Source organism: Sphaerodactylus townsendi, linkage group LG03, assembly GCF_021028975.2.
Source record: "Sphaerodactylus townsendi isolate TG3544 linkage group LG03, MPM_Stown_v2.3, whole genome shotgun sequence".
NCBI lineage: Eukaryota > Metazoa > Chordata > Lepidosauria > Squamata > Sphaerodactylidae > Sphaerodactylus > Sphaerodactylus townsendi.
The window spans coordinates 159,748,019-159,817,519 of record NC_059427.1 but is presented as its reverse complement, the minus strand read 5'-3'; the positions used below and the strand labels follow the sequence as shown (position 1 = coordinate 159,817,519).

General features: G+C 62.7%; 2 protein-coding genes and 1 long non-coding RNA gene across 3 annotated transcripts; 1 reads left to right on the top strand and 2 right to left on the bottom strand.

Moving 5' to 3' along the window:
- Positions 1–13,046: 13,046 nt before the first annotated feature.
- On the top strand, positions 13,047–17,333 carry GADD45GIP1 (GADD45G interacting protein 1). Its single transcript, XM_048492246.1, has 2 exons — positions 13,047–13,441; positions 16,380–17,333. Exons 1-2 carry the CDS (start codon positions 13,098–13,100, stop codon positions 16,726–16,728), a joined length of 693 nt encoding a protein of 230 aa, XP_048348203.1. The 5' UTR covers positions 13,047–13,097; the 3' UTR covers positions 16,729–17,333.
- Positions 17,334–21,736: 4,403 nt separating this feature from the next.
- Positions 21,737–22,701, bottom strand: LOC125429726. Its single transcript, XR_007244036.1, has 2 exons — positions 22,348–22,701; positions 21,737–22,218 (listed from the first exon to the last, which is right to left on the bottom strand). It is a non-coding gene; the product is annotated as an uncharacterized LOC125429726 (long non-coding RNA).
- Positions 22,702–25,659: 2,958 nt separating this feature from the next.
- Positions 25,660–48,203, bottom strand: LOC125427958 (tetratricopeptide repeat protein 39A-like). Its single transcript, XM_048487526.1, has 11 exons — positions 48,150–48,203; positions 47,788–47,896; positions 46,392–46,459; positions 43,479–43,538; positions 40,904–41,065; positions 38,339–38,430; positions 37,486–37,606; positions 35,101–35,212; positions 30,979–31,093; positions 29,096–29,212; positions 25,660–27,355 (listed from the first exon to the last, which is right to left on the bottom strand). The coding sequence occupies exons 1-11, from the start codon at positions 48,201–48,203 to the stop codon at positions 27,238–27,240; spliced, it is 1,128 nt and encodes a 375-aa protein (XP_048343483.1). The 3' UTR covers positions 25,660–27,237.
- Between the last annotated feature and the right edge of the window lie 21,298 nt (positions 48,204–69,501).

Below are 69,501 nucleotides of genomic sequence, written 5' to 3'. Positions count from 1 at the left end.
GACACCCCCGCCAGTTATAATTGATGGACATAAGCATTATGAGATAGACGCTATCCTGGACTCTCGCTTCTTTCGCAAACGTCTACAATATCTGGTGTCATGGGTTGGCTATTCTTCTGGCCATAATCAATGGGTGTATAAGGAGAATATCGATGCCCCCTCTTTAATTGCTGCATTTCACCAAGCTTTTCCGGACAAACCGGGGGAGGGGGAAAAGGGGGAGATTTCTTTTAGGGGAGGCAGAGTGTAAGGATCTCAGTCGTTCTTGTTTCCCTTACAGCCTAACCTGACCTTGACGGAGATTCTTTTGGCCGGGCGTCCGGCCAGGACCTGCACCAACCTTGTGAGAATGCTTATCTCGCTGTTGCATAGTAGAATTCCGTTCTCATGAGAACGGGGCAGGGGGGTTGGGTTAGTCAGTATTATAACCTGTTGTTTAAGCGGGGCTGCTCATTCCTGCCATGTCGTGTGTGTGTGCTTTCCAGGATGTCTGAATAAACGGACTTATAATCAAAAGCCTTTTTATTTCTGCTCTTTGGAATTCCTTACACCTTTTATATAAAGCAACTCAAGGTATCTCTGGCTCTCTTTTTTCCCACTGGAGGCTACTTCTTCATCTCTGCTAATAAGTGTCTCTTGAAGAAGAAGAAGAAGAAGAAGAAGAAGAAGAAGAAGAAGAAGAAGAAGAAGAAGAAGAAGAAGAAGAAGAAGAAGAAGAAGAAGAAGAAGAAGAAGAAGAAGAAGAAGAAGAAGAAGAAGAAGGAGGAGGAGGAGGAGGAGGAGGAGGAGGAGGAGGAGGAGGAGGAGGAGGAGTTTGGATTTATATCCCCCCTTCTCTCTTGTAGGAGACTCAAAGGGGCTTACAATCTCCTTTCCCTTCCCCCCTCACAACAAACACTCTATGAGGTAGGTGGGGCTGAGAGAGCTCCGAGAAGCTGTGACTAGCCCAAGGTCACCCAGCTGGCGTGTGTGGGAGTGCACCGGCTGATCTGAATTCCCCAGATAAGCCTCCAGAACTCAAGTGGCAGAGCTGGGAATCAAACCTGGTTCCTCCAGATCAGAGGGTACCTGCTCTTAGCCGCTACGCCACTGCTTTTAATTGAATACCCTACAGATTGACCCAGACAACCCAGTATTTTCACTGACTGTTGGGGGGGGGGGGACTGAAAAAAATACCAGCCATGTAAACATTTTCCCAAACATTCACTGAAAATATGGGACAGTGAATCAACTTGCTACCTTACCAAGCCCAAACAACCTCGCATGCTGTTTGGGTTTGGAGGGGTACTTTTAAAAACAATATCTGGCAAACCTCCCCCACCCCCGCTGCCAGTACTCTCAAATTATAGACTGCAGGTTGTTGGATGCAGGGCTCCGTGGATTGGAAGGTCAGCATTAACACCCCAGCCTATGACAGGGATTCATACTGGCTTCAAATCTCCATTGTTGGGCCTGCTAAAAATTTGGGGTTGCTATGAATTGTGACTTCACAGAAGCGACGACATGAACTTGTTAAACTGCCCTCCCCAATTCATAGCAGAAAGGAAGCGATGGTGGAAATAAGATGAAGGACTTTATTCTTAACAGTCCAGTCTTGTGACATTGGTAATAATGATCCATGCACAAGATGTGTTGAATTTGTAGAATAACTGGAGGCATCTGTGGCCAGGAGTGCCTTTCAGGAGCTTTGGCTGGTGAGCCAGTTGTGGTCCTTCCTGGACAGAAAAGATCTTGCCATTGAGGTGAATGTCCAGATAACATTTAGATAAGATTACTGCAATGCACAGTGTGAGGGACTTCACTTGATGACTGCCCAGAACAGTGTTTCCCAACCTTTTCGAGGTCAGGGTACCCTTGACCTCACTCTTCATATCTCACGGTACCCCTGCCGCCACCCTCCACCTTCCCCTCCCATTGCCCCTGCTTGCCACACACCCCACCTTCCCCTCCCAGGGTGAAGGGAAGCACTGGGGGTGGTGGTGGCTGCTGACCTTGTGGCAGGTCCTGCCCCATGGGCCAGCTCCATGTCCTTGCTGGCGCCGGTGGGAGACACCACAAAAATGAGGGGGGGGCGGTAGTGTTGCTGCAGTACCCCTGGGACATGCTCACGGCACCTCAGGGTACCATGGAACCCTGGTTGAGAATGGCTAGCCCAGAAGCTACACTTGATACAGAATGCTGTGGCCAGAGTATAGACTGGAAGGGGTCTTAGAGACCCTTTCACTCTAGTCTTGTTCCAACTACATTGGCTTCCAATTTGCTTCCGGGCTCAATTCAAGGCGCTTGTATTGACCTTTGAAACCCTATTGTGAGGTTCTATGACTGAAGTCAATACAAGACTCTGAATTCTTGATCAGAAGTCTTTATTGATAACAACAGCATGTACCTGGCTTTACGAAAGCCAGTTCTGACCACACTTGCAGTGACAACTGTCTTTATATCCGCGCAACAACCACAAATCCCCCCTCCCTTTACCCCTGGAATGTGAGAAAGACACAGCGGTGTAAGGAATTCCATAGAAGCAGAAATAAAAGGCTTTTTTGGTGTAAAAGACCGTTTATTCAGACATCCTAGAAAGCTCACGTACACGACGTGGCAGGAATAAAGTCTCCCGCCAGAAGCACAGGTTATAACTCTGTCCATCCCATCCCCCCTCCCGGATTCCCATGGGAACGGAGTTCTCATCTCTCTCGCAGAGATAAGGTCTCCGCCGCAGATGCTGGCCCATCGCCCGGGTTATGGAATGCAGTCAAGGCCAGGCGGCTGTCCCGCTCATCAACACCATTGAATCCTTTACACTCTGCCTCCCTTAAAAAAGACTTCTCCCCCCCCAGGTTTGTGCGGAAAGGTGCGATGGAAAGCAGAAATGAGGGCAGGGGCGTCAATATTTTCGGAATAAACCCATTGATTATACCCAGAGGAATATCCCACCCAAGAGACTAAATATTGCAAGCGTTTGCGATTAAAACGAGAGTCCAGGATGGCGTCAATTTCGTAATGCTTGTGGCCATCAATTATAGTCGGTGGGGGTCTCTCCGGCGGGTCGTGCCAGGCATCGGAAACGGGAGCCTCCTTCAGCAAACTGGAATGGAAGACAGGATGGATATTACTTAGAGAATTAGGCAAGTCCAATCGGGCAGTGACATCATTAATCACTTTAGTAATCTGAAAAGGTCCCACGAATCTTTTGCCCAGTTTTGAAAATTTATGCACGTCTCTGAGATTTTTGGTAGACAAATACAGCCAGGGGCCCACACGGAAGGGGAAATCCGAGCGGTGCTTATCCGGCTGAAGATTTTGGGAGTCTTTTGCATGGTGTAAGGCGGTCTGGACCAATTTCCACCCCTCGGCCAGAGATGAAATCCATTGTTGAAACTCGAGGATTCAACGCTTCCGCGAGGTAGTTGCGGCAACGGAGGGAAGGATCGACCAGACACAATTTGAAGGGGTTTTTTGTACTGCTATGAACCGCATTATTATAGGCGTATTCTGCAAACGAATTAACTCGCACCAATTGTCTTGGTGGTAGTTGGTGTAACAAACGTAAATACTGCTCCAGGGTTCTGTTCGTTCTCTCTGACTCACCGTCACTTTGAGCGTGGTAGAGAGGCGGCAATTGCGGGCTGACCCCAACAAACCCAGAAAAGCTTTCCAGAACTTTGGAAATGAATTGGGGCCCGCGGTCGGAGACCACCTTAACGGGGCGGAGTGTGACGATAAATATGCTGAATGAACAGACGCTTAACTTAGGAGCGGAGGGATGGAAGCACATGGGATGAAAATGGGCTTGTTTAGAAAATAAGTCCACCACCACCCACAAGACCGTGTTGCCTTGACTTTCTGGCAAATCCGTAATAAAATCCATGGAGATGACTTCCCAGAGGCGAGGAGGCCACCCGGGGAGAGAGCTTCAACAGACCATGGGGTTTTCCCTGAACGGTTTTGGCTTCCGCGCAAACAGAGCAACCTTTAATATATGTCTCAATGTCCTTGCGCATCGTAGCGCCACCAAAAGTGACGGGCGGGCCAAATGCAGAGTTTTTAGGAAGCCAAAATGTCCAGCCGAGCGGGCATCATGACAGGCCTCGAGAACCTGCTACGGAGGGGAGGCATCGTACCAACAATCCCCGCCGCCAAACACCATTCTCCAGGCGCAATTGGGAGTCACCTTCCTCCGCTGGTGGCTCGCGCAGCCCCGCCTCCTCGAGTTCTCGTAGGAAAGGAGGGACCAGGCTGGGAATGGGTGGAGAAGGAGGAGTGGACGTCTGAGATCGAAAGGGACAGCCAGCCCCAATTGGGAGGGAGAGAACAGTGCGCGGAATATCCCGTAAGGCAGCTCCACCTCGGGCAGGCGCGAGAGCGCATCAGCCAGTTTATTGGTTTTTCCGGGGAAAAAATGGACAGTGAAAGAGAAACGAGAAAAGAAATCGCCCCAACGGAGTTGTTTTGCGGACATCTTGAGGTGGAGAGGGCGACCAAGTTCTTGTGATCCGACCAAACTTTGAAAGGGGTGTTTAGCCCCCTCCAGCCAGTGGCGCCAAGTGGAAAGTGCTACTTTGATGGCCGCAGTCTCTTTATCCCCTACAGTCCAGTTGAGCTCAGCACCGGAGAATTTCTTTGATAAATAAGCACACGGAACCAGCCTATCATCTTTATTTCTCTGCAACAGGGCTGCTCCAAGCGCTTTGTTCGAGGCATCCACGTGAACCACAAACGGAAGATCTGGGTCAGGGTGTTTTAGGATAGGTTCGGTAGTAAAAGCTGATTTTAAAAGCTGAAAGGCTGTCTGACATTCTTTAGACCAGGAAAGGGGGGGCCCGGGCTTGGCAGCCTGTGGATCTTTACCCTTAGTGCGTAAGAGGTCTGTGAGTGGGAGAGTCAGTTCAGCGAATTGGGGTATAAAGTCAGGATAGAAATTAGCAAACACTAGGAAAGATTGGAGTTCCTTTCGATTGGTAGGGCAGGCCATTGGAGGACTGCTTCAATCTTAGCAGGATCCATTTGTAGCCCCTCGGAAGAGATCCGGTAACCAAAATAGTCGATAGAGGTTTGGTGGAAACAACATTTAGAAAGTTTGGCAAAGAGGGAGTTGTTGAGCAAGCGTTTCAATACTTCCCGAACCAATGCTTCATGCTCTTCCATGGTTTGTGAATAAATTAAAACGTCATCTAAGTACACCACTACTCCCTTGTATAATAAATCATGGAGAACTTCGTTGATAAGGGCCATAAAAGCTCCGGGGGCCCCACTTAACCCGAATGGCATTATTAAGTATTCATACTGTCCAAATTTTGTGTTAAATGCAGTCAAATGTTCATAGCCTTCCGCAATCCTGACCCTGTAGTAAGCTTCTCTTAAGTCCAACTTAGTAAAAATGCGTCCCTTGCCCAATGCATCTAAAAGGTCCTTGATTAATGGCAAAGGGTATTTATTGGACAGGGAAACCGCATTGAGTCCTCGGTAATCCGTGCAGAGCCTTAAAGACCCATCCTTTTTTTAACAAACAATACAGGAGCAGCATGTGTGTGTTTGGTAGCCCGTCGTATGAACCCGCGAGCGAGGTTCTTGTCTAAGAAGGCACGAAGTTCCTTCTCCTCATTGGGACTCATGCGATAGATTCTACCTTTGGGCAGTTGCGCCCCTGGCTGTAATACGATTTTGCAGTCAGTGTCTCTATGGGGTGGCAATTGATCGCATTCTTGCTCCTGAAATACTCTGGCTAAATCTTGGTAAGCCGGTGGAATGCCGGTAGAATCGGGAGCAATTAGAGCGTGCATCGCTGATGAAGCCGGGGGGGGGGGGGTATGTCAGGAGAAGGTGAGTTGTCCCCAAATTCATGTGTTCTCCGCAGGGAGGGTCAGTGAATTCTAAGATCCTTTCTTTCCAAATGAATTTTGGTTCATGCAACAACAACCACGGCATGCCCAGAACTATGGAGTGTTTGGCCACCGGCGCCAGAATAAAACTAATTTTCTCCCAATGGTCAGCGCAGCGGAGGAGGACCGGTTGCGTTTTGAACTGGGCCGGTCCTTCGACCCCGAGAGGACTGCGATCCATTTGGGTGAACGGTATGGGCTTAGCCAGGGGACTCGGTCTAGTCCAAGTTCCTCCGCCACCTGGGGCCGCATTAAACAATGGGAGCACCCAGAATCTACAAGGGCTGAAGGCTATAATACGAGTATGCTTAAGCGGGGTTGGCCAGCAACGCTGAATCGTAATGGGAGCGCTGCCTTCACTCACCGCATCTGGAGTCGAACCCATATCCATGGGGGCTGAAGAGAGGCAAACAGCTGCTTCCCCCTCCTCTGGGTGCGCCTTCGGTAACTGCCTTAGAGCGAGGCCCGTTGGGCGGCCCGGATTTGCGTGGTGGCGGCAGATGGGGTGCGCGCGGCGGAGCGGTTGGCTTCTGTTTTTTCGGGCAGTTGGCAGCTAGATGACCCGGTCCTCCGCAGTAGAGACAAAATCCCAGACGGCGACGGCGGTCGGAGGTGGTTTTGGTAGAGGCTGCTGGGCTTGGCTTGGGAGTCGCAGCGGTGGTCATAGCGGCGGGTTTGGCGTGCGGCCCCGGCACGGCGTAATCCAAGCGAGATGCCACTTGAGATCCCAAGTCGATCCAATCAGCAATAGTGCGGGGATCGAATAAGAAACACCGTTCCCACGCAGTTTGCCGTCGACAGCATCCGAGAAGTATTCACATTTCATGCGCTCAGGCCACTCAGGAGGGAGTCGAGCAGCCGCCGCACGAAATTCACGGGCAAATTCTGCAAGCGAAGCGGTTGCCTTGCTGAATAGATTTGATGGTGCGGATGGCTTCATTTTCAGCACCCGGATCTTGGAAGCGAGCCCTTAAGGCTTGGAGGAACGCTGGCACCCGTCGCGAGTATCCTCCCCTTGCAGATCAAAAGAGTCACAAACCAGTGGCTGCCGCTTCCATCTAAAGACGGAACCGATGTCCCGTATTTTTTCGCGTTCAGACCGGGTACAAATGCGTCATAGTCCTCCATGTGGGCATCGAGTTGTAGGATGAAGTAGGGAAGTTTGGAGCGGTCCCATCCCGAAACGGGCAGGTATTGGAGGTCTGTAATATCCTCTCTCCACGGCCCTTGGCGCCCGCTGGGGCGGTGATTTAGCAGGTGGAGGCAGCGGCGCAGGGAGGGCCAGAATCGGTGTAGGTGGGGGTACCAACGCCGGTGCCGCTGGTGTTCTGGTGGGAGCCGGTCCTTGGAAGGTGGCAGATGCGCGAGTAGCAGGACCCAGCAGCGTTGCCCCTCTGGCGTTGGCTGTACCAGTGACAGCGTAGACTCCAACTTGGGGCATCTTGTCCTGCTGCTTCTCAATTCCCTCTCCAAAGGCGGCTAAATCTCTCTCCTTGCGAGTCAAAGGCCTCCTGGTGCGCATGCAACGGCGCTTTCGCTCGTTTCGGTTTGGCCGGTTCGTTTCGTTGGACTGCTGCAGTTAGTTCACTTTGCGTCGCCAAGGCCTTAACGCTTTAGCGTTGACGCTGTAAGTCCAGTTTGGAGTGTTCCAGGACTCTATCATGGTCTGATAGGTTCTGCACATATTGCTGTTGCAGCGCGTCTTTGGTACGGTCCAATTCGAGTTGGATTTCTTTGCGCTGCTGTTCCCGGTCTCTTTGCAGGTTTTCCGCGCTCTTGCTGCAGCTGCTCTCGTTCCTCTTCCCATAGCTGGCGTTCCACGGGCCCATGCTTCTTGGGCATCTCGCAGTCGGCCCACTTCCTCATCCCAGCTCTCTTTTGATGGGAGGGAATAGATCCGGATGGGAAGAGCAGGCTTTCTTCGGATTCCTCTTCATCAGAATGTAGGACCTGCGTGCCCACCGGCGGCTCCCGCAGGGCACCTCAGGTGCAGCTGCTGATCCGGGATCTGGGGGGTCGATCGAAGCTGGTACGGATACCCCTCCCAATCCCCAATATAGTCCCGGTTTCAGCGGTGGTCTTCGGACGGGCCCCAGTGCTATGCCACGGTGGATTCTGGGGAGCATCACCAAAATACGAGTCCAGGAATCGTTCAATGGGCTCCTGTGTTGCCGCATGAAAAGGTGGTCAGACCCGCCTCTTCCGTGACAGGTTGCATCTGAGGTTTGTAATCCACACGGAAACGGGCAGATATCCGATCCACAGGCGCTCGATCCATAGACAGCGCCCCAAACGACTCATGCAAGTCCACATGATCGTCTTCTCGTCCCTCGTCCCAGCGGAGTAAGGGAAGACTTCGTGTTGATACGAGGACGGGAAAGAGTTACCAGCGAGACCCGTTCTCCCGCCGGTTCCTCCAAATCCATAAGGGAAAGCTCGGAGCCCTCTTTGGGGGCTACCGCACCTTCCACAGATTCAGGAATATTCAACCTCTCCATGCCAAGACACCAGAGGTCCGCTGCACTGGGAAGATAGATGAACTAGGATTCCTGCCACAATGTAAGGAATTCCATAGAAGCAGAAATAAAAGGCTTTTTTGGTGTAAAAGACCGTTTATTCAGACATCCTAGAAAGCTCACGTACACGACGTGGCAGGAATAAAGTCTCCCGCCAGAAGCACAGGTTATAACTCTGTCCATCCCATCCCCCCTCCCGGATTCCCATGGGAACGGAGTTCTCATCTCTCTCGCAGAGATAAGGTCTCCGCCGCAGATGCTGGCCCATCGCCCGGGTTATGGAATGCAGTCAAGGCCAGGCGGCTGTCCCGCTCATCAACACCATTGAATCCTTTACACGCGGGAAGAAAGAGCCTTTGGGGAGGCGAGCATCCCAAGGCCAGAGCAACAATAGACCAGTCACCTGCTGCCACCATCCCTCACCCCCCATGGGTCGTTCCTAGTTATCTGTTGTTGCAAGCATCAAAAGAAATGAAAGAAAGGGAAAGGTCCACTAACATAGGAGAGGGGAGCCTCTTCTCCGGAGTAGGCGTGAATGCCCTCACCTGAGGGCATCCCTTTGGTGGAAGGAAAGAGCACCTCTTGACACCTATATGGTCTGAGACCAATGTATCTCAAAGACCATCTTCTCCCATATGAACCTTCCCACTCACTCTGGTCATCCTTGGAAGCCTGGATAGGTGACAACCTGAGCCCTTCGGGGGTAGGGCGGTCTATTAAATGTAATAAATAATAATAAATAATAATAACCCAAGAAAGGCCTTTCTTGGTCATGGCACCAAAACTTTGGAACTTCCTTCCCCAGCAAGATTTGTCTGCCTCCCTCTATTGATGTTCACCACGATGTGAACCCTGTTTGGGTAGAAAGGAGGCATGAAAATGTTCTGAATAAATAAATATTTGTGTTTTTATTACATGTACCTTGACTTATAAGGATGCAAAAAAAAGTTACAACATTTCTGAAGGACTAGAATGTGGGAGATGTGATAATGGCAGGGATGCTGGCCAGTAGGCATTCTCTGCATACCGCTTTCTTCCAATTTGCACAGTTCCACAAATAAAATTTATAGAACAGGTTTCTTCAGAGGTTGCCTAACAGAGAGAAAAATGCATTTTCATTTATTGTGATATATGTTGTTCCAGACCAGCTTTACTGATCCTCAAACGTTATGTCCTTCTTCACCCTAATGAAAAATGTGGTGCCCGTCCTTCTGACAAATAAGAACCCCTGGCAGTATTTCAGCATCTATTGTGCCTTCCAGCTGTGGTTGCGTTCAGTTCAAGGAGTCAGTTTTAACTGTCAAAACTATAAATGAGCCTTTATGTACCGCAGTACCATCCAAAGCCACAGAAAGTCACATCTTTCTAAGTCCATTGAAAAAAATGGGCCCAGAAGGATATAATTCTGCTTAGGATGGCACTGTCAGTTTCTTTTCCAGCTTCCATTTCAAACACTCTCATGACCCCACTTTTCAGGTGAAACTGGAGAAGCATTCTCAAGGTTTGTCCTCCAACAACGGTCTATGAACGGAGTTTCGATCTCCTATTGACATAGCAAAGGCACCCTGTAATTATGAATCTGTCAAAGAAACAACAAATTTCCACAATCAAATAGACACTGGACACCCAGAAGCATGTTTTAAGTTTCAGTGGACTTGACTGTGGGCAGCAGGAAACGTGCGCAGGTTCATAACATGGTTTGAAGGCCACATGAGTGTACTGGGAATAGGTTAGCAACTCCTACGAGGATCCTGAAATTATCCTAGAATTACCACGAATCTCCAGCCAACAGGAATCAATTCTTCTGAAGAAAATAATTACTTTGGAAAGTGGGCTCTATGTTATTATTCTCGGCTGAGGTTCTGCCTCTTCACAAACCCCACTTTCTTGAGATTCCGCCTCTAAATCTTTCATAATTTTCCAGCCTGGAGTTAGTGTAAGAGCGATGTTTATACATCACTCATCAGAAGCGTGCTGGACCCATAACCTTTCATTAGGTAAATTCTATATGTAAATTAGCACAGTAGGACAGAAGAGACAGATTCTCAGTTGCTTTTGTATAAATGAGTTTACTAACTACGGAGAAAAATAAGAAATCCTTCTTTCTTGTTACATATCTATTGTACTACATTTGGTTACATCTTGTCTATCTTGTGTCATCTCACATGGTGTCTATCTGCACATGCCTTCTCTCAAACAAAGAAACAGAATTAACTTTATAACCTCTGGCTACGTGACCACTGGCATGTCAGAAAGATCTGACTGACTAATAGCTAATCAATAGAGCAGGTCATAAAACAGTGACCTCAACAACATATTAACATATACGCAGTTACCCCTTTCATGACTGAGTTGTGACAGACACTTGCACATATATCCCAACATTTAGCAGTCCCAGTACTTGGAGGCCATTTCTTTCACATGCAGGTCCAGCGCAGCCACCACTGACCAAGCCTTCTACAGCAGGTGACAAGCAAGGGTGGCCCAAAGCAAGCCAGGTTGGTCATGTTGGGCAAGCCAGATGAAAAAACAGGAGGAAATGCTGGCAGGTGGGGTGGGGGGCTATTTTTAAAGATTTGCCCGTGGAAGCTTCCTGTGCTAGAAACAAGCCCCGGGGGCACTTGAAACACATTTATTTCCGGCATAAGGTTTTGTAAGCTGTGACTCATGAAGGAAGAAATGTTCGTCTTTATAAGGTCCCATTGGACTGCAAGCAAAAAGGATACCCCCTAGAACAGGGGTCCCCAAACTACAGCCCGGGGGCCAAATGTGGCCCCCTGAAGGCATTTATCCGGCCCGCCAGGCATGGCGGCGATGGCTCCATTCATGTGCAGTGGGGGCTCGAGGGAGAGGAGGAACCGGCCCCAATGCCTGTTGATTGCAGTTACATGATGGCACCCCCAAATCTCCATGAATTTTCTGACCCAGAGTTGGAAACCTTACATGTGGCAATGCCTGCTCCACCCTTCCCTCTCAGCTACTCCATGTGTTGCTCTCAGGCTTTCTGTTCCGCCTCACTCCCATTGGCATCAGCCAGGCTGGCGAATTGCTCACTGGCTGCTAGGGAGGAAAGAACCCAGGAAGATACCTGATCCTGGGTTAGATGGAATGTTTCATTGGGAAAGTTCTGCTTTTTTTTTTTTTTTTACAGGGGAAGGTATTCCACAGCCTCCCCAACAATATTTGGAGCCCACCCTGTACTTGACATACTTTGGTCACTGTTCTAAAAATAGACCATGACAGAAAGGCTGAAAGGTGAAATCAAACATTTTACAATCATTTGTGCATAGGAATTTGTTCATAGTTTTTTTTAGTCCGGCCCTCCAACAGTCTGAGGGACAGTGAACTGGCCCCCTGTTTAAAAAGTTTGGGGACCCCTGCCCTAGAAAGAAACAACTAGGGACACAGAGGATTGGCAACTTTGGGCTGCAAAGTGTCTGAAGATGAAATGCACAGATATCGAATGGGTGACACCTAGCGTGACAACACTACATGTGGAAGGGATCTGGGAGTCTCAGAAGACCACAAACTAAACATGAGTCAGCAGTGTGACGTGGTGGCCAAGAAAGCCAATGGAATTCTGGAATGCATCAATAAGAGTATAGTGTCTAGATCAAGGGAAGTAATTTTACCACTCTACTCAGACCTCATCTAAAGTATTGTGTTCAGCTCTAGATACTGCAATTCAAGAAGGATATTGACAAGATGGAACAGGTCCAGAGGAGGGCAACAAAAATAGTAAAAGGTCTGGAATCCATGCCCTATGAGAAGAGACTTAGGGGGCTGGGGATGTTTAGTCTGGAGAAGCAAAGGTTAAGGGGGGACATGATAGCCGTGTTCAGATATTTGAAGGGATGTTATGTTAATGAGGGAGCAAGCTTGTTTTCTGCTGCTCCAGAGACTTGGATCAGGAGTAGTGGGTTCAAGGTGAAGGAAAAGAGATTCCACCTAAACATCACGAAAAACTTCCTGACAGTCAAGACTGTTCAACGGCAGAATGCACTACCTTGAAATGTGGTGGAGTCTCTTTCTTTGGAGGTTTTTAAAGAGAGGCTGGATGGCCATCTGTCGGGGTGCTTTGATTGTGTGTTCCTGCATTGGAGGGGTTTGGACTTGATGGCCCTAGAGGGGTCTCTTCCAACTCTGTGACCCCTTCCGCACACGCAAAATAATGCATTTTCAAACCACTTTCACAACTGTTTGAAAGTGGATTTTGCCATTCCGCACAGCTTCAAAGAGCACTGAAAGCAGTTTGAAAGTGCATTATTCTGCATGTGCGGAATGAGCCTGTGATTCTATGATCTGGGGGTGGGGGAGCAGGGCTTGGAGAGTGGAAGGACCCCAGTGGGGCACCAGGCCATATAGGTCACCCTCCAGAGCTGCCACTTCCTCCAGGTGAACGGATCCCTGTTGGCTGGAGATCAACTGCAACAACAGGAGATCTCCAGGCTCTACCTGGAGGTTCGCAACCCTGTTTTGCCATACTGCAGGGGCAGAGGGAGGCTTTAAAGACTTCCCCCTCCCTCAGAAGGAGCTTCACCATCGAGACAAGGAGATGCTAGAGCAGCACGTGCCGCTCTGGCGCCTATCCGTCTCGATGGTGAAGCTCCTTCTGCGGTCGCGGACGATGACGTCCTTTCTTGCCGCCGACGGACTCCGAAGTAGCGGCACTGCGCATGTGAGGAAGCGGCGGGCCGGCTCCAAGATGGCGGCTGCCCTGGCGGCACTGGGTGGGCGGTGGCTGCCCGTGGGCCTGCGGGGCGTCCGCGCTTACAACGCCCGGCCGCTGCGGCTCCGGCTGGGCGGCGTGTACCTCCCGGACCCGGCCAACCCGCGCACGCCCGCCTGGCAGCTGGAGGCGGCCTACGAGGCCAAGCTCTACGGGCGCCACGGGGCCGCCTCGGGGGTTGACCCGGCCCGCCTCTGGCTCAGCCCCGAGCAGCTGGCCGAGGAGGAGGCCGAGGAGAGGGAGCTGTGTCCGTCGCTGCGCGAGATGGAGGCGGCGCTGGACGCCCGCGAGAGACAGGAGGAGGCCCAGAGGCGGAGCAGGTGAGGCCTGCCCGGAGTCCCGGCCTCTACTCCCGAGGAGGCGTCCCGAGGCTGCTGGTGGCGGGGGGCCGCAGCCACCCTCTGGCTCGTGAGTCAGCGCGCCTAGGCCGGGACCTCCTCTGGCTCCATGCCTCTCAGCCGAAGGTGGCCAGCTCCAGGTCGGGGGATTCGTGGAGGTTTGCAGGCAGAAACTGGGCAGGGACCTCAGCAGGATATCAGTGTCCTTCAGGGCAGCCATTGTCGCCAAGGGAACTAATCTCTGACTCCAGGAGGAAAGTATTGGTAGTTTAATTTGTATTCCACCCTCCCCCGAAGGGTTCAGGGCGGTGTACAACATCAATAAACATGACAGCAGCAATAGTCACAATATCAATCAACAACAACAAGCGTAAACATTTTTCAAGTATCAAAATTGAGCATCTCCAGACCCCACCTGGAGGTTGCAGCCTTGCATGACAGGCTGATCTTTGCTGCAGGACTTGCTATTGCATGAAGGCCGCAGATGTATCCAATCTACTGACAGGACCTGGGGCTCGCCTGGAATGCCAACTGATCCCTAGACCCATGGTGGCGAACCTTTGGCACTCCAGATGTTATGGACTACAATTCCCATCAGCCCTTGCCAATTGGCCATGCTGGCAGGGGCTGATGGGAATTGTAGTCCATAACATCTGGAGTGCCAAAGGTTCACCACCACTGCCCTAGACCTACACAGCTCAGTTCCCCTCGTGAAAATAGCAGCTTCTGAGGGTGGACTCCCTCTCCAAACTCAGCCACTCCCAGGTTCTGCTGCCAACTTCCCAGGAAGTTCTTAACCTGAGTTTGCAGTTACCGCCCACAGAGAATCTCCTCAGTAACACCAAGGTTGTATCTGAAAGAGGAGTTTTACTCAGGCGCTTCCATGGCTGGCGCTGCACCTCCGAAAGAAAAGCTGCAGGGATAGTGATAAGTACTTGAACAAAACCATAGCCAGGCACTCCAGACCCATCAAAAAGATATGTAGTACTCCCTCTTTTGACACATGGAAAATAGACTGATCATGGATTAAGCCCACAATCTTTATTTTCATCTCTGAGTTGTGTAAAGGTTGATCGAGGGCTGATGGGGTGGGGAAAGCTGGTTGCTGGTTAGAAGAAATCAGTTTCCTTTAAAGTGAACCCTGATGGGCCAGCCCAACAGCCTCTAAATCAGGGGGCCCTTTGGACTCATCGATGGGGTCTGTAAGCTAAAGAAGGAGAAGAAGGGTTTGGATTTATATCCCTCCTTTCTCTCCTATAGGAGACTCAAAGGGGCTTACAATCTCCTTGCCCTTCCCCCCTCACAACAAACACCCTGTGAGGTGGGTGGGGCTGAGAGAGCTCCGAAAAGCTGTGACTAGCCCAAGGTCACCCAGCTGACATGTGTGGGAGTGCACAGGTTAATCTGAATTCCCCAGATAAGCCTCCACAACTCAAGCGGCAGAGCGGAGAATCAAACCCGGTTCCTCCAGATCAGAATGCACCTGCTCTTAGCCACTATGCCACTGCTGCTCAGGTATCCTTCCTGACATAGCAATGGGTCTTTGAGGAGCATCACTTTCTTCTGCTGTGCTCCACCTTCTTTGGAATCAGGGCAAGTTCTTGTGTTGGCCCTACATGTACTTGTGTTGGCCCTACATGTACTGTAGAGGCTTCCAAAATGTGACACACCCAGTAAGACTAAAGCACATATCTGTTTCAGTCAGCTGTGAAGAACTCTAAAGCTGTTCAGCAAAAATTTTGGTATTAAACAAGTTCACAGTCACATGGTTGGGCACACAGACTGGCAATACCCAAGTATTCAAAGCAGTAAAATTCAAAGCACCTGAAAGTATTTCCAAAGGATCTCCCAAACAGGTGGCTAGACATTAGAACAGTATATGAAGTTCTCTTTTGTAACATATAGGCGGGGGGGGACCATCTTGCTGTACCCAGAGAACTGATTTAGCATGGAAAACTAATAAGGTGTTTTGACGGGGATCAAGATGTGTATTTTTAAAAGGTGTCTAATACTATGTTAAAAGAATGTGTGGAATCCAACACAAAAGGGACCGAAATATCAAGAGTCCAACTTCCTTAAACTTGCCTCCTGCAGTTCAGTGGAGCACTTAATACACACACGTATACATTCCTTGAAGTTCAAAGTGGTATGAAATACAAATTTATGAGGAGTTATTCTTTAGGGGGGGGAAAGCAGGATATAAATGTGTACATAAATACATCAAAAGTTAGCAACTGAAGGAAAGAAATGCTTAAAAGGAACCTGCGGCATCTCATTCAGCTGACCCGGGTCAGTTCTTTGCTTATTGTCTATAAAATTGAAGTCTATAAAATTATGCATGGGATAGAAAATGTTGACAGAGAGAAATTTTTCTCTCTTTCTCACAATACTAGAACCAGGGGGCATACATTGAAAATGCTGGGGGGAAGAATTAGGACTAATAAAAGGAAACACTTCTTCACGCAACCTGTGATTGGTGTTTGGAATATGCTGCCACAGGAGGTGGTGATGGCCACTAACCTGGATAGCTTTAAAAGGGGCTTAAGACAGATTTATGGAGGAGAAGTCGATTTATGGCTACCAATCTTGATCCTCTTTGATCTGAGATTGCAAATGCCTTAACAGACCAGGTGCTCGGGAGCAACAGCCGCAGAAGGCCATTGCTTTCACATCCTGCATGTGAGCTCCCAATGGCACCTGGTGGGCCTCTGCGAGTAGCAGAGAGCTGGACTAGATGGACTCTGGTCTGATCCAGCTGGCTTGTTCTTATGTCTGCTGGCCCAGGAAGGCATCCCGCCCTTGTAGGGTGTAATTCTTCCCCCATAAAAGGGGTCTGGTGTACCTGGAAGTATCTAAAGAGAACCTGCACCTTGTTCCTTTAACTCGTGGAGATAACCTCTTGCTGTTGCTCTCTTCACAGAGAGGAGCTCATTGCTTCCAGAATGGCCAAGATGCCTCAGATGATTGCCGACTGGCGCCGTGAGAAACAGGAGCGCAGGGCCAAGGAGCTCGAAGAGAAGGCACGGCGGGAACGGCTGCTGGCTGAGGCCCGTGAGCGCCTGGGCTATAACGTGGATCATCGCAGCCCCCAGTTCCAAGAGATGGTGCAAGAGATGGAGAAAACTAGACGGAAGGAGCTGAAGCTGCAGAAGAAACAGCGCAGAGAGCAGGTCTTGGCCAAAAAGGCAGCGGAAGCAGCAGCTGCCGCTTCTCAGCCCTCCAAAGAGGAAGAAGTGCAAACAATATCATCAACCCAACAGACCACGTAAGGTACCAATGATGAAGGTCCTTTCAAACTCGGATGCACCCTGTGGTGGCAGATGGTGACTTATAGTGCTGCTGGGCTCTCAGGATCCCAGCGTATCTACTTCAGCTTATTTGATAGCATTTCAAGACACAATTCCAAAGTCTAGTGCAGGTGTCTATCTTATGGGTGTATGAAAGATGCACGGCCAGTTTCCTAAAGCTTATCTCTGTACAAACAGGACAACAGCATGGACACAGGAAGGCAGACTCCTATCCCCCCTCTAATGCCTCTGTTTCTTGCCGGTGGGTCCTAGGAATGATGCTTATGTACTGACTGCAAGCTGTCCCATGGCAGTAAGCTTGCTCTGCTGCTATCAATTAGTTTGCTGGTCTGTGAGGTTAGTTAGATGGACACCTCTGAGATTTCCTCTGGCTTCCTGGACTTCTTAAAAAAAACTACTATGGGATCTTAATATTGTTTATGAAGAGCTAAAAAGCGAGGGCTCATATCTAATATGTAGAAAGATAGGCTGTACTTCATGAACTGACCATCTGAAAAAATCCAGAAGAGAAACTTGAATCTGTAAACAAAAAAAAAACAACCTAAAAATTTGTGTTTTATTTCTTACATCTGTGTTCTGCCTTTCCTTCCAGGAGTTCAGAGAAAAGTTTTAAGTTCTCATCAGGCCTATGAGGTGGGTTAAACGAAAAGTTGTCTGAGATTGCTCCTCTATCCCGTGTCACACTGGCCCTCTAGGAAGGGTAGGGTTTCCGTCTCTGAAAGGGAGGTGAGGTCAAAAAGTCAAGCCTCTTTTTGAGCGCACGATACACGGTGACATCTGTTCAGTATGGTTGGTTCTTGATATGTGTTAACAGCTAACTAAATAACATGCAGTGATTTCCTGCCCCACCCCTGCTGAACTCGAGAGGAAAGCAGCGGGGCTGTCAGGGGTTTGAACTTTGCCATGGAGTGGGACACATAAAGCTGCCGTTTCCTGTGTCTTCTTGTGCACGAAGTCTAAGGCAAGAGATTTGTTGGTTGCTTTGTTTCATGTTCTGTTACTCCAGGTTTGATTATATGACTTGTGGGGTTTGGTGCTTTCAGTCAGGCTCTGCAAATAATTAACTTTGCACTTTTCAGATGTCACAGATTGTCTTGTTCCAGTAGCCCCTGGGTAGGGTGCTCTGGGCCTGACTTGTTCTCAGCAATCTGTTTAGGCCAGGAGGGCAACTTAAGTTGTCCACTGGAGCTCCTCTGGATTTACTTCAGCTGTTGTTCCCCAGTCCAGAGGTTATTTGCATTTCAGTAATCAAGGGAATGAGGTCACTTGGCCTTAAGTTCACAGTTAGAGCTATTCATTGAGTGCTCGTGGACTCGGAGCATGGTGGATCACCACTGGACAGTGCTTATCATTCCAAACTAATATTGGGGTTTTATTCTAAGAATGGTGCCAATTTATTCTAAGACTATCTAAGAACATAAGAAAGAGCCTGCTGGATCAGACCAGAGTCCATCTAGTCCAGCACTCTGCTACTCGCAGGGGCCCACCAGATGCCTTTGGGAGCTCACATGCAAAATGTGAAAGCAGTGGCCTTCTGCTGCTGCTCCGGAGCAGGTCTGCTAAGGCATTTGCAATCTCAGATCAAGATTGGTAGCCAGAGATCGACTTCTCCTCCATAAATCTGTCCAAGCTCCTTTTAAAGCTATCTAGGTTAGTGGCCATCACCACCTCCTGTGGCAGCATATTCCAAACGCCAATCACGTGTTGCATGAAGAAGTGTTTCCTTTTATTAGTCCTTATTCTTCCCCCCAGCATTTTCAATGGATGCCCCCTGGTTCTTTGGATTTAGGCAGTGCATAACAATACTGCAGCTTGACTGTTTTCTTCCTCTGAAAGAGATGAATTTTACCCCTGAGCTAACTGCCTCCCATACTTACAGAAGCCAGGATTTTATTGTCTGATGTGGCTCCTGTTTTCCTGCTCTTTTCTAATACTAGTGCCGTGGTGGCGAACCTTTGGCACTCCAGATGTTATGGACGACAATTCCCATCAGCCCCTTCCAGCATGGCCAATTGGCCATCCTGGCAGGGGTTGATGGGAATTGTCGTCCATAACATCTGGAGTGCCAAAGGTTCGCCACCACGGCACTAGTGCATTACGCACATTACTGCTTGCATACAGTGCTCGACTGCTTGAGGCCGTTGACTGCCATTTCTCCCTCACAACAATCCTGTGAGGTTGATTGAGCTGGAAGAAGATAACTGGCCCAAAGTGAGATTCATGACAGGGAACAGTTTGAACACAGATTCCCCAAGGTACTGGTGTAGCATTCTAGCCACTGTAACACTCCCTTTGACTGAAGGGTATAATTGGCATTTTAAAAGTGAACTGAATGTACCAAAATTGGAAACCAAGCATGAGCCTTAATCAGCTGAGCCAGTCGAGGCTGACCTGCCCAGGTGTCCTGGGGGTGCTGCTGATGTGTCAAAGATCTACATCAGGGGTCTGCAACCTGTTGCTCTCCAGATATTCATGTACTACAAATCACATCAGCCCCTGCCAGCATGGCCAATTGGCCATGTGGCAGGGGCTGATGGGAATTGTAGTCCATGAACATCTAGAGAGCCGCAGGTTGCAGACCCATGATCTACATCCTGCTTTCTAACCAGAAGCTCCCCAAGACACCTGACAGCATTTACTGAAGAACCGTGTGGTGGTATAAAGCATTGCTTTCTCAAGGCAAATAACTGCATGGGGGAAGCATCTTGTGAGGTGGAGCTCCCTGTTTCAGGGTGGGAGATGCCATTTCTTCTGTGCAGCTATGAAAGCCAGCGGAACAGCAGTGCATCGAAGCTGGCAGCCTAAACTGAGAACCGTAAAGTAAGCCAAAATTAGAGACCAGAGGTTTCTTTGCCCACTCCTTTCTAATTCAAGCTATTCTTCAGCGTTGGCGAAAGTGGGGTTAGAAAGGAGAATGAGCGAGGCCCGCAGGAGAGACCCGTGCCGCTGGCCAAGGCTTCTGTGGGCCAAGTCACTGCCATTGTGGTTGCTGGTGAGCTGAGCCCTCCATCCCCTCTATCAGTCAGCCCTCTGCAAGGCGGCAGATTTCCATCCTGCAGACTGACAGCCCTTTGAGAGTCTGGATTAAAGGCTGGAACGGTTCCTCCGTCATTTGGTGTGACGGGACAGCTCTGTGCCTCAGGTTGCCAATTTAGCTTCTTCTGTAGATGAGCAGCTGTGATTCTGGCAGATGCTTGCATGACACACACACACCCCTCAAAAAAAGCCCGTTTTCCCCTCGCTGGCAGCAGGGTGTGAAACAGGTCCTGTTGCACGGAGTTCAACAACCAAGTGGTATAGGAGTTGGTGTAAGACGAGGGCTGGAGGAAAGGCCAGCTTCAAATCCTCACTCCACCCTGTGCATGGGATCAGTTGCATGCTCTGTCTGCATTCGCAAGAAGCAGGAAAAGTTAGCTGAGTGCAGACCAATGGATTACTATTGTTATTACACTGAAAGTCTTGGTCTCTATTCTGCTTGGCAGCCTTGAAGTTTCTTAACAAGGTCGGCACTTACCTAGATTCCAACTGGCCTTGCTTTATTTTGCATATTATTATTATTATTATTATTATTATTATTATTATTATTATTATTATTATTATTATTATTATTATTAATTGGATTTAATATACCGCCCTATCCCAGAAGGGCTCAAGGCAGTGAACAGTATAAAATCATATATAAAACATACAATTTAAAACAGTTACATTCTAAAATGGCCACCCACGAAACCCATATACAACCCTCCCCAGAAAAAAGGAATGGGTCCCAATGATGTTAGGGGACCCTGTAGGCAGAGGGGTGGGGGTGGGGGCGGAGGCACTATCAGCGTCTGGTCTCTCCAAAGCCCCGGTGGAACAGTTCGGTCTTACAGGCCCTGCGGAACTCTCCAAGGTCCCGCAGGGCCCGGACAGCTGGTGGTAGCCAGGCCGGCGCCAGAGCCGTAAAGGCTTGTGCATGCATTGATATTGTTACTTACGAGTCAAATCTTGTCACTCAAGTGGAAGGTATCTGTTTTTGAAACAGTTGTTTCAGCCTGGTTGGTACATACTGTCTCTTGTTTACCCTGTGGTTGTGTACCTTCCCCTTTTGCTCATTATGGTGCTCTGTCCGCCTGACATCACAGAGTTATTGTGAAAATGAAGGAAAGGAGAGCGACAGGCATTGTCCTGAGCGCCTTGGAGGAAGTGGATTAACTGTGTATGGGGTTTTTTTTTGGGGGGGGGTGCATTATTGACTGATTTCTGTAGCACACCATTTCTGTGTTGCACATTAAAAGACAACATTGGGGTTTGTGCAGCGTCTTCCCCTTCAGCTTTCCTCTGTCCACCTGGCAGGGACAGCCATCGTCATCCTTTTTTAGCCGAGCTTGGCCTTTACAAAAAAGCAGCCCACCAGAGCCTCTCCAGGGTTCGTGTCCCCTCGGCTGCCTGCCTGGCCCAGAGATTACGCTTGCAGCGTAGTGATCTGCCTCCCTCTTGTGGCACAGCTGTGTAAAAACAACTTCCATTTTGAGGGGGAAGCAGAGTTCGTACAGAGGGCCTACAAGAGGGAGAGCGGATATTATTTTTGCAGAGAAAGCACAAACAAAAGAGTCAGAGAGGCCTGGTACTCCAGCGGAAAGGTTTCCTCCTCTTCCGGAATCCCTTTCTGGATCATGTAGGTGTTTAGGTGGTCAAAATGTAGGCTGCAGGAGTCATAAATAAGCCAGAAGGGGCATGTTCATTTCTCTTTGCTGCAGCCCCTTGTATTTGTCTTAACAGCCAGTTGAGAGAAGAGGACCACAGCAGTTCTTCAGTTTTATGGTGCACTTTCACGCAGTAGTTTTGGCCCCATGTGCACCCATGGAAGTCGTAATTTGGCTTTGTATCCTTCTAATTGAGTCCCCTCCCCCTTAGCATAACGTGGGCGTGCTAGAATAGCAGCCTGGTGGCAAATCTCTACATTCTGTTAAAATAGAAGAGCTCCTCATATAAATTATTTTTATTTTATACAAGCCTGCCACAAATTAAATTAAAATCACCCAATGCTAGAACCAAGCGTTCCCCCTTTCTTCTCTTATGGCAAAAGCTAAATTGCAGAGCAAAACATTGTTTGGTTGAGGTTTCCCTCTTGCCCGTCTCTAACGTCCTACTTGGTAAGGACAGCAGAGGTGAGTTTCTGTGTTTCTTTGCTTGAGGTTTCAATTAGCAAATTTTGATGTGCAAACCTACCATCAAGCTGGCTTGATGTGCAAACCTACCTGGCTTGATGTGCAAACCTACCATCAAGCTGGCTTGATGTGGTAGGTCTAGACTTGTTCTATGAATCACAGAAGTTTCAGTTCAGCAGCCAGCCTGCCCTGCTTTTTTAAAAACCTCCACTTAAGAAATTCCAGCACAGCATTTCTATACTTGCTATGTTCTTGTTAACTGTTTCCACAAGTTGGTCACTCTACCACAGTGGTGGCGAACCTTTGGCACTCCAGATGTTATGGACTACAATTTCCATCAGCTCCTGCCAGCATGGCCTGCCAGCAGGGGCTGATGGGAACTGTAGTCCATAACATCTGGAGTGCCAAAGGTTCGCCACCACAGCTCTACCATATGCCTTTCTGCAGGGACCAGCGTCTAGGGCGCCGCCCACCTCAGCTACCCTGCTCCACGGGGAGTTTGGAGAAGAGGTACAGTTGAGGAGAGGCGTGCAGTGTGCCCTCCCACAAGATCATCGAAAGTGGTGCCCGGGGCTCCATGCACCCTCCCCCCCCCCAGCTACACCACTTCTTTTCTGCACATACCTAATATCTCCAGCCTTTTCCCTGTCAGCGTCATGCATGCCTGTTAAGAAGAAGAAGAGTTTGGATTTATATCCCCCCTTTCTCTCCTGCAGGAGACTCAAAGGGGCTTACAATCTCCTTGCCCTTCCCCCCTCACAACAAACACCCTGTGAGGTGGGTGGGGCTGAGAGAGCTCCGAGAAGCTGTGACTAGCCCAAGGTCACCCAGCTGGCGTGTGTGGGAGTGTACAGGCCCAACTGAATTCCCCAGATAAGCCTCCACAGCTCAGGCGGCAGAGCTGGGAATCAAACCCGGTTCCTCCAGATTAGATACACGAGCTCTTAACCTCCTACACCACTGCTGCTCCTTAACACCGATAAGTCTCGGGTGGCACAAAACGTTTGGTGGTGCTTGGATTAGCACCTCATTGGGCATGGCCTCTCTCTCCCTGTCAACTGAGATTTCAGCTGCAACCTGGGCGTGAGCAAGGAAGGGTTCAGAGAAAACGTTCTAGCTTTTGCAAAAGTGGTAAAATTCTGCAGTGTTATTTTTTTTTCAGGCACAGATTGATGGCAGGACAGGCATGTTCCAGGCCAAAATACAGTTCATGGCTGCCCAAAGAGAATAAGTCTCCGTACACACAGGTGCATATATGCTGGGAACACAGCGAGCGTTTTCCCCAGGACCCCTGGGGCTCAGCATGTCATTGGGTTAACAGCTTAATCTGCAAAGCAAATGAGGTAGAGACAATTCCATTAAGGTAGTGGCTTTCCCCCTGGCATCCCATCCTTCCCCAGCACCCTGCCTCTCCCAGGCCTTAGAAGGCACAGCACCGGTTCTGCACTAACCCAGGCCCTGCAGTGCTCCCAGCACGGCTGTCACCAGCTTCCTGCCTCCACCTTTGGCGTGGCGTCCCTCTTGCTGGGCTTAGCCTGCTCCAGGCTGGACTCAAATCACTGCCTGTTGTAGCGTAACCTGATCTCTTGTGGGGGAGGGGGCATTTCACAGGATGAAAAAGGGGCGGGGGGGGGGGGCTTTTCTGCTTTCTGGCAAAACTTGTACATTTCAGTCACGTTGGTTAGAAACATCAAGAATTCGACAGGGCTCCGCAGGTAACTGTAAGGAAAAACTCTGCCATCTCAAGGTGGCAAACAGAACACAACTCCTGGCACTGAAGCAACAAACAGCTCTGGATGACTGAGCATGACCATCACTGGCTATCACACCTTGATACCTTCCATGACCCTTTTACAACAGTAGGTTAAGTCCTCCTAAAGCAGTGATGGCGAACCTTTTCAAGACCCAAATTGCAACCCAAAACCCACTTATTTATCGCAAAGTGCCAACATGACAATTTAATCTGAATACTGAGATTTAAGTTTAGAAAAAACGGTTTGCTCCAAGGTGCACCTTACTCAGGAGTAAGCTTGATGAAGCAACCGTGGAACACTTTGAATGGGTGAATCACGACCCTAGGAGGGTTTACTCAAAAGCAAGGCCAGCCTAGATATGTGTGTGTGTGTGTGGGGGGGGTGATTTTCTGCTCCCCCTACATGACAAACTCTGTGCACGCGTGCCCACAGAGAGGGCTTTGAGTGCCACCTCAGGCATGCGTGCCATATGTTCGCCACCACTGTCCTAAAGTGACATTTGATGAGATGGATGCTACCCTGTTTCCCCGAATATAAGACATCCCCGGAAAATAAGACGTAGTAGAGGTTTTGCTGAAGTGCGAAATATAAGGCATCCCCCAAAAGTAAGACGTAGCAAAGTTTTTGTTTGGAAGCATGCCTGACGAACAGAATACAGAAATATAAGACATCCCCTGAAAATAAGACATAGTGCATCTTTGGGAGCAAAAATTAATATAAGACACTGTCTTATATTCGGGGAAACACGGTATGCTTCTTACTTGAAAACTGCTCTGCTTAAAGGGGTCAGGGAGTGCGCAGGGGGAATCAAGCTAGGGAGCTATCTCTTCCCCTTGGGAATAGCCGACGGCGGCAAGAGGCAACCATCCTGCCGATCAGGGCAGATGGGGAATACCTCTTGCCAGGAGCATCCGCCCGGCAGAGCCCCACGGTGGAGCAAAGCTCCAGTATGGGGCATCTGCCCGCGGGAGCTTCCCCATGATGCAGATACGATCAGATCAAGACCCCTTGCCATGCCTCACGCTTCTGCTTGATTAATAAAATGGCTATGGCCAATTGATTTACCCCAGCAAAAGGAGAGGTGTGGTTATTGGGAGAGGGCTTCGCACAGGAGGTTCCACCCTCGGACAGCAAAGACAGCTGTGAATCACCCTGGGCTGCAGTTGCCGCTCGGGGTGGGTAGGCGAAGCTAAGCTGACCGTTTCTGCCCAAGTAAGGGCGGAAGCAGAGCCCTGGCCATGTTAAGCCAGGGCAGACGTCACTGGAAGTGGGTGGGCTGGCCCGAGCCTTTAAAGGACCAAGCCCGGTTAGGTCAGGTCCACAAACAGGGGTGCTTGAAATTGTGTGCTCTTGCTCCCTCCAAGCATGCTGATTTATGAAGCCGTTCACACAACTGTTCTCTTTAAAAAATGCTAAAGATAAGGCTAAGATAAGGCTTTAAAACAGGGGTCCCCAAACTACGGCCCAGGGGCCAAATGTGGCCCCCTGAAGGCATTTATCCGGCCCGCCAGGCATGGCAGCGATGGCTCCATTCATGTGCAGTGGGGGCTCGAGGGAGAGGAGGAACCGGCCCCAATGCCTGTTGATTGCAGTTACATGATGGCACCCCCAAATCTCCATGAATTTTCTGACCCAGAGTTGGAAACCTTACATGTGGCAACGCCTGCTCCGCCCTTCCCTCTCAGCTACTCCATGTGTTGCTCTCATGCTTTCTGTTCCGCCTCACTCCCATTGGCATCAGCCAGGCTGGCGAATTGCTCGCTGGCTTCTAGGGAGGAAAGAACCCAGGAAGATACCTGATCCTGGGTTAGGTGGAATGCTTCATTGGGAAAGTTCTGCTTTTTTTTTTTTTACAGGGGAAGGTATTCCACAGCCTCCCCAACAATATTTGGAGCCCACCCTGTACTTGACATACTTTGGTCACTGTTCTAAAAATAGACCATGACAGAAAGGCTGAAAGGTGAAATCAAACATTTTACAATCATTTGTGCATAGGAATTTGTTCATAGTTTTTTTTAGTCCGGCCCTCCAACAGTCTGAGGGACAGTGAACTGGCCCCCTGTTTAAAAAGTTTGGGGACCCCTGGTTTAAAATGTCTCTTATTAGCACAACCCTGAGTAAAGGTTGGGCCAGAAGAAATTCTGGGCAGATGAGGTTGCCAACACCAGGACCAAAGGTCCCTTCTCTTCTCACCCCACGGACCTTACTGCGGCAGGATGGTGCCAGCCAGCAATGCTAGAACATGTCTACATGCCCCAGTAAAAGTGTGCAGTTTGCGGCTAAAAGTTATTATGCAGTTAGTGCAACGATTGGGCTCACAGGAGATCTAGACCAGGGGTCTGCAACCTGCGGCTCTCCAGATGTTCATGGACTACAATTCCCATCAGCCCCTGCCAGCTGTCTAGATGTTCCAAACACAGACATGCAGGTTGCTTTTAAGAAGGATGATCATCAATAAAAATGCACACCCAAAGGCGGCACGTCCGCTGAGCAGAAAGAGCCGGGATCTGTCACGATATGCCTCGCAGAGGCTTCTGGGCCCAGTTGCTCTTTCTGGAGGTGAAGGTGCGAAACAAAAGAGAACCTTGATTTCATCCCCCAAATGCAAGCCATTCTGAAATCTGCATCTGGGGGACAAGGACAGTCGGTTGCTTCCTGCCACAAAGTCCTGGACTGAAGTCCTCTCCATGGTCCCCAAATGCCTGTAAATGTTTCTTGGCCAACATTTGGAAACTGCCTACAGATCCTATTTTTCAAAAAAGCTCCCTCCACCATTGCAAAAGAGAAGGCCACAGAGTGAGAGGAGTTTCCGTCACTTGAGAAGGGCCCAAACTGGATCTCCTTAATACCAGCAGGGCATAGAGAGGCTCCGAGGGAGCCGGGAGGGTGGGTTGTTGAGCCAAGGAGCGGAGACCGGGAAGAAGAAGAGTTGAATTTATATCCCCGCTTTCTCTCCTGTAAGGAGACTCAAAGGGGCTTACAAACGCCTTTCCCTTCCCCGCCCTCAACAAACACCCTGTGAGGTGAGTAGGGCTGAGAGAGCTCCAAAGAATTGTGACTAGCCCAAGGTCACCCAGCAGGAATGTGTTGGGAGTGCACAAATTTATGGGAATCGTAGTCCATGAACATGTGGGACACCAGAGCTGGACACCCCCCTATGCTAAGGAATACAAAGCAGGGGACCTATGAAGCACAGCACTGTACCCCCAATGCTATTTCCAAGTTGTCATAGGACTTGGGGGGAGGGGGAGAACTTTGCTCTCATTTGTAGGACCCTGAGAGAAGAGATTGATTAGTGAGGCGGCTTCCTTCCTTGAGCTTCACTGATTAGCAAGCATTTCCCATTGGCTGAGGAAGCCTACCCATTCCCATAGACTACAGGTCAGCCACTACTAGACCTTTAGAGCCAAGCGGCACAGTTTTGATGGCAACAAACTCCTTTGGACTGATCCACTCGAGGATGGAGTCAGCATCACAAAGCTTTGGCAGTTTATCTCTTTGGTCCGGGGTGCTCTGGACAACAGCCCGCCTCTTCCTTCACAATCAGGCAGCGAGCATCTCCTGCCCTAGGAAGGGCTGGCTCCGTCGGCACCATTTTCTTCCTGGACGGCCTTGAGTTTGGACAACACGGCGTGGATCCGGAAGAGCGTTCGTGACTCCATTGAGTAGTTCTTATAGTTGTTCCTGTTGGGAGAAGCATTCCACAGCAGTTTTGATCTCGCAGACAACACAACAGTACCTATTCTCTACTCCACATTTGTTTGTTTAAAAAAATAATGCATTATGTTTCACAAAGAAAAGTCAAAATCTACACTCTATAGGTTATGCAAGGGAAACAATTCTGCTGGTATGTTGTGGGTTTTCCGGGTTGTGTGGCCGTGTTCCAGTAGCATTTTCTCCTGACGTTTTGCCTGCATCTCTGGCTGGCATCTTCACAGGATCATATACTGAAACACGGCCATACAACCTGGAAAACCCACAACACCCTAGTGATTCTGGCCGTGAAAGCCCTCGACAATACAATTCTGCTTGTCTTTTCCAGTTTCTGTTAGTTGTGACAGAGCAGAATGCTGAAGTTTTCGGTCTTGCTTAACACCACCCTCATGGCCCGACATTTAATCAGGGAAACAGCTGTCCCACGGTCTGACTAGACCAATGATGGCGAACCTTTTCGAGACCAAGTGCCCAAATTGCAACCCAAAACCCACTTATTTATCGCAAAGTGTCAACATGGCAATTTAATCTGAATACTGAGGTTTAAGTTTAGAAAGAATGGTTTGCTCCAAGGCGCACCTTACTCGGGAGTAAGCTTGGTGAAGCAACCATGGAACGCTTTGAATGGGTGAATCACAACTCAGAAGCAAGGCCAGCCTACCCTGTTTCCCTGAATATAAGACATCCCCTGAAAATAAGACGTAGTAGAGGTTTTGCTGAAGTGCGAAATATAAGGCATCCCCTGAAAATAAGACATAGCACATCTTTGGGAGCAAAAATTAATATAAGACACTCTTATTTTCGGGGAAACACAGTAGATATGTGTGTGTGTGGGGGTCATTTTCCGCTCCCCCTACATGACAAACTCTGTGCGCACGTGCCCACAGAGAGGGCTTTGAGTGCCACCTCTGGCACGCGTGCCATAGGTTCACCACCACATGACTAGACCATTCTGCATTAAATGGTCAAATGCCAAGGGTAACAGCTTTACACATTCAAGCGTCCTTGTTCGGATACCAATAATTGTTATTTGCTAGCAAACAGTTTTAGTGGTTGAGCCAGCAGACGTGTGGTTGGTTAGCAACACCTGTCTCTATCTTCCATGGAGTTTTTCTGGAACCAAGTCATACTACTGATGGTGTGGGTAAGACCAGGGGCGTTACCGCCCACGAGAACATGTGGTGTCAGATGTCCCCAGGCGCACGCCATCTAATCATGGGCGCCAGCCAGGTCCTTGTGCCCAACCTCTCCTGCGGCATGGCACCTGGCAGCTCCCTCTGTGCCCAGGCCGTGCTCGCCAGATTCGGGTGGTAGACCTGGGCGCCTTGCCAGCTTTCAGGCAATAGATCTGGGCGCCGTCACCAACCTGACACTCCTAGCGTGATCAGCAGATGGCTCGAGCTCAGTCCTCCCCCCCAGTATCAAGTGTGCGTGTGTGTAAATAAAACTCAAGATTTTGCCCCGGACTCCATTTTTCCTAGATACGCCTCTGGGTAAGACTCTCCCTCTTCCTAAAATCTAAGCCAAGGGTCTGCAACCTGCGGCCCTCCAGATATTCATGGACTACAGTTCCCATCAGCCCCTGCCAGCATGGCCAATTGGCCATGCTGATAGGGGCTGATGGGATTTGTAGTCCATGAACAACTGGAGAGCCGCAGGTTGCAGACCCCTGATTCTAAGCATTCCCAGACATCCTGGGTGTTCACTTACTTTGCCCTGCGGAGTAGCCGCACAGCCTCCTCGCTCCGGCCTTGCCCCACGTACAGCAGGCTCAGCTCCAGCAGCGCGTTGGGGACCAAGTAGTGGTCGTAGCGGATCCTCTTCTCGCTGCAGAAAGGCAGGTGGGCAAACTTAGGCAAACGTTTCCAAACTTTGTCCAAGCGGAGGCCTCAGCAGCAGGATGCAGCAGCAGGAAGGGGTGGGAAGCAGCTAGTCCGCAAACCTGAATGCACCTACAGCTGCTTGACACTGAACCAGACCCTCAGCCGATCAAGCTCAGTCCTCTCTACTCTGACTGGCGTCTCTGGCAGAGGTTGCTCTTATCACCTACCACCTGGAGACGCTGGGGGTTGAACCTGGGACCTTCTGCATGCCAAAGTCACAGTCCTTTCCCACATGCCTTGTGCTCCTTCAAGGTCAGTATTGTCCACTCTGGCTGGCAGCTGCTCTCCTGGGTCTCAAATAGAGTTCTTTCCCATCTCCTACTGTCTAGCCCAGGGGTCTGCAACCTGTAGCTCTCCAGATGTTCATGGACTACAAATGTCCCATATGTCCCTACTCGGCCTCTGCGTTTAGCAGAGGCCAATCTGCTGGTGGTCCCCGGCCCCTCACGTCATGTGGCCCCTTTGGCACTCTTCCACCACGGGCCAGGACTTTTACAGCCCTGGCACCAGCCTGGTGGAACACCCTTCCTCCAGCTGTCCGGGCCCTGCGGGACCTTGGCGAGTTCCACAGGGCCTGTAAGACTGTGCTGTTCCACCGGGCCTTTGGAGTGTCCAGCCGCTGATATGGTGCCCCCTTACTGCTCTTTGCCTTGGTGCTGTTACATCAGGGTCCCCTCATATTGAGGGGCCCCGCCGTCCCCCCTTTTGGGGGTAGGTTTTTAAATTGGGGTTTCTGGACGCCTCTTGTCTATTTCTGTGTTATTCGCTGTTTTATATGAGTTTTTAGGTTATTTAATTGATGATTATGGGATGGAGCCTATGTATTGTATGACCTGCTCCTGCTTGTTGTTTGAATTGTGTTGTTCACCGCCCGGAGCCCTTTGGGGATCGGGCGGTATAAAAATCAAATGAATGAATGAATGAATGAATGAATGAATAAAATCCCATCAATTGGCCATGCTGGCAGGGGCTGATGGGATCTGTAGTCCATGAAGATCTGGAGAGCCACAGGTTGCAGACCCATGGGCTACCCTTTTTTCCCCTAGGGATGCTGGGGACAGAACCTGGGATTTTCTGCATGCCAAGCTGAGGTGCAAATGCTGAGCCGCGAACTCTCCCCTAAGACAGATAAGAAGAAGAAGAGGTTGGATTTATATCCCCCCTTTCTCTCCTGCAGGAGACTCAAAGGGGCTTACAAACTCCTTGCCCTTCCCCCCTCACAACAAACACCCTGTGAGGTGGGCGGGGCTGAGAGAGCTCCGAAGAGCTGTGACTAGCCCAAGGTCACCCAGCTGGCGTGTGTGGGAGTGCACAAGCTAATCTGGTTCCCCAGCTAAGCCTCCACAGCTCAAGCGGCAGAGCAGGGGAATCAAACGCGGTTCTCCAGATCAGAGTGCACCTGCTCTTAACCACTACGACACACTGGCTCTTAAGCAGCATCCTGTTGCTTTTGGGCATCGGAAAAATCAGGCCAGAAGAGAGAAGCGCTCCTCCCTTCGTCATGTCTCTGATGGTCTTCCCATTGGCTGCTGCCCTCATCCTCTGAAACTTTTGTCTGATGGGAGTTTGGGAAATACTCAATCGGTTCCCAAACTCCCGTCAGGAGAAAGATCAAGAGGACGAGGACAGCAGCCAACGGCAGGGCCATCAGCAACACAGCAGCCTTGCTGCCATAGCGTTGGGGTTGGGGAGGACTCCGGGACAACTCACCTGGCGTGGACAGCACTGAAGCAACCTTCAGCCTCCGTTGGATTATGCAGGTGTTTGAGGACTAGTCCCTTGAGAAGCAGAACCAGACACTGATCGTCCACCTGATACTCACTGGCTGGAGGAAGGGCGGCGGGGAGAGGAAGAAGAGAGACCACAAGAGAGGTGAAGCAGGCCGAGCAGCTGACCTCCCAGCCCCCCCCCCCCCTTTAAGGATATTGAAGAGATAGAAAAAGTGCAGAGAAGGGCAACGAGGATGATTGAGGGACTGGAGCACCTTCCTTATGAGAGGCTGCAGCGTTTGGGACTCTTTAGTTTGGAGAGGAGACGTCTGAGGGGGGATATGATTGAAGTCTATGCAATTATGCATGGGGTAGAAAATGTTGACAGAGAGAAATTTTTCTCTCTTTCTCACAATACTAGAACCAGGGGGCAGCCATTGAAAATGCTGGGGGGAAGAATTAGGACTAATAAAAGGAAACACTTCTTCACGCAATGTGTGATTGATGTTTGGAATATGCTGCCACAGGAGGTGGTGATGGCCACTAACCTGGATAGCTTTAAAAGGGGCTTGGACAGATTTATGGAGGAGAAGTCGATTTATGGCTACCAATCTTGATCCTCTTTGATCTGAGATTGCAAATGCCTTAGCAGACCAGGTGCTCGGGAGCAACAACCGCAGAAGGCCATTGCTTTCACCTCCTGCATGTGAGCTCCCAATGGCACCTGGTGGGCCACTGCGAGTAGCAGAGTGCTGGACTAGATGGACTCTGGCCTGATCCAGCTGGCTTGTTCTTATGTTCTTAAGGACGACTCAAGATGTCTCTGCTTGGCCAGGGAGTCTTACTGCTCACCTGCTCTAACCTCACAGCTAAAAAGACGAACCAGAGCCGTGCTCTACCTGGACTTCTTCGTTCCCTGGTCCACATGCACAATATATGTGCAGGCCAGAAATGTCAGCAGCTTCCCCTGCAGGGAAACCTTTACGGTTCTAATTCTGCCTCCTCCAGAGCAGAATACAGCGATCTCCATTTCCGTGCATTCATATTCTCAGGGGATATGCATACAGACATGGTTAAGAAAAGTACTTCTCAAGTCCTGAGGGTTGTTTCTACCAAGGACTTGAAAACAACAGTAATCCTCGATCAGGGACTCCCCAAACCTTTTAAGCCCATGGGCACCAGTGGCATATTTGCCTAGGGACAAGGGGGTACCCTCTGTCTCCGGGCGCCACTGATCTGGTCATGTGGGGGGCACAAAATTGTCCCCCCCCCACATAACCAGGAAGATGGCAAGGCAGCAGGAAGCTTGTCATCTTCTGGCACCCTCGGCCCCGCCCGTGTTGTCAACGACATGGGCGGAGCCAAAGAAGCCAGAGGACCCTCCAAGCTTGCCCCCCTCCCAGCTGCCAGCTCCTTCCAAGCTCCACCCCGTCCAGGCTGCCAGCAGTCCCTTCGGCCCTCCCCTCTGGTGAGGACGGAAGCAACTGGAAGGCTCCGTGCTGGGGCCTTTGCTTTTATAATTTTACATGCAGCAGAAACCCATGTGCAGGGGACAAGAGGAGTAATTTTTAAAAATATAGTGGGAAATAGGAGGGATAGAAAATAAAACTAATAATGTAGAGGCAGCTGTGGCTGAGATGATATTATTTCAATCTGTACAGTCAATCAGATCTCCAAAGGCCATTCAAAAGCCCTGCTGTGAATGAGCCCTGCTTGGCCCCGCCTACTTTCTAAAAATATTTGGAAGGCATCAGGAAAGGTTGGTTGACACTGGGATGCCCACAGGTGTCACATTGGGGATCCCTGTCCTAGATTTTCTGTCCACCCCCTTATCTACAGCACCTGTCACCTAGTCCTTAAGGTGCCTTTTGTCTTTGTTTCATTTTGATATAACAGACTAACATGGCTGCAAAATTCCTCTTGTGGTCTGTGAAGTCCAACCCTCTCTGCAAAACACTTAACTATTCTACATGTCTCTAAATAATAGTGAGCTATGCCGCCATAGCAGAAGGTGCTAGCCGAGATAAACCTTTTCCATTTTGTATTGTCAAAGGCTTTCACGGCCGGATTCAACTGGTTGTTGTGGGTTTTCCGGGCTGTGTGTTCTACCACGGTGTTCTACCATGGCCATGCAGCCCGGACAACCCACAACCGCTACTTTTCCATTTTCTCCTTCCCCTGGAACCCTTGGTGGGGTCAGAAAGATAATTCCAGAGGTCAGTTGTTGCAGGCGGCATGCCAGAGGTGAGACGTCTCGGGCACTGCAAGTGGGAGATCGTCTTTTCCCGTTCAGCCAGCAGTGCTTCCAAGATGCAGAGGGTGCCGTTCCACCCATATCCCCCGTACTACAGCTGCCTGGGTGACCTATCATTTCCCCATATGTGTCCCCCAGTCTCTGCCCTTACCTTTTTGACTGTCGCAGGGACAGGGAAGATCTGCTTCTGCTAGCACCTTGTGCAGCCAGTACATAGGCGCCCAGCCCGTGTGAAACATATGCAAAACATGTATGCAGCAACAGAACTGAGAATTCTTTGAGCACATGTATGGTTCACACATACCATATATACTCGTGTATAAGTTGACCCGAATATAAGTCGAGGCACCTATTTTACCACAAAAAACTGGGAAAACTTATTGACTCGAGTATAAGTCTAGGGTGGGAAATGCAGCAGCTACTGGTAAATTTCAAAAATAAAAATAGATACTGTCGGGCACTATTTGGGGGTCTCTGCCACTGACCCCCCATCTCACCAATCCCAAGGTCTCTGCCACCAACCTCTCCATCCCGCAGCTTGTCCAGCTCACCCAGGTCAACTGGCTGTCACCTGCCGAGAGCCAGGGGCCGGCTGCCGCCGAGAAGGCGGCAGAGGCAGAGAAAGTGGCTGCAAGGAGGAAGGCAGAGAAGAAGGCAGAGGAGAGCGAAGCAGAGAAGGAGGCTGAGAAAGCGGCTGAAAGGGGGGAGGCAGAGAAGAAGGCAGAGGAGAGCGAAGCAGAGAAGGAGGCTGAGAAAGCGGCTGAAAGGGGGGACGCAGAGAAGAAGGCAGAGGAGAGCGAAGCAGAGAAGGAGGCTGAGAAAGCAGCTGAAAGGGGGGAGGCAGAGGAGAAGGCAGAGGAGAGCGAAGCAGAGAAGGAGGCTGAGAAAGCAGCTGAAAGGGGGAAGGCAGAGAAGAAGGCAGAGGAGAGCGAAGACGGGAGAGGCGGAATGCCACACAATAATTAAGTGGGACCCTCACTTGGGTATAAGTTGAGGGGGGCTTTTTCAGCACAAAAAATGTGCTGAAAAGGTAGACTTATACACAAGTATATAAGGTACATAACGGACCTTATGCTGAATCAGGCAATTAGTATACCGAGATCTCTGTTGAGATTGTGCCATGCCTGGCATCAACGGGCCGGAGCCAAGGTCACACCTGCACTTGCTGTTACCTGCGGCCTGAGGGCCTTTCTGTTTTTCTATGGCTTGCTTATAACTAGAGAAGTATGCAAACCTTCCCCCTCTCTCCCATTTCCTGGAGAAAGGAGCATGTCTATTGCTGGCCTTGGGCAAACCCATAACAACGCTGTATTCACACTATCCTTTTCTCATGTGGGCAATTGTGGGAATCAATGGGGGTGGGGACACCCGAATGGGCAATGTACATACTACCTGCAAAAGGCTCAGCGCCAGCTCCGGCTTTCTGCAACCCAGGTCTTGACACAGTTCAATAAAGCTCTCGAACCAATCTTGAGTCTCAATTATTGACTGGAGCAACAGAACCCTTACAGATTGGCATCAGATCTCCAGGGTCACAGGTCAAGATCTTTATGTCACCTACTACCTCTCAGCTAAGTCTCAACACCTGTGGCGTCACAATTCCTTTAGTCGAATCCATCTTTTCAAGGGGTCGCCTAAAACTCTCTGCATCAGTGTTCTCCATCTGTAAAATGGATAAATGTTAGGGTTGGGGGTCACCAGAGGAACTGAATTAAAGGGTTGCAGCATTAGGAAGGTTGAGAACCGCTGTACTACCTGGCCCTTTCTAACTGGAGATGACTGGGATTGAACCTGGGGATTTATGTGTGCCAAGCACAGGCCATATCTGCTTCATCTCCACTTACATTTCCCATGACATCCGTGTGTTACCTGGTGCTGCTTGCAGCTGCTTCTCTGCCTGCATCAGTGTGTCCAGCATGCCCTCAAGCAATTCTCGCTGCTTGCGCAAGACCGTGAAGCCATTCCACATGTACATCATCTCCTGAGAAAAAGGGGCACAGTTGGGGTCGTGTGGAATTGCTGCAGTGCATCTGGAAGAGAACCTTCTTGGCGCACGGTCGTCAGAGTGCCAGGCAAGCAAACCGCAGGGGCCTGAAAGCGAATGGGAATGTCTTCCAGCCACACTAAACTGCAGTTGCCCTTAATTAGCATTCAGACAAAGGTACGGGCATAGAAACGCTTTGTGCTACCAGGACTGCGCGCTGGCTACAGACCCTGCTTGTCTGCAGAGGAGGAAACTCCGGCCACTGGGACGAATGGTGCCTTTCCCCGCTTCCACCTGCGACTTCTCTCCTTCCCCAAAGCACAGATCCTTTATAAAAATTTAGAAACTTGAGAAAATGCAGGATGGTTCAAAATTCTAAAGCCAGCCAAGAGCAGAGAACCCAACAGCTCATACCTTTTGAACTCCTTTAAAAACAACACAAAGCAAAAAGTCAAACCTCGGATCTGGAAATCAAGCAAACTGTAGATTTGTTCTAAAGCAGGGGTCTGCAATCTGCGGCTCTCCAGATGTTCGTGGACTACAAATCCCATCAGCCCTTGCCAGCATGGCCAACCATGCTGGCAATGTCTGATGGGATTTGTAGTCCATGAACATCTGGAGAGCCGCAGGTTGCAGACTCCTGTTCTAAAGCCTTTATTTCAGAGCGTAGGTAACATCGTAAAAAAGAGGAATCTGGCAATTCCCGCGCAAACCCACTACCAATATCCCGTTGCCCCCTCCCACAGAGCCAAACAGCTCCTACTCCCCTCTACAAACTACAAAGCATCTACTACAAAGCATTGCGAGCCTGGGAACAGTTCACACTTCCCTGCGATAAGATCTGTGTCCAGGATACCCTGGGGTGCTGAGGGGAAGACACCGGACTTTCGCCCCACATCAGAGGATGGTAAACCACCTCCCCCTGCCCTACCTGCCATTTGGCACTGACAGGCTCAGTCCTGACACAAAACCAAGGGAAACTATTTTTAAAAGAACCAGATTTTTTTAAAAAAATAAAATTCTCCCTCTCCCCAACTATCTGACTGCACATCCCTGGAGCAGAGGCTCTGGGGTTAGGGTGGCCAGCTCCAGTTTGGAAACTTCCTGGAGATTTGGGGGGTGGAGCCTGGAGAAGGAGGGGTTGGGCTACATTTTCCCTAGATACGCCTCACAGTCCAGCCTCCAAACCAGCCATTTTCTCCAGGGAACTAATTTTTTGTCTAGAGATCAGCTGGAATTCTGGGAGATCTCCAGGCCCCACTGAGAGGTGGCCCTGGAGACTGCCTGGCGGCAGACGCATAGCGCCAAGGGGGCGGGGGGGGGGGTCGGCGTGTGATGAACCGGGTGCATACCAGTGCGGAGGCGTGGCCGGGGCATTGCAGGGCAGGGGCACAGGGCGCAGTTCCCCCTTGCTCTGGCCCTGCCCGGTGGGAACTACACTTCCCAGGAGACCTTGCGAGGCCCACCCCTCCAGGGAGGCCTCTGCAGGAGTTGGGGCTCACAAGGTCTCCTGGGAAGTGTAGTTCCCACCAGGCTGCTTTTTAAGGTAAGTGGGGGGTGGGGACGGACACCATTTTGCCCTGGGCGCCATTCCCGCCACCACCACCACTGCATGGCCGTGAAAACTCTTGAGGGCATGCGCAGACACCCCTGCCCTTATCTCCAAGGCCATGTGCTAGAGCCGTGGTAGCCAATTGGCCATACTGGCAGGGGCTGATGGGAATTATAGTCCATAACATCTGGAGTGCCAAAGGCTCGCCACCACTGTGCTAGAGGCCTCAAAACCACAGCCAATTGGCCATACTGGCAGGGGCTGATGGGAATTGTAGTCCATAACATCTGGAGTGCCAAAGGTTCGCCACCACTGTGCTAGAGGCCTCAAAACCACAAAGATCGCCGTTCAACGGCTAGGCGGTCAGGCAGAGCCAGCTGGGATCTGGGTGGGCTTGCTTCTGAGTAAACCCTCCTAGGGTCATTATTCACCCATTTGAAGCATTTCATGATGGCTTCACCAAGCTTACTCCCGAGTAACATGCGCCTCGGAGCCAGCTGTTTTTTCTAAACCTGGGGTCTGCAACCTGCGGCTCTCCAGTTGTTCATGGACTACAATTCCCATCAGCCAATTGGCCATACTGGCAGGGACTGATGGGAATTGTAGTCCATAACATCTGGAGCGCCAAAGGTTCGCCACCACGGTGGTAGAGGCCTCAAAACCACAAGGGAAACTGGTCCTCCCCGCCCCGCATCAAGCAGGCTCCCCCTCCTCTCACCAGAGCCGGCACAGGCAAGGGGATGTGCTCGCTGGCTTTGTAGCGCCTCGCTTTGCGGATGGCAAACTTCTCTGTAGGGGGAGACTTCCCGGCGATCTTCTGCTTGAAGGAGGAAACCTGCCTGCAAGGAGAAGACAAGGATGGAGCTGCTGCAGCCTCCTCCCCGACCCATCCCCTCAGGCACTGAAAAGAGAGACTGGGCTTCCCGGAGGACTTCGGACAGGACGCAGGGTCACTGGCACGGTTCACCCACAGAACCCACCCGCTGGCAGTCCCAGAGTCCGGTCCCAAGGGCTGGGGTTGCCAACTCCACTTGGGGAAATCCCTCGGTGTTTGGGAATGGAGTTTGAAGAGGCCAGGATTTGCGGAGAGGAGGGGCCTCGGTGGGGCATCCTGCCGTACAGCCCGCCCTCCAGAGCTGCGCTTTTCTCTGCCACCTGGAGATCAGCAGCCCCTGCTTGGGACCCTGCAGGCGGATTCCAACACCACTTATTCATAGCCTATCTTTATGAGCCTCCTGGGAGCAACTGGGGCAGTCCTTGGACAGATTTATGGAGGAGAAGTCGATTTATGGCTACCAATCTTGATCCTCTTTGATGTGAGATTGCAAATGCCTTAACAGACCAGGTGCTCGGGAGCAACAGCCGCAGAAGGCCCTTGCTTTCACATCCTGCATGTGAGCTCCCAAAGGCACCTGGTGGGCCACTGCGAGTAGCAGAGAGCTGGACTAGATGGACTCTGGTCTGATCCAGCTGGCTTGTTCTTATGTTCTTATGTTCCTTTACCTCCCCGCCCTGAGCTCCTACCGGAGATCTCCCTCTGCCCCAGTTTCCGAAGCAAGCAGGCCTCTTACCTGAAGAGTGTCGCCTCGTCCTCCCCAAAAGGCCGCGGCTCACCCTGGGGCAGCATACTGAGGAAGGAAGCCTTCATGTATACGTACATCGCCTGCACCACAAGGAGAGCAAGGAGAGCTTAGAACAGTGATGGTGAACCTTTTTGAGACCGAGTGCCCACATTGCAACCCAAAACCCACTTATTTATCGCAAAGTGCCAACACAGCGATTTAACCTGAATACTGAGGTTTCAGTTTAGAACAGGGGTCTGCAACCTGCAGCTCTCCAGATGTTCATGGACTACAAATCCCATCAGCCCCAGCCAGCATGGCCAATTGGCTGATGGGAATTGTAGTCCATGAACAACTGGAGAGCCGCAGGTTGCAGACCCCAGGTTTAGAAAAAACAGCTGGCTCCAAGGCGCATGTTACTCGGGAGTAAGCTTGGTGAAGCCATTATGAAATGCTTCAAATGGGTGAATAATGACCCTAGGAGGGTTTACTCAGAAGCAAGCCCCATTGCCAGCAACCAAGCTTACTCCCAGGTAAAGGATCATGCCCAGGCCAGCTTAGGTGTGTGTGGGGGGGTGATCTTCTGCCCTCCCACATGATGAACTCTGTGCACGCGTGCCCACAGAAAGGACTCTGAGTGCCACCTCTGGCACCCGTGCCATAGGTTCGCCATGGCTGGCTTAGAAGAAAGCACAAGCCCAGAGGGGAGGGAGGGAGGGGAGGTGCCCCTGCAGGGAGCTCTTGCCTCGGAAGCTGCCCCTGGGCAGGGCACAGAAGGGCATGCTCTAGCAGGAAAGGGGCTCCAGTTTGCCTAGGAGCCGCCCTGGCTGGAGAGATAAATAAGAGCACCCTGCCATGTTCCAAAGTAGCCCCTTTGTTGGGATATTTGCAAGTGTCTGTCACAACTCAGTCATTGAAGGGTTAACTGTATGTATGTTAGCATGTTGCTGAGGTCACTGTTTTATGACCTGCTCTATTGATTAGCTATTGGTTGGTCAGCCAGACTTTGCTGTCCTGCCAGTGGTCCCATAGCCAGAGGTTATAAAGTTAGCTGCTTCTTTGTTAGAGCACCCACGACGCAGACGCCGTGAGGATGTAGCACACCACGATGTGACCAGGAGGTGCAATTGACAACTTGTAACCAAGTGTAGTGCTATAGATGCTTAAAACTTTGAGAGGGTTTTTAGTGAGGGTTTTAATGTTGGACGCCGATTATTCTGTATTGAACGCTGTATTTTAATGGGTTTTTGTATTTTATAGTCAATGGAGCCTATGTTATTTATTTATCATTTGTATTTTGTTTATGTGCTCCATCTGTTTTGTTGTTGCATTCTATGTTGTGCACTGCGCAGAGCCCTTCGGGGGACAGGCAGTATATAAAACCAAAAACAAACAAACAAACAAATATGTAACAGGAAAGTATACCCAGCTTTCTACCATCTTTTAGCCAGGGTATGCATTAGTGATAGGGGAAGAGGATTTGCATTTTATCTCCTTTATTTTGTAAAGCCTTGCTAAATCTGGTGTGTGCTAAAACATATGGTAATCACTTTCTTTTTAATAAATACTTTCTAAACCTTGGATGTGGAGGACAGTTCTCTGTACCACTTATGCCCTACTGTCTTGGACACGCTGTTTAAACAAAAGGTAGAGGAAGGCTGCGCAGCTTTTCCTCCAGGATCTCCAGTCTACCCTGTGGAACCCAGGAGAGGGGAACCAAGGGGAAACTGAGGCAAGGGCCTCACGCAGTTGGAAAGGAAGTTGGGAAATCCTGATCTTCCCCAGTGGGCAGTCTTCAAATAATCAGGTAGTGGCAGCACACCCAGAGAGAAAGTTAGCCCTCCCCAGGAAAAGTCGGTAACTCCTGGGGGTGTGCAGAGTGCGAAATAGGGCCTGCCAGCCAAAACAAGCCCATTTCGCCACACCATGTAACCCTCCCTAATAGTTAGTAAGCTCATTTTACATAAAAGCAACTGTGTCTCTTCTGTTCTACTCTGCTAATATATATTGAAATTTACCTAACGCTCTTCTCTAAAGGAAGAATTCTGAGCATCTCCATTTGCTCTTGGAGGCTGAGCCTTGGGGTGTCTGGGGAGGCTTTGGGCAAGTCAGAACTGGCCTGCCTCAGTTTCCCATCTGCTAAATGGGAACAGCAGTGAAAGGGCGGGGGAAGCCTTGGCAAAAAACCACCACCACCACCTTGGGATTCGCACTAAGAATTTGCTTTGGAGGCAGGGTCAACCCAGCTGAACGAGTACAGCGGAACCTCGGATTTCGCCGATAATCCGTCTGGCAATTATCGGCAAAATCTGAAATTGGCGATTTCTGAAACTGTGCTGTTTGCGCACGCGCAATGTTTGCACATGCGCAAACAGCGAGGCAAATTGTGTAAATTACGCAATTTACGTCGGCGAAATCCGAGACTGTTGATGAAATCTGAGAAGTTCTAACGGCTGGTGGCGACCAGCAAGAACTGAAATGGGCGATTTCCGAAGGTGCCGATTTCCGAGGTTCCACTGCAGTCTGAAGCCCCCCGCAACAAAACCCCATTAACCTCTTGTGCCCGTTTCCCACCTTGGACCACTGATTCTCCTTGCTTAGCAGGTCTGCGTAGAAGTAGGCCATCTTCCACATCCCCTTGTACGCAAAGCACCACATCAGCTCCCAGTAGCACATGTGGTGGAACTGCTTCCAGGCTTGCTGGGCTGAGCAGCCCTCCTCAAACTTCGTGATGGCCTAGGCAGAGATAAGGGGGCGGGGAGCCAAGGGTCAGCGGACATGAAGAAGAAGAAGAAGAAGAAGAAGAAGAAGAAGAAGAAGAAGAAGAAGAAGAAGAAGAAGAAGAAGAAGAAGAAGAAGAAGAAGAGGAAGAGGAAGAAGAGGAAGAAGAGGAAGAAGAGGAAGAAGAGGAAGAAGAGGAAGAAGAAGAGGAGGAGGAGGAGGAAGAGGAGGAAGAGGAGGAGGAGGTTTGGATTTATATCCCCGCTTTCTCTCCTGTAGGAGACTCAAAGGGGTTTACAATCTCACAACAAACACCCTGTGAGGTGGGTGGGGCTGAGAGAGCTCCGAAAAGCTGTGACTAGCCCAAGGTCACCCAGCTGGCGTGTGTGGGAGTGCACAGGCTAATCTGAATTCCCCAGATAAGCCTCCACAACTCAAGCACAGCAGAAACAGCAGTGGCCTCTCTTGTGGGCAAGTTTGGAGCAAAGGGCCCGGCAGTGGCTGCAGGGAAGGCGCAGAATTCGGCTGCTGACAATTCTCAGCTGCCTTTAAAATCGTAAAGGGCAACCGAGCCTCTCTCTTAGGGCTGCGATGATCAGCCTCCAAGTACATGGCCAGGTGCCCAGGGTGTAGATACAGAAAATGGCGCCCAGGGCAAGAACTAGAACTGCACCCCACTCCCCAAACATCCGACACCCGTTTTTTTAGACAACGATATCGAAGCAACAGCCCCTGTTCCTTGAAATACCTCCAGACACACAGGTGTCACCATTTATATTCAGCAAAGGCGTAAAATAAAGACCATTTTAAGGCCATGTTAACCTTTTTCAAGAGCAGGCTGTGATAAGGATGTTTTTTTTCCTTCTCTTGGTGTGCGGAGTGGTGTGTCTTCACGCACAGGCTCGTTTTAGAAACCAAAGCCTTTTCAGTGGATGTTCCCATTCTTACAGGGAGCTTCCACTTCTTCTGTTTTGTTCCCACAGGCTGCTCACTTGCCATGTTAACTCCACCGCTTGAACACATCCTTTTCCATTCAACCATGAAGCATCCTGAGCCAATTATTACTTCTAAGCCTCACCTTCCTTATGTCAGGACTGCAACTCCTAACATGCACCAGTTCCTGCCTTTTTCCAAAAAGTGTGGGAAAGCAAACTGGTGAGCTACATCCCACTGGAGACCAGGAGCTTGGAGGAGGGGAAAAGCTGATTGGTTGCTGTCTGTTTTTGTAAATAGTTTAAATACTGGAACTGAGGACAAGAATCCTCAGTTCCAGCACCCTGTACCTAGGGCGACATAAATCAATAAAGTTCCTTTTCTAAAGCTAGCTTTGTCTGAGTGCGTTCAGCCTTACACTTTACAGGGTTGTTGTGAAAAGCGATGATAATAGAAGACTTCAACTTATTTATTTAACCAATTCATTAGTTTATATCCTCCTCTTCTCCTCAGTGGGGACCCAAAGTGGTTTACATCAATCCCTTCTGTATTTCCTTTTTTTAAAGATTTTTTTTATTACTTTACTAACTATAAGGATACAAAAGAAAGAAAAGGATAGAACTGAGCAAGCATAACTGTACGTAACAATCTTGGATATATTTCAATCAAAATCAACTACATATTAGCGTTAAATATGGAACTGATCTGCATTCATAATCACTACTAATAAAAAGATAACATTAACAAGTATACTAAGTAAAAATATCTTTAAGAATCATTTTTAAAGGTGACTTCATCTGATATTGTATACATTTGTTGAATACTTGTAATAATTATAGATATCTGATTACATATACAGAGAAAACTACGACGTAGGCTAGGCATGTAATTATCTATCTATATTTTCAGTATTGTCCAAAAGTTAAATAATATCACCATAAGTAATCAATTTTGGGAAACACCTAAAATTTTGGAAACATCTAAAATATAACTCCCATTTTTTATTAAACTTGCTTTTTTTCACTCTCTCTCTCTCTCTCTTTCCTTCTTTTTCTTTCTTTCTTTCCACACCAGAGTGGTGCAGCGGTCAAGAGCAGGTGGACTCTAATCTGGAGAACTGGGTTTGATTCCCTACTCTTCTACATGAGCGGTGGAGTCTTATCAGGACAACAAGATTTGTTTCCCCATTCCTACATTCCAGCTGGGTGACCTTGGGCTAATCACAGTTCTCTCTGGAACTCTCTCAGCCCCACCTGCCTCACAAGGTGTCTGTTGTGGGGAGAGGAAGGGAAAAGCCCCTTTGAGTCTCCTTATGGGAGAGAAAGGCAGGTATAAAAACCAACTCACTGTGGAGGCGGCATGGGGCAGTGAAGTCCAGGAGGGGCACAATTTCAGTGCTTGCCCTGGGCGCCATTTCCAGAAGCTACGTCCCTGGCCGTGATCTCTAGGTCACGGTTCCCCTCCAGCTGCCTCCAGCTTGAGTCTGGCCTCTCACCTCGTTGATGTTCCCTTTGATCTCCTCTATCCTCCCCGCAAAGAACAGGAAAACGGCACTCTGCAAAATGGAAGCAAAGAAGGCGAGGGATCAGGGTTAGGATCCCAGGGAGAGGGGAACACGGAAGGCAATGCTGCGCTGCTTGCTTCAACACTAGCACTTCAGTATGAGACAGACAGATGATACTGCCCCCAACCAGGTTACCATGGTTTCCAGTGTGGTCTTCCAATCTTTTTGGAGAGCCAGTGTGGTGTGGTGGTTAAGAGCAGGTGGATTCTAATCTGGAGAACCGGGTTTGATTCCCCACTCCTCCACCTGAGTGGCAGAGGCTTATCTGGTGAACCAGATGTGTTTCCGTATGCCTACATTCCTGCTGGGGGACCTTGGGCCATTCACAGTTCTCTCAGAACTCTCTCATCCCCACCTCCCTCACAAGGTGTCTGTTGTGGCAAAAGGAAGGGAAAGGAGCTTGCAAGCCACCGTGGGTCTCCTTACAGGAGAGAAAGGTGGGGTATCGATCCGAACTCTTCTTTTTCATCATCTTTGTCAGTGGAATTGTTATTTAACTTACTGTACAAATGTAGACCCAATTAGTCTGGTGTCAATAAGCAAAGCAGCTCTTTCATTTTCCTCATCACCCTGTCTTTTAAGGTCTTTTAAATTGGCCTTTAGCAGGTCCAGTTCCTTGTTCCTCTAATGACCAGTTCCACTTTGCTTCTCATGCAATTGCTGGTTCATATTCGTCCCCCTTGTTAGGTTGTTGTGTATTGTGTGCAGAGGTGGGATCCAGCAGGTTCTCACAGGTTCCTGAGAGTAGGTTACTAATTATTTGTGTGTGCTGAGAGCGGGTTACTAATTGGTGATTTTGCCAAGTGATTTTTGCCTTCGTTACGCCCCTCCTCTCAGCAGTAGCGCGCAGAACTTGAAGCAGTCTAGCAGGAGGTGCACCGGCGTGCGTGGCAGCCTGCGCCTGCGTGCATTCGTTTCCCGCCCAAGGACTGCGCAGTGGCTGCGTCCCTGGCCGCTTAATCTACCGCCTGGCAGGAATGCCCTGCTACCTGAATGCCCAGCCATGCCCCCCATCAAGGCCCCCATCCCCAAGGGCGCTACGCCACTGTTTGAATCCCACCACCATGGGAACCTGTTACTAAAATTTTTGGATCCCCTCACTGATCGTGTGTGTGTGTGTGTGTGTGCGCGCGCGCGCGCGCATGTGGCCATGACTGCTTGCAACCATAAAATAAAAGAGAAACAGTAATGGAATATTGTTGTTTGCAAAGGGAAACCAGTCGTTATGGCTTTCAGTTCCTCCTTGAAGAGGAACTAAGAAGTGGTCATTCTGGAATGCCCATGTCCCAAGAGGGAACGAAGCAACCAATTAAAGCGGCAGAAGTCCAAGTCCTTGCTTTAAAGAAAAGGTTGGAAACTCTGGAAGGGAGAATAAGTGGGACTTTTGCTGAATAGGGCAGACTTCTCAGTAAACCAGGAGCAGAATCTTCCTGGCGGTGGGGTGGGCCCTCGCAGACTTTTATGGGGTTCCACACAGAATAACCATTTTAATTCCCACACACTGCAGAAAAGTGGAGAGGGAGCACGGCAGGGTCCCGCTGCAGAAATGTGTCCGACTGCCTTGTTCCAGCTTCTTTTAAGTTTTTTCAAGACTAGGCAGTAACTAATTAGCTTTTTCCTCCCGTGCAATAACTGGAAGCTGGAGCCCACAAGCGACCCCACGATTCTCAACACCAAGCAAGACAGCAGCTGGCAGGTATGTCGGGAACAAGGTTCCTTCAGACTAGAACGCACCTGCTCTTAACCACTACGCCACTGCTGCTCCTCCACAGCTCAAGTGGCAGAATGGGGAATCAAACCTGGTTCTCCAGATTAGAGTGCACCTGCTTTTAACTGATATGCCGCCACTGCTGCTGATTCATCATTGCCTGCCTCTGAACAGGCTGAGAGAGTTCTCAGAGAATTTTGACTGGTCCAAGGTCACCCAGCAGGCTTCATGTGGGGGAGCGGGGAATTGAACCCAGTTCTCCAGACTAGAGTCCGGTGCTTTTCACCATGACCACTCCTTTCTGACTCTTTTACAATAAGGGCCCCTAAAACAGCCAGGTTGCTTTCACGTGGATGTTTTGTTGCTCCTTGGCTCTCAAACTTAGCTTTTGTGTCAAAGGATTCACATGAGCCTTCACCAGGTCCCCATTTCCCAGCATCCCCCCTGCTTTGCTCCAGGGTTTCCCTGCTGCTTAAAGGATCTCAGTCGGAGCAGGTTTGCGTGCGGATGGCGAGGTGCAGATCTTTGAACCCAGGTGGGTACCATTTTGCTGCTGTTATCAGCAGTGGCGAAGGAGGTTAAGAGCTCATGTATCTAATCTGGAGGAACCGGGTTTGATTCCCAGCTCTGCTGCCTGAGCTGTGGAGGCTTATCTGGGGAATTCAGATTAGCCTGTGCACTCCCACACACGCCAGCTGGGTGACCTTGGGCCAGTCACAGCTCTTCGGAGCTCTCTCAGCTCCACTTGCCTCACAGGGTGTTTGTTGTGAGGGGGGAAGGGCAAGGAGATTGTCAGCCCCTTTGAGTCTCCTTACAGGAGAGAAAGGGGGGATGTAAATCCAAACTTTTCTTCTTCTTTTGTGGCAGAAACAACCACACAAGAGACAGACGTGGCTGTGTGCAAGCAAGCTGAGCTTAGAGGTTGGTTCTGCTTCGGAAGCCTCGGCAACCACCGGAGGAGAGATGCAGGGACAAGGAATCACTGAGAAATTATCCAGAACGAGAAGGCCGGCTGCCCCCTGCAGCTTCTGTGCAGGGGAGGAAAAACTTCATTTGTCTTTCCCAGGTAGAGTTTCTCCGGGACACCGCCAGGCATACAGGATGCAGGGACTGCAGCATCACGCTAAGCCTCTTACCTTGGGGTAACGGGAGAGGTATGGATTCAGCAAGGCCTCAGCCTCTGTGAAGTCATCTTCACCTACCCCTGGGGGATAGAAGGGGGGAAGGGGATCAGTCACCCCAAACAGGGCAGTTGCCAATTCAGCGATATCTTGCCACCCCAACCCAAGCCTCTGAGGCAGGCCGACACGCTGATTCTGAAGATTTTGGCTGCATCCCCCTTTCCCTTGGTTTGCATCCCCACCTTCCACCCCACTTGTCTGTTGCAACCTCTAGCCCAGAGGTGTCCAACTCTGGCGCTTCAGATGTTCATGAACTACAATTCCATTCAGTCCCGGCTGGCAAGGCCAATTGGCCATGCCAGCAGGGGCTGATGGGAATTGTAGTCCATGAACATCTGAAGCGCCAGAGTTGGACACGCCTGCTGTAGCCTAAGCATCAGATGGAGGGAGCTTTGACTTTCAGAAGCTCATGTCCCCAAAATCTTGTTGGTCTCCCAGTCACTCCTGGATTCGAACTGAGCTCTTCTAGCCAGAGCAAAGCTCACTGCTCGGTGAGCCCCAAAGCTCTCTTGCCCAGCCACGGAACACTTTTCACCTTTATTAAATAATAATAAAAATAACAACAGGAAAAATATTTCTTGAACACACTTCAAATGTTCTGCTTACATTGTCTTAGTCCTGATTATGATTATGATTATGATTATTATGATTATGATTATTATGATGATTATGATGATTATGATGATTATGATGATTATGATGATTATTATGATTATTATTATTATTATTAATTCAATTTGATAAACCGCCCTACCCCCGAAGGGCTCAGGGTGGTGTACAACAAAACAACAACAACCATAATAAAACAAATCGAATAACCCCAGTTAAAATACAAATCTTAAAACTATAGCAGCAGCATCCTACAATAAATAGTTAATAATTAATAATAAGGGGCGTCTGGTATCACACCCCAGTGATCAAAACCTGGGAGTGGACAAATTCTGGGAGGGGGCTGGCAGATGGTCATGTGCACAACCAGTAAACAGGGCAACCCTAAAAGTATTAACATCTCCAGGTGATAACAAGATAGCTTGAAGCTGTCCAGTGAGTTTATGGTCATGGAAAACTTTGAACGGAAGGCTTTCCAGCTTCACACTTGTCCCTTGTAACCATTACCAGCTGATACTCTCCTGTGTCACTTCTACAATTTGGCAACCTTATATACCCAAAACACGCCCCCCCCTCCCCCACACGCCCACCTCATGGAGACATAGGGTCTCGTTTTCTTCTTGGGGAGCAGCGTTGCTCCTCATGAAAACAGCAAAGAAGGACGCCCGTTGGGAAAAAGGGGCGGAATTCCACTCATCTCCAAGGTGGAGGGAACATTGCTCTCCTCTGCCCGTGTTTTTACCTAAGATGAAGGTCAGGAAGGTATAATAGCAGAGGAGTAACATGGTGCACAGCAGACCCCGCAGGTTGGGTGTGGTGGCCCCCTGATGGAGCCGATTGAGACCATAATCCTGAGAAGGAGAAGAAAGAGGAACAAATGAGGGAGGGAGTTGTGCCCCTTTGGCTGTTCCCAGTTCCCATCTCGATTTCCAGAAAGAGGCAGTTTCCAAAATTAATCAAGACAAAAATCCACTCTTGCAAATAAAGCTGATCTATTTTTATCCTACCCTTCTTTCAAGGAACTCAGGGCAGACTCTGTAGCTCTTCTGTCCCCCTTTTATGCTCACAGCAACCCTGTGAGGTAGGCTAGCCTGAGGGTGTTACAGGTTCAAGGGCACACCCAGCAAACTTCCGTAACAACATGGCAATTTGAACCATGGATCTCCTAATTCCTAATCTGAGCACCACGTGCCATGCTGAAGAAAGCAGACAACAGGTTAAAAATCGGGGGACTGGACTCTGTGGCTTGCTTATACAGTTTTAAAGGGCTGATTTGCAGTGGCTGATTTGATAGGCAAACTGGCACCCTGGGCAAAACCTGGGTTTGATTCCCCGCCATGGGCGGAGCAGCCCGGCCGTGGCACTCACCCTTCCCAGACGGCCCCAGCAGCCCAAGTTCACTGGAGGCGGAGCTCCCCGTCCTCCCGCTCTGCCTCTGGTGGCTTGTGGGCCACCGCACAGAGTGGGCGGGGCTTATAAATCAGGCCGCCCCCACGTGACTTTAAATTTCTGCGCCTTGGGCAACTGCCCACTTTGCCCAATGGGTGGTACACCACTGCTGATTTGACCTGGATTTCCACACAAATGCACCGACAACTTCCCTCCAGCCCCCAACTTGATTTAGGCACCCAAATGTGCTGGGCATTTTTCCGAATGTTTCCCACATAAAGTGAATGGGCATGTTTGAGAACACACCAGTTCCTAACAGGAATGTGCCACGGTCTCTCAAAAGCAACACGCAGTCAACTTAACAGAGCAATTTTTACCTACTACACGTATAGTAGCTTTATTCTATATCTTAATAGTACTTCCAGCGATTTGTTTCTATTCACCTCTGCTAACCTTCTTTCTTCCTCTTTAAATTTCTTTTTTTCTAAATATTGCTATTGTAATCTTTGTATTATATATGCACAAAAGTTGAATATATATATTGTTGTATATATATACTGTATATAAGTGTATAAGTCGACCCGCATATAAGTCGAGGCACCTAATTTTACCACAAAAAACTGGGAAAACTTATTGACTCGCGCCCCCCCCCACACCCCCCCCCACCCCCACACCCCCCCCCCCACCCCCCCCCCCCCCACACCCAAAACCCACCCCCCCCCCACACCCCCCCCCACCACCCCCCCCCACCCCCACCCACCCCCCCCACCACCCCCCCCCCCCCCCACCCCCCCCCCCCCCCACCCCCCCCCCCCCCCACCCCCCCCCCCACCCCCCCCCCCCCCCCCCCACCCCCCCCCATCCCCCCACCCCCCCCCCCCCCCACCCCCCCCCCCCCCCACCCCCCCCCCCCCCCACCCCCCCCCCCCCCCACCCCCCCCCCCCCCCACCCCCCCCCCCCCCCACCCCCCCCCCCCCCCACCCCCCCCCCCCCCCACCCCCCCCCCCCCCCACCCCCCCCCCCCCCCACCCCCCCCCCCCCCCACCCCCCCCCCCCCCCACCCCCCCCCCCCCCCACCCCCCCCCCCCCCCACCCCCCCCCCCCCCCACCCCCCCCCCCCCCCACCCCCCCCCCCCCCCACCCCCCCCCCCCCCCACCCCCCCCCCCCCCCACCCCCCCCCCCCCCCACCCCCCCCCCCCCCCACCCCCCCCCCCCCCCACCCCCCCCCCCCCCCACCCCCCCCCCCCCCCACCCCCCCCCCCCCCCACCCCCCCCCCCCCCCACCCCCCCCCCCCCCCACCCCCCCCCCCCCCCACCCCCCCCCCCCCCCACCCCCCCCCCCCCCCACCCCCCCCCCCCCCCACCCCCCCCCCCCCCCACCCCCCCCCCCCCCCACCCCCCCCCCCCCCCACCCCCCCCCCCCCCCACCCCCCCCCCCCCCCACCCCCCCCCCCCCCCACCCCCCCCCCCCCCCACCCCCCCCCCCCCCCACCCCCCCCCCCCCCCACCCCCCCCCCCCCCCACCCCCCCCCCCCCCCACCCCCCCCCCCCCCCACCCCCCCCCCCCCCCACCCCCCCCCCCCCCCACCCCCCCCCCCCCCCACCCCCCCCCCCCCCCACCCCCCCCCCCCCCCACCCCCCCCCCCCCCCACCCCCCCCCCCCCCCACCCCCCCCCCCCCCCACCCCCCCCCCCCCCCACCCCCCCCCCCCCCCACCCCCCCCCCCCCCCACCCCCCCCCCCCCCCACCCCCCCCCCCCCCCACCCCCCCCCCCCCCCACCCCCCCCCCCCCCCACCCCCCCCCCCCCCCACCCCCCCCCCCCCCCACCCCCCCCCCCCCCCACCCCCCCCCCCCCCCACCCCCCCCCCCCCCCACCCCCCCCCCCCCCCACCCCCCCCCCCCCCCACCCCCCCCCCCCCCCACCCCCCCCCCCCCCCACCCCCCCCCCCCCCCACCCCCCCCCCCCCCCACCCCCCCCCCCCCCCACCCCCCCCCCCCCCCACCCCCCCCCCCCCCCACCCCCCCCCCCCCCCACCCCCCCCCCCCCCCACCCCCCCCCCCCCCCACCCCCCCCCCCCCCCACCCCCCCCCCCCCCCACCCCCCCCCCCCCCCACCCCCCCCCCCCCCCACCCCCCCCCCCCCCCACCCCCCCCCCCCCCCACCCCCCCCCCCCCCCACCCCCCCCCCCCCCCACCCCCCCCCCCCCCCACCCCCCCCCCCCCCCACCCCCCCCCCCCCCCACCCCCCCCCCCCCCCACCCCCCCCCCCCCCCACCCCCCCCCCCCCCCACCCCCCCCCCCCCCCACCCCCCCCCCCCCCCACCCCCCCCCCCCCCCACCCCCCCCCCCCCCCACCCCCCCCCCCCCCCACCCCCCCCCCCCCCCACCCCCCCCCCCCCCCACCCCCCCCCCCCCCCACCCCCCCCCCCCCCCACCCCCCCCCCCCCCCACCCCCCCCCCCCCCCACCCCCCCCCCCCCCCACCCCCCCCCCCCCCCACCCCCCCCCCCCCCCACCCCCCCCCCCCCCCACCCCCCCCCCCCCCCACCCCCCCCCCCCCCCACCCCCCCCCCCCCCCACCCCCCCCCCCCCCCACCCCCCCCCCCCCCCACCCCCCCCCCCCCCCACCCCCCCCCCCCCCCACCCCCCCCCCCCCCCACCCCCCCCCCCCCCCACCCCCCCCCCCCCCCACCCCCCCCCCCCCCCACCCCCCCCCCCCCCCACCCCCCCCCCCCCCCACCCCCCCCCCCCCCCACCCCCCCCCCCCCCCACCCCCCCCCCCCCCCACCCCCCCCCCCCCCCACCCCCCCCCCCCCCCACCCCCCCCCCCCCCCACCCCCCCCCCCCCCCACCCCCCCCCCCCCCCACCCCCCCCCCCCCCCACCCCCCCCCCCCCCCACCCCCCCCCCCCCCCACCCCCCCCCCCCCCCACCCCCCCCCCCCCCCACCCCCCCCCCCCCCCACCCCCCCCCCCCCCCACCCCCCCCCCCCCCCACCCCCCCCCCCCCCCACCCCCCCCCCCCCCCACCCCCCCCCCCCCCCACCCCCCCCCCCCCCCACCCCCCCCCCCCCCCACCCCCCCCCCCCCCCACCCCCCCCCCCCCCCACCCCCCCCCCCCCCCACCCCCCCCCCCCCCCACCCCCCCCCCCCCCCACCCCCCCCCCCCCCCACCCCCCCCCCCCCCCACCCCCCCCCCCCCCCACCCCCCCCCCCCCCCACCCCCCCCCCCCCCCACCCCCCCCCCCCCCCACCCCCCCCCCCCCCCACCCCCCCCCCCCCCCACCCCCCCCCCCCCCCACCCCCCCCCCCCCCCACCCCCCCCCCCCCCCACCCCCCCCCCCCCCCACCCCCCCCCCCCCCCACCCCCCCCCCCCCCCACCCCCCCCCCCCCCCACCCCCCCCCCCCCCCACCCCCCCCCCCCCCCACCCCCCCCCCCCCCCACCCCCCCCCCCCCCCACCCCCCCCCCCCCCCACCCCCCCCCCCCCCCACCCCCCCCCCCCCCCACCCCCCCCCCCCCCCACCCCCCCCCCCCCCCACCCCCCCCCCCCCCCACCCCCCCCCCCCCCCACCCCCCCCCCCCCCCACCCCCCCCCCCCCCCACCCCCCCCCCCCCCCACCCCCCCCCCCCCCCACCCCCCCCCCCCCCCACCCCCCCCCCCCCCCACCCCCCCCCCCCCCCACCCCCCCCCCCCCCCACCCCCCCCCCCCCCCACCCCCCCCCCCCCCCACCCCCCCCCCCCCCCACCCCCCCCCCCCCCCACCCCCCCCCCCCCCCACCCCCCCCCCCCCCCACCCCCCCCCCCCCCCACCCCCCCCCCCCCCCACCCCCCCCCCCCCCCACCCCCCCCCCCCCCCACCCCCCCCCCCCCCCACCCCCCCCCCCCCCCACCCCCCCCCCCCCCCACCCCCCCCCCCCCCCACCCCCCCCCCCCCCCACCCCCCCCCCCCCCCACCCCCCCCCCCCCCCACCCCCCCCCCCCCCCACCCCCCCCCCCCCCCACCCCCCCCCCCCCCCACCCCCCCCCCCCCCCACCCCCCCCCCCCCCCACCCCCCCCCCCCCCCACCCCCCCCCCCCCCCACCCCCCCCCCCCCCCACCCCCCCCCCCCCCCACCCCCCCCCCCCCCCACCCCCCCCCCCCCCCACCCCCCCCCCCCCCCACCCCCCCCCCCCCCCACCCCCCCCCCCCCCCACCCCCCCCCCCCCCCACCCCCCCCCCCCCCCACCCCCCCCCCCCCCCACCCCCCCCCCCCCCCACCCCCCCCCCCCCCCACCCCCCCCCCCCCCCACCCCCCCCCCCCCCCACCCCCCCCCCCCCCCACCCCCCCCCCCCCCCACCCCCCCCCCCCCCCACCCCCCCCCCCCCCCACCCCCCCCCCCCCCCACCCCCCCCCCCCCCCACCCCCCCCCCCCCCCACCCCCCCCCCCCCCCACCCCCCCCCCCCCCCACCCCCCCCCCCCCCCACCCCCCCCCCCCCCCACCCCCCCCCCCCCCCACCCCCCCCCCCCCCCACCCCCCCCCCCCCCCACCCCCCCCCCCCCCCACCCCCCCCCCCCCCCACCCCCCCCCCCCCCCACCCCCCCCCCCCCCCACCCCCCCCCCCCCCCACCCCCCCCCCCCCCCACCCCCCCCCCCCCCCACCCCCCCCCCCCCCCACCCCCCCCCCCCCCCACCCCCCCCCCCCCCCACCCCCCCCCCCCCCCACCCCCCCCCCCCCCCACCCCCCCCCCCCCCCACCCCCCCCCCCCCCCACCCCCCCCCCCCCCCACCCCCCCCCCCCCCCACCCCCCCCCCCCCCCACCCCCCCCCCCCCCCACCCCCCCCCCCCCCCACCCCCCCCCCCCCCCACCCCCCCCCCCCCCCACCCCCCCCCCCCCCCACCCCCCCCCCCCCCCACCCCCCCCCCCCCCCACCCCCCCCCCCCCCCACCCCCCCCCCCCCCCACCCCCCCCCCCCCCCACCCCCCCCCCCCCCCACCCCCCCCCCCCCCCACCCCCCCCCCCCCCCACCCCCCCCCCCCCCCACCCCCCCCCCCCCCCACCCCCCCCCCCCCCCACCCCCCCCCCCCCCCACCCCCCCCCCCCCCCACCCCCCCCCCCCCCCACCCCCCCCCCCCCCCACCCCCCCCCCCCCCCACCCCCCCCCCCCCCCACCCCCCCCCCCCCCCACCCCCCCCCCCCCCCACCCCCCCCCCCCCCCACCCCCCCCCCCCCCCACCCCCCCCCCCCCCCACCCCCCCCCCCCCCCACCCCCCCCCCCCCCCACCCCCCCCCCCCCCCACCCCCCCCCCCCCCCACCCCCCCCCCCCCCCACCCCCCCCCCCCCCCACCCCCCCCCCCCCCCACCCCCCCCCCCCCCCACCCCCCCCCCCCCCCACCCCCCCCCCCCCCCACCCCCCCCCCCCCCCACCCCCCCCCCCCCCCACCCCCCCCCCCCCCCACCCCCCCCCCCCCCCACCCCCCCCCCCCCCCACCCCCCCCCCCCCCCACCCCCCCCCCCCCCCACCCCCCCCCCCCCCCACCCCCCCCCCCCCCCACCCCCCCCCCCCCCCACCCCCCCCCCCCCCCACCCCCCCCCCCCCCCACCCCCCCCCCCCCCCACCCCCCCCCCCCCCCACCCCCCCCCCCCCCCACCCCCCCCCCCCCCCACCCCCCCCCCCCCCCACCCCCCCCCCCCCCCACCCCCCCCCCCCCCCACCCCCCCCCCCCCCCACCCCCCCCCCCCCCCACCCCCCCCCCCCCCCACCCCCCCCCCCCCCCACCCCCCCCCCCCCCCACCCCCCCCCCCCCCCACCCCCCCCCCCCCCCACCCCCCCCCCCCCCCACCCCCCCCCCCCCCCACCCCCCCCCCCCCCCACCCCCCCCCCCCCCCACCCCCCCCCCCCCCCACCCCCCCCCCCCCCCACCCCCCCCCCCCCCCACCCCCCCCCCCCCCCACCCCCCCCCCCCCCCACCCCCCCCCCCCCCCACCCCCCCCCCCCCCCACCCCCCCCCCCCCCCACCCCCCCCCCCCCCCACCCCCCCCCCCCCCCACCCCCCCCCCCCCCCACCCCCCCCCCCCCCCACCCCCCCCCCCCCCCACCCCCCCCCCCCCCCACCCCCCCCCCCCCCCACCCCCCCCCCCCCCCACCCCCCCCCCCCCCCACCCCCCCCCCCCCCCACCCCCCCCCCCCCCCACCCCCCCCCCCCCCCACCCCCCCCCCCCCCCACCCCCCCCCCCCCCCACCCCCCCCCCCCCCCACCCCCCCCCCCCCCCACCCCCCCCCCCCCCCACCCCCCCCCCCCCCCACCCCCCCCCCCCCCCACCCCCCCCCCCCCCCACCCCCCCCCCCCCCCACCCCCCCCCCCCCCCACCCCCCCCCCCCCCCACCCCCCCCCCCCCCCACCCCCCCCCCCCCCCACCCCCCCCCCCCCCCACCCCCCCCCCCCCCCACCCCCCCCCCCCCCCACCCCCCCCCCCCCCCACCCCCCCCCCCCCCCACCCCCCCCCCCCCCCACCCCCCCCCCCCCCCACCCCCCCCCCCCCCCACCCCCCCCCCCCCCCACCCCCCCCCCCCCCCACCCCCCCCCCCCCCCACCCCCCCCCCCCCCCACCCCCCCCCCCCCCCACCCCCCCCCCCCCCCACCCCCCCCCCCCCCCACCCCCCCCCCCCCCCACCCCCCCCCCCCCCCACCCCCCCCCCCCCCCACCCCCCCCCCCCCCCACCCCCCCCCCCCCCCACCCCCCCCCCCCCCCACCCCCCCCCCCCCCCACCCCCCCCCCCCCCCACCCCCCCCCCCCCCCACCCCCCCCCCCCCCCACCCCCCCCCCCCCCCACCCCCCCCCCCCCCCACCCCCCCCCCCCCCCACCCCCCCCCCCCCCCACCCCCCCCCCCCCCCACCCCCCCCCCCCCCCACCCCCCCCCCCCCCCACCCCCCCCCCCCCCCACCCCCCCCCCCCCCCACCCCCCCCCCCCCCCACCCCCCCCCCCCCCCACCCCCCCCCCCCCCCACCCCCCCCCCCCCCCACCCCCCCCCCCCCCCACCCCCCCCCCCCCCCACCCCCCCCCCCCCCCACCCCCCCCCCCCCCCACCCCCCCCCCCCCCCACCCCCCCCCCCCCCCACCCCCCCCCCCCCCCACCCCCCCCCCCCCCCACCCCCCCCCCCCCCCACCCCCCCCCCCCCCCACCCCCCCCCCCCCCCACCCCCCCCCCCCCCCACCCCCCCCCCCCCCCACCCCCCCCCCCCCCCACCCCCCCCCCCCCCCACCCCCCCCCCCCCCCACCCCCCCCCCCCCCCACCCCCCCCCCCCCCCACCCCCCCCCCCCCCCACCCCCCCCCCCCCCCACCCCCCCCCCCCCCCACCCCCCCCCCCCCCCACCCCCCCCCCCCCCCACCCCCCCCCCCCCCCACCCCCCCCCCCCCCCACCCCCCCCCCCCCCCACCCCCCCCCCCCCCCACCCCCCCCCCCCCCCACCCCCCCCCCCCCCCACCCCCCCCCCCCCCCACCCCCCCCCCCCCCCACCCCCCCCCCCCCCCACCCCCCCCCCCCCCCACCCCCCCCCCCCCCCACCCCCCCCCCCCCCCACCCCCCCCCCCCCCCACCCCCCCCCCCCCCCACCCCCCCCCCCCCCCACCCCCCCCCCCCCCCACCCCCCCCCCCCCCCACCCCCCCCCCCCCCCACCCCCCCCCCCCCCCACCCCCCCCCCCCCCCACCCCCCCCCCCCCCCACCCCCCCCCCCCCCCACCCCCCCCCCCCCCCACCCCCCCCCCCCCCCACCCCCCCCCCCCCCCACCCCCCCCCCCCCCCACCCCCCCCCCCCCCCACCCCCCCCCCCCCCCACCCCCCCCCCCCCCCACCCCCCCCCCCCCCCACCCCCCCCCCCCCCCACCCCCCCCCCCCCCCACCCCCCCCCCCCCCCACCCCCCCCCCCCCCCACCCCCCCCCCCCCCCACCCCCCCCCCCCCCCACCCCCCCCCCCCCCCACCCCCCCCCCCCCCCACCCCCCCCCCCCCCCACCCCCCCCCCCCCCCACCCCCCCCCCCCCCCACCCCCCCCCCCCCCCACCCCCCCCCCCCCCCACCCCCCCCCCCCCCCACCCCCCCCCCCCCCCACCCCCCCCCCCCCCCACCCCCCCCCCCCCCCACCCCCCCCCCCCCCCACCCCCCCCCCCCCCCACCCCCCCCCCCCCCCACCCCCCCCCCCCCCCACCCCCCCCCCCCCCCACCCCCCCCCCCCCCCACCCCCCCCCCCCCCCACCCCCCCCCCCCCCCACCCCCCCCCCCCCCCACCCCCCCCCCCCCCCACCCCCCCCCCCCCCCACCCCCCCCCCCCCCCACCCCCCCCCCCCCCCACCCCCCCCCCCCCCCACCCCCCCCCCCCCCCACCCCCCCCCCCCCCCACCCCCCCCCCCCCCCACCCCCCCCCCCCCCCACCCCCCCCCCCCCCCACCCCCCCCCCCCCCCACCCCCCCCCCCCCCCACCCCCCCCCCCCCCCACCCCCCCCCCCCCCCACCCCCCCCCCCCCCCACCCCCCCCCCCCCCCACCCCCCCCCCCCCCCACCCCCCCCCCCCCCCACCCCCCCCCCCCCCCACCCCCCCCCCCCCCCACCCCCCCCCCCCCCCACCCCCCCCCCCCCCCACCCCCCCCCCCCCCCACCCCCCCCCCCCCCCACCCCCCCCCCCCCCCACCCCCCCCCCCCCCCACCCCCCCCCCCCCCCACCCCCCCCCCCCCCCACCCCCCCCCCCCCCCACCCCCCCCCCCCCCCACCCCCCCCCCCCCCCACCCCCCCCCCCCCCCACCCCCCCCCCCCCCCACCCCCCCCCCCCCCCACCCCCCCCCCCCCCCACCCCCCCCCCCCCCCACCCCCCCCCCCCCCCACCCCCCCCCCCCCCCACCCCCCCCCCCCCCCACCCCCCCCCCCCCCCACCCCCCCCCCCCCCCACCCCCCCCCCCCCCCACCCCCCCCCCCCCCCACCCCCCCCCCCCCCCACCCCCCCCCCCCCCCACCCCCCCCCCCCCCCACCCCCCCCCCCCCCCACCCCCCCCCCCCCCCACCCCCCCCCCCCCCCACCCCCCCCCCCCCCCACCCCCCCCCCCCCCCACCCCCCCCCCCCCCCACCCCCCCCCCCCCCCACCCCCCCCCCCCCCCACCCCCCCCCCCCCCCACCCCCCCCCCCCCCCACCCCCCCCCCCCCCCACCCCCCCCCCCCCCCACCCCCCCCCCCCCCCACCCCCCCCCCCCCCCACCCCCCCCCCCCCCCACCCCCCCCCCCCCCCACCCCCCCCCCCCCCCACCCCCCCCCCCCCCCACCCCCCCCCCCCCCCACCCCCCCCCCCCCCCACCCCCCCCCCCCCCCACCCCCCCCCCCCCCCACCCCCCCCCCCCCCCACCCCCCCCCCCCCCCACCCCCCCCCCCCCCCACCCCCCCCCCCCCCCACCCCCCCCCCCCCCCACCCCCCCCCCCCCCCACCCCCCCCCCCCCCCACCCCCCCCCCCCCCCACCCCCCCCCCCCCCCACCCCCCCCCCCCCCCACCCCCCCCCCCCCCCACCCCCCCCCCCCCCCACCCCCCCCCCCCCCCACCCCCCCCCCCCCCCACCCCCCCCCCCCCCCACCCCCCCCCCCCCCCACCCCCCCCCCCCCCCACCCCCCCCCCCCCCCACCCCCCCCCCCCCCCACCCCCCCCCCCCCCCACCCCCCCCCCCCCCCACCCCCCCCCCCCCCCACCCCCCCCCCCCCCCACCCCCCCCCCCCCCCACCCCCCCCCCCCCCCACCCCCCCCCCCCCCCACCCCCCCCCCCCCCCACCCCCCCCCCCCCCCACCCCCCCCCCCCCCCACCCCCCCCCCCCCCCACCCCCCCCCCCCCCCACCCCCCCCCCCCCCCACCCCCCCCCCCCCCCACCCCCCCCCCCCCCCACCCCCCCCCCCCCCCACCCCCCCCCCCCCCCACCCCCCCCCCCCCCCACCCCCCCCCCCCCCCACCCCCCCCCCCCCCCACCCCCCCCCCCCCCCACCCCCCCCCCCCCCCACCCCCCCCCCCCCCCACCCCCCCCCCCCCCCACCCCCCCCCCCCCCCACCCCCCCCCCCCCCCACCCCCCCCCCCCCCCACCCCCCCCCCCCCCCACCCCCCCCCCCCCCCACCCCCCCCCCCCCCCACCCCCCCCCCCCCCCACCCCCCCCCCCCCCCACCCCCCCCCCCCCCCACCCCCCCCCCCCCCCACCCCCCCCCCCCCCCACCCCCCCCCCCCCCCACCCCCCCCCCCCCCCACCCCCCCCCCCCCCCACCCCCCCCCCCCCCCACCCCCCCCCCCCCCCACCCCCCCCCCCCCCCACCCCCCCCCCCCCCCACCCCCCCCCCCCCCCACCCCCCCCCCCCCCCACCCCCCCCCCCCCCCACCCCCCCCCCCCCCCACCCCCCCCCCCCCCCACCCCCCCCCCCCCCCACCCCCCCCCCCCCCCACCCCCCCCCCCCCCCACCCCCCCCCCCCCCCACCCCCCCCCCCCCCCACCCCCCCCCCCCCCCACCCCCCCCCCCCCCCACCCCCCCCCCCCCCCACCCCCCCCCCCCCCCACCCCCCCCCCCCCCCACCCCCCCCCCCCCCCACCCCCCCCCCCCCCCACCCCCCCCCCCCCCCACCCCCCCCCCCCCCCACCCCCCCCCCCCCCCACCCCCCCCCCCCCCCACCCCCCCCCCCCCCCACCCCCCCCCCCCCCCACCCCCCCCCCCCCCCACCCCCCCCCCCCCCCACCCCCCCCCCCCCCCACCCCCCCCCCCCCCCACCCCCCCCCCCCCCCACCCCCCCCCCCCCCCACCCCCCCCCCCCCCCACCCCCCCCCCCCCCCACCCCCCCCCCCCCCCACCCCCCCCCCCCCCCACCCCCCCCCCCCCCCACCCCCCCCCCCCCCCACCCCCCCCCCCCCCCACCCCCCCCCCCCCCCACCCCCCCCCCCCCCCACCCCCCCCCCCCCCCACCCCCCCCCCCCCCCACCCCCCCCCCCCCCCACCCCCCCCCCCCCCCACCCCCCCCCCCCCCCACCCCCCCCCCCCCCCACCCCCCCCCCCCCCCACCCCCCCCCCCCCCCACCCCCCCCCCCCCCCACCCCCCCCCCCCCCCACCCCCCCCCCCCCCCACCCCCCCCCCCCCCCACCCCCCCCCCCCCCCACCCCCCCCCCCCCCCACCCCCCCCCCCCCCCACCCCCCCCCCCCCCCACCCCCCCCCCCCCCCACCCCCCCCCCCCCCCACCCCCCCCCCCCCCCACCCCCCCCCCCCCCCACCCCCCCCCCCCCCCACCCCCCCCCCCCCCCACCCCCCCCCCCCCCCACCCCCCCCCCCCCCCACCCCCCCCCCCCCCCACCCCCCCCCCCCCCCACCCCCCCCCCCCCCCACCCCCCCCCCCCCCCACCCCCCCCCCCCCCCACCCCCCCCCCCCCCCACCCCCCCCCCCCCCCACCCCCCCCCCCCCCCACCCCCCCCCCCCCCCACCCCCCCCCCCCCCCACCCCCCCCCCCCCCCACCCCCCCCCCCCCCCACCCCCCCCCCCCCCCACCCCCCCCCCCCCCCACCCCCCCCCCCCCCCACCCCCCCCCCCCCCCACCCCCCCCCCCCCCCACCCCCCCCCCCCCCCACCCCCCCCCCCCCCCACCCCCCCCCCCCCCCACCCCCCCCCCCCCCCACCCCCCCCCCCCCCCACCCCCCCCCCCCCCCACCCCCCCCCCCCCCCACCCCCCCCCCCCCCCACCCCCCCCCCCCCCCACCCCCCCCCCCCCCCACCCCCCCCCCCCCCCACCCCCCCCCCCCCCCACCCCCCCCCCCCCCCACCCCCCCCCCCCCCCACCCCCCCCCCCCCCCACCCCCCCCCCCCCCCACCCCCCCCCCCCCCCACCCCCCCCCCCCCCCACCCCCCCCCCCCCCCACCCCCCCCCCCCCCCACCCCCCCCCCCCCCCACCCCCCCCCCCCCCCACCCCCCCCCCCCCCCACCCCCCCCCCCCCCCACCCCCCCCCCCCCCCACCCCCCCCCCCCCCCACCCCCCCCCCCCCCCACCCCCCCCCCCCCCCACCCCCCCCCCCCCCCACCCCCCCCCCCCCCCACCCCCCCCCCCCCCCACCCCCCCCCCCCCCCACCCCCCCCCCCCCCCACCCCCCCCCCCCCCCACCCCCCCCCCCCCCCACCCCCCCCCCCCCCCACCCCCCCCCCCCCCCACCCCCCCCCCCCCCCACCCCCCCCCCCCCCCACCCCCCCCCCCCCCCACCCCCCCCCCCCCCCACCCCCCCCCCCCCCCACCCCCCCCCCCCCCCACCCCCCCCCCCCCCCACCCCCCCCCCCCCCCACCCCCCCCCCCCCCCACCCCCCCCCCCCCCCACCCCCCCCCCCCCCCACCCCCCCCCCCCCCCACCCCCCCCCCCCCCCACCCCCCCCCCCCCCCACCCCCCCCCCCCCCCACCCCCCCCCCCCCCCACCCCCCCCCCCCCCCACCCCCCCCCCCCCCCACCCCCCCCCCCCCCCACCCCCCCCCCCCCCCACCCCCCCCCCCCCCCACCCCCCCCCCCCCCCACCCCCCCCCCCCCCCACCCCCCCCCCCCCCCACCCCCCCCCCCCCCCACCCCCCCCCCCCCCCACCCCCCCCCCCCCCCACCCCCCCCCCCCCCCACCCCCCCCCCCCCCCACCCCCCCCCCCCCCCACCCCCCCCCCCCCCCACCCCCCCCCCCCCCCACCCCCCCCCCCCCCCACCCCCCCCCCCCCCCACCCCCCCCCCCCCCCACCCCCCCCCCCCCCCACCCCCCCCCCCCCCCACCCCCCCCCCCCCCCACCCCCCCCCCCCCCCACCCCCCCCCCCCCCCACCCCCCCCCCCCCCCACCCCCCCCCCCCCCCACCCCCCCCCCCCCCCACCCCCCCCCCCCCCCACCCCCCCCCCCCCCCACCCCCCCCCCCCCCCACCCCCCCCCCCCCCCACCCCCCCCCCCCCCCACCCCCCCCCCCCCCCACCCCCCCCCCCCCCCACCCCCCCCCCCCCCCACCCCCCCCCCCCCCCACCCCCCCCCCCCCCCACCCCCCCCCCCCCCCACCCCCCCCCCCCCCCACCCCCCCCCCCCCCCACCCCCCCCCCCCCCCACCCCCCCCCCCCCCCACCCCCCCCCCCCCCCACCCCCCCCCCCCCCCACCCCCCCCCCCCCCCACCCCCCCCCCCCCCCACCCCCCCCCCCCCCCACCCCCCCCCCCCCCCACCCCCCCCCCCCCCCACCCCCCCCCCCCCCCACCCCCCCCCCCCCCCACCCCCCCCCCCCCCCACCCCCCCCCCCCCCCACCCCCCCCCCCCCCCACCCCCCCCCCCCCCCACCCCCCCCCCCCCCCACCCCCCCCCCCCCCCACCCCCCCCCCCCCCCACCCCCCCCCCCCCCCACCCCCCCCCCCCCCCACCCCCCCCCCCCCCCACCCCCCCCCCCCCCCACCCCCCCCCCCCCCCACCCCCCCCCCCCCCCACCCCCCCCCCCCCCCACCCCCCCCCCCCCCCACCCCCCCCCCCCCCCACCCCCCCCCCCCCCCACCCCCCCCCCCCCCCACCCCCCCCCCCCCCCACCCCCCCCCCCCCCCACCCCCCCCCCCCCCCACCCCCCCCCCCCCCCACCCCCCCCCCCCCCCACCCCCCCCCCCCCCCACCCCCCCCCCCCCCCACCCCCCCCCCCCCCCACCCCCCCCCCCCCCCACCCCCCCCCCCCCCCACCCCCCCCCCCCCCCACCCCCCCCCCCCCCCACCCCCCCCCCCCCCCACCCCCCCCCCCCCCCACCCCCCCCCCCCCCCACCCCCCCCCCCCCCCACCCCCCCCCCCCCCCACCCCCCCCCCCCCCCACCCCCCCCCCCCCCCACCCCCCCCCCCCCCCACCCCCCCCCCCCCCCACCCCCCCCCCCCCCCACCCCCCCCCCCCCCCACCCCCCCCCCCCCCCACCCCCCCCCCCCCCCACCCCCCCCCCCCCCCACCCCCCCCCCCCCCCACCCCCCCCCCCCCCCACCCCCCCCCCCCCCCACCCCCCCCCCCCCCCACCCCCCCCCCCCCCCACCCCCCCCCCCCCCCACCCCCCCCCCCCCCCACCCCCCCCCCCCCCCACCCCCCCCCCCCCCCACCCCCCCCCCCCCCCACCCCCCCCCCCCCCCACCCCCCCCCCCCCCCACCCCCCCCCCCCCCCACCCCCCCCCCCCCCCACCCCCCCCCCCCCCCACCCCCCCCCCCCCCCACCCCCCCCCCCCCCCACCCCCCCCCCCCCCCACCCCCCCCCCCCCCCACCCCCCCCCCCCCCCACCCCCCCCCCCCCCCACCCCCCCCCCCCCCCACCCCCCCCCCCCCCCACCCCCCCCCCCCCCCACCCCCCCCCCCCCCCACCCCCCCCCCCCCCCACCCCCCCCCCCCCCCACCCCCCCCCCCCCCCACCCCCCCCCCCCCCCACCCCCCCCCCCCCCCACCCCCCCCCCCCCCCACCCCCCCCCCCCCCCACCCCCCCCCCCCCCCACCCCCCCCCCCCCCCACCCCCCCCCCCCCCCACCCCCCCCCCCCCCCACCCCCCCCCCCCCCCACCCCCCCCCCCCCCCACCCCCCCCCCCCCCCACCCCCCCCCCCCCCCACCCCCCCCCCCCCCCACCCCCCCCCCCCCCCACCCCCCCCCCCCCCCACCCCCCCCCCCCCCCACCCCCCCCCCCCCCCACCCCCCCCCCCCCCCACCCCCCCCCCCCCCCACCCCCCCCCCCCCCCACCCCCCCCCCCCCCCACCCCCCCCCCCCCCCACCCCCCCCCCCCCCCACCCCCCCCCCCCCCCACCCCCCCCCCCCCCCACCCCCCCCCCCCCCCACCCCCCCCCCCCCCCACCCCCCCCCCCCCCCACCCCCCCCCCCCCCCACCCCCCCCCCCCCCCACCCCCCCCCCCCCCCACCCCCCCCCCCCCCCACCCCCCCCCCCCCCCACCCCCCCCCCCCCCCACCCCCCCCCCCCCCCACCCCCCCCCCCCCCCACCCCCCCCCCCCCCCACCCCCCCCCCCCCCCACCCCCCCCCCCCCCCACCCCCCCCCCCCCCCACCCCCCCCCCCCCCCACCCCCCCCCCCCCCCACCCCCCCCCCCCCCCACCCCCCCCCCCCCCCACCCCCCCCCCCCCCCACCCCCCCCCCCCCCCACCCCCCCCCCCCCCCACCCCCCCCCCCCCCCACCCCCCCCCCCCCCCACCCCCCCCCCCCCCCACCCCCCCCCCCCCCCACCCCCCCCCCCCCCCACCCCCCCCCCCCCCCACCCCCCCCCCCCCCCACCCCCCCCCCCCCCCACCCCCCCCCCCCCCCACCCCCCCCCCCCCCCACCCCCCCCCCCCCCCACCCCCCCCCCCCCCCACCCCCCCCCCCCCCCACCCCCCCCCCCCCCCACCCCCCCCCCCCCCCACCCCCCCCCCCCCCCACCCCCCCCCCCCCCCACCCCCCCCCCCCCCCACCCCCCCCCCCCCCCACCCCCCCCCCCCCCCACCCCCCCCCCCCCCCACCCCCCCCCCCCCCCACCCCCCCCCCCCCCCACCCCCCCCCCCCCCCACCCCCCCCCCCCCCCACCCCCCCCCCCCCCCACCCCCCCCCCCCCCCACCCCCCCCCCCCCCCACCCCCCCCCCCCCCCACCCCCCCCCCCCCCCACCCCCCCCCCCCCCCACCCCCCCCCCCCCCCACCCCCCCCCCCCCCCACCCCCCCCCCCCCCCACCCCCCCCCCCCCCCACCCCCCCCCCCCCCCACCCCCCCCCCCCCCCACCCCCCCCCCCCCCCACCCCCCCCCCCCCCCACCCCCCCCCCCCCCCACCCCCCCCCCCCCCCACCCCCCCCCCCCCCCACCCCCCCCCCCCCCCACCCCCCCCCCCCCCCACCCCCCCCCCCCCCCACCCCCCCCCCCCCCCACCCCCCCCCCCCCCCACCCCCCCCCCCCCCCACCCCCCCCCCCCCCCACCCCCCCCCCCCCCCACCCCCCCCCCCCCCCACCCCCCCCCCCCCCCACCCCCCCCCCCCCCCACCCCCCCCCCCCCCCACCCCCCCCCCCCCCCACCCCCCCCCCCCCCCACCCCCCCCCCCCCCCACCCCCCCCCCCCCCCACCCCCCCCCCCCCCCACCCCCCCCCCCCCCCACCCCCCCCCCCCCCCACCCCCCCCCCCCCCCACCCCCCCCCCCCCCCACCCCCCCCCCCCCCCACCCCCCCCCCCCCCCACCCCCCCCCCCCCCCACCCCCCCCCCCCCCCACCCCCCCCCCCCCCCACCCCCCCCCCCCCCCACCCCCCCCCCCCCCCACCCCCCCCCCCCCCCACCCCCCCCCCCCCCCACCCCCCCCCCCCCCCACCCCCCCCCCCCCCCACCCCCCCCCCCCCCCACCCCCCCCCCCCCCCACCCCCCCCCCCCCCCACCCCCCCCCCCCCCCACCCCCCCCCCCCCCCACCCCCCCCCCCCCCCACCCCCCCCCCCCCCCACCCCCCCCCCCCCCCACCCCCCCCCCCCCCCACCCCCCCCCCCCCCCACCCCCCCCCCCCCCCACCCCCCCCCCCCCCCACCCCCCCCCCCCCCCACCCCCCCCCCCCCCCACCCCCCCCCCCCCCCACCCCCCCCCCCCCCCACCCCCCCCCCCCCCCACCCCCCCCCCCCCCCACCCCCCCCCCCCCCCACCCCCCCCCCCCCCCACCCCCCCCCCCCCCCACCCCCCCCCCCCCCCACCCCCCCCCCCCCCCACCCCCCCCCCCCCCCACCCCCCCCCCCCCCCACCCCCCCCCCCCCCCACCCCCCCCCCCCCCCACCCCCCCCCCCCCCCACCCCCCCCCCCCCCCACCCCCCCCCCCCCCCACCCCCCCCCCCCCCCACCCCCCCCCCCCCCCACCCCCCCCCCCCCCCACCCCCCCCCCCCCCCACCCCCCCCCCCCCCCACCCCCCCCCCCCCCCACCCCCCCCCCCCCCCACCCCCCCCCCCCCCCACCCCCCCCCCCCCCCACCCCCCCCCCCCCCCACCCCCCCCCCCCCCCACCCCCCCCCCCCCCCACCCCCCCCCCCCCCCACCCCCCCCCCCCCCCACCCCCCCCCCCCCCCACCCCCCCCCCCCCCCACCCCCCCCCCCCCCCACCCCCCCCCCCCCCCACCCCCCCCCCCCCCCACCCCCCCCCCCCCCCACCCCCCCCCCCCCCCACCCCCCCCCCCCCCCACCCCCCCCCCCCCCCACCCCCCCCCCCCCCCACCCCCCCCCCCCCCCACCCCCCCCCCCCCCCACCCCCCCCCCCCCCCACCCCCCCCCCCCCCCACCCCCCCCCCCCCCCACCCCCCCCCCCCCCCACCCCCCCCCCCCCCCACCCCCCCCCCCCCCCACCCCCCCCCCCCCCCACCCCCCCCCCCCCCCACCCCCCCCCCCCCCCACCCCCCCCCCCCCCCACCCCCCCCCCCCCCCACCCCCCCCCCCCCCCACCCCCCCCCCCCCCCACCCCCCCCCCCCCCCACCCCCCCCCCCCCCCACCCCCCCCCCCCCCCACCCCCCCCCCCCCCCACCCCCCCCCCCCCCCACCCCCCCCCCCCCCCACCCCCCCCCCCCCCCACCCCCCCCCCCCCCCACCCCCCCCCCCCCCCACCCCCCCCCCCCCCCACCCCCCCCCCCCCCCACCCCCCCCCCCCCCCACCCCCCCCCCCCCCCACCCCCCCCCCCCCCCACCCCCCCCCCCCCCCACCCCCCCCCCCCCCCACCCCCCCCCCCCCCCACCCCCCCCCCCCCCCACCCCCCCCCCCCCCCACCCCCCCCCCCCCCCACCCCCCCCCCCCCCCACCCCCCCCCCCCCCCACCCCCCCCCCCCCCCACCCCCCCCCCCCCCCACCCCCCCCCCCCCCCACCCCCCCCCCCCCCCACCCCCCCCCCCCCCCACCCCCCCCCCCCCCCACCCCCCCCCCCCCCCACCCCCCCCCCCCCCCACCCCCCCCCCCCCCCACCCCCCCCCCCCCCCACCCCCCCCCCCCCCCACCCCCCCCCCCCCCCACCCCCCCCCCCCCCCACCCCCCCCCCCCCCCACCCCCCCCCCCCCCCACCCCCCCCCCCCCCCACCCCCCCCCCCCCCCACCCCCCCCCCCCCCCACCCCCCCCCCCCCCCACCCCCCCCCCCCCCCACCCCCCCCCCCCCCCACCCCCCCCCCCCCCCACCCCCCCCCCCCCCCACCCCCCCCCCCCCCCACCCCCCCCCCCCCCCACCCCCCCCCCCCCCCACCCCCCCCCCCCCCCACCCCCCCCCCCCCCCACCCCCCCCCCCCCCCACCCCCCCCCCCCCCCACCCCCCCCCCCCCCCACCCCCCCCCCCCCCCACCCCCCCCCCCCCCCACCCCCCCCCCCCCCCACCCCCCCCCCCCCCCACCCCCCCCCCCCCCCACCCCCCCCCCCCCCCACCCCCCCCCCCCCCCACCCCCCCCCCCCCCCACCCCCCCCCCCCCCCACCCCCCCCCCCCCCCACCCCCCCCCCCCCCCACCCCCCCCCCCCCCCACCCCCCCCCCCCCCCACCCCCCCCCCCCCCCACCCCCCCCCCCCCCCACCCCCCCCCCCCCCCACCCCCCCCCCCCCCCACCCCCCCCCCCCCCCACCCCCCCCCCCCCCCACCCCCCCCCCCCCCCACCCCCCCCCCCCCCCACCCCCCCCCCCCCCCACCCCCCCCCCCCCCCACCCCCCCCCCCCCCCACCCCCCCCCCCCCCCACCCCCCCCCCCCCCCACCCCCCCCCCCCCCCACCCCCCCCCCCCCCCACCCCCCCCCCCCCCCACCCCCCCCCCCCCCCACCCCCCCCCCCCCCCACCCCCCCCCCCCCCCACCCCCCCCCCCCCCCACCCCCCCCCCCCCCCACCCCCCCCCCCCCCCACCCCCCCCCCCCCCCACCCCCCCCCCCCCCCACCCCCCCCCCCCCCCACCCCCCCCCCCCCCCACCCCCCCCCCCCCCCACCCCCCCCCCCCCCCACCCCCCCCCCCCCCCACCCCCCCCCCCCCCCACCCCCCCCCCCCCCCACCCCCCCCCCCCCCCACCCCCCCCCCCCCCCACCCCCCCCCCCCCCCACCCCCCCCCCCCCCCACCCCCCCCCCCCCCCACCCCCCCCCCCCCCCACCCCCCCCCCCCCCCACCCCCCCCCCCCCCCACCCCCCCCCCCCCCCACCCCCCCCCCCCCCCACCCCCCCCCCCCCCCACCCCCCCCCCCCCCCACCCCCCCCCCCCCCCACCCCCCCCCCCCCCCACCCCCCCCCCCCCCCACCCCCCCCCCCCCCCACCCCCCCCCCCCCCCACCCCCCCCCCCCCCCACCCCCCCCCCCCCCCACCCCCCCCCCCCCCCACCCCCCCCCCCCCCCACCCCCCCCCCCCCCCACCCCCCCCCCCCCCCACCCCCCCCCCCCCCCACCCCCCCCCCCCCCCACCCCCCCCCCCCCCCACCCCCCCCCCCCCCCACCCCCCCCCCCCCCCACCCCCCCCCCCCCCCACCCCCCCCCCCCCCCACCCCCCCCCCCCCCCACCCCCCCCCCCCCCCACCCCCCCCCCCCCCCACCCCCCCCCCCCCCCACCCCCCCCCCCCCCCACCCCCCCCCCCCCCCACCCCCCCCCCCCCCCACCCCCCCCCCCCCCCACCCCCCCCCCCCCCCACCCCCCCCCCCCCCCACCCCCCCCCCCCCCCACCCCCCCCCCCCCCCACCCCCCCCCCCCCCCACCCCCCCCCCCCCCCACCCCCCCCCCCCCCCACCCCCCCCCCCCCCCACCCCCCCCCCCCCCCACCCCCCCCCCCCCCCACCCCCCCCCCCCCCCACCCCCCCCCCCCCCCACCCCCCCCCCCCCCCACCCCCCCCCCCCCCCACCCCCCCCCCCCCCCACCCCCCCCCCCCCCCACCCCCCCCCCCCCCCACCCCCCCCCCCCCCCACCCCCCCCCCCCCCCACCCCCCCCCCCCCCCACCCCCCCCCCCCCCCACCCCCCCCCCCCCCCACCCCCCCCCCCCCCCACCCCCCCCCCCCCCCACCCCCCCCCCCCCCCACCCCCCCCCCCCCCCACCCCCCCCCCCCCCCACCCCCCCCCCCCCCCACCCCCCCCCCCCCCCACCCCCCCCCCCCCCCACCCCCCCCCCCCCCCACCCCCCCCCCCCCCCACCCCCCCCCCCCCCCACCCCCCCCCCCCCCCACCCCCCCCCCCCCCCACCCCCCCCCCCCCCCACCCCCCCCCCCCCCCACCCCCCCCCCCCCCCACCCCCCCCCCCCCCCACCCCCCCCCCCCCCCACCCCCCCCCCCCCCCACCCCCCCCCCCCCCCACCCCCCCCCCCCCCCACCCCCCCCCCCCCCCACCCCCCCCCCCCCCCACCCCCCCCCCCCCCCACCCCCCCCCCCCCCCACCCCCCCCCCCCCCCACCCCCCCCCCCCCCCACCCCCCCCCCCCCCCACCCCCCCCCCCCCCCACCCCCCCCCCCCCCCACCCCCCCCCCCCCCCACCCCCCCCCCCCCCCACCCCCCCCCCCCCCCACCCCCCCCCCCCCCCACCCCCCCCCCCCCCCACCCCCCCCCCCCCCCACCCCCCCCCCCCCCCACCCCCCCCCCCCCCCACCCCCCCCCCCCCCCACCCCCCCCCCCCCCCACCCCCCCCCCCCCCCACCCCCCCCCCCCCCCACCCCCCCCCCCCCCCACCCCCCCCCCCCCCCACCCCCCCCCCCCCCCACCCCCCCCCCCCCCCACCCCCCCCCCCCCCCACCCCCCCCCCCCCCCACCCCCCCCCCCCCCCACCCCCCCCCCCCCCCACCCCCCCCCCCCCCCACCCCCCCCCCCCCCCACCCCCCCCCCCCCCCACCCCCCCCCCCCCCCACCCCCCCCCCCCCCCACCCCCCCCCCCCCCCACCCCCCCCCCCCCCCACCCCCCCCCCCCCCCACCCCCCCCCCCCCCCACCCCCCCCCCCCCCCACCCCCCCCCCCCCCCACCCCCCCCCCCCCCCACCCCCCCCCCCCCCCACCCCCCCCCCCCCCCACCCCCCCCCCCCCCCACCCCCCCCCCCCCCCACCCCCCCCCCCCCCCACCCCCCCCCCCCCCCACCCCCC

What these genes read in the sequence shown, in the direction of transcription:
- GADD45GIP1 (XM_048492246.1), top strand. Translation starts at nt 13,098, where the DNA reads ATGGCGGCTGCCCTGGCGGCACTGGGTGGGCGGTGGCTGCCCGTGGGC. An exon ending in GAGGCCCAGAGGCGGAGCAG is followed by an intron (nt 13,442 to 16,379) that starts GTGAGGCCTGCC and finishes CTCTCTTCACAG; the next exon opens with AGAGGAGCTCATTGCTTCCA.
- LOC125427958 (XM_048487526.1), bottom strand. Translation starts at nt 48,203, where the DNA reads ATGGTTCAAATTGCCATGTTGTTACGGAAGTTTGCTGGGTGTGCCCTT. An exon ending in CTGGGTGTGCCCTTGAACCT is followed by an intron (nt 47,897 to 48,149) that starts GTAACACCCTCA and finishes TCTCCTTCTCAG; the next exon opens with GATTATGGTCTCAATCGGCT. An exon ending in CCTTGCCTGTGCCGGCTCTG is followed by an intron (nt 35,213 to 37,485) that starts GTGAGAGGAGGG and finishes CCTTTTTCTCAG; the next exon opens with GAGATGATGTACATGTGGAA.